The sequence below is a fragment of the Oryzias latipes genome, chromosome 3 (assembly GCF_053564925.1).
Source record: "Oryzias latipes strain Hd-rR chromosome 3, Olatipes_Hd-rR_3.1".
Lineage (NCBI taxonomy): Eukaryota > Metazoa > Chordata > Actinopteri > Beloniformes > Adrianichthyidae > Oryzias > Oryzias latipes.
The window spans coordinates 10222064-10294152 of NC_136239.1; the positions used below are offsets into that span (position 1 = coordinate 10222064).

General features: G+C 42.9%; 2 long non-coding RNA genes across 4 annotated transcripts; one reads left to right on the forward strand and one right to left on the reverse strand.

The window, feature by feature from the left end:
- Positions 1–32275: 32275 nt before the first annotated feature.
- LOC144991163 (uncharacterized) lies at positions 32276–35746 on the forward strand. 3 transcript variants are annotated; one of them, XR_013655101.1, is made up of 5 exons: positions 32276–32758; positions 33288–33322; positions 33817–33974; positions 34306–34401; positions 35266–35746. It is a non-coding gene; the product is annotated as an uncharacterized LOC144991163 (long non-coding RNA). The 3 variants fall into 3 exon arrangements; XR_013655102.1 differs by having other exon boundaries at positions 33885–33974; XR_013655100.1 differs by having other exon boundaries at positions 32276–33322; positions 33885–33974.
- Positions 35747–36761: 1015 nt separating this feature from the next.
- LOC144991164 (uncharacterized) lies at positions 36762–38673 on the reverse strand. The gene is made up of 2 exons (XR_013655103.1): positions 37733–38673; positions 36762–37686 (listed from the first exon to the last, which is right to left on the reverse strand). It is a non-coding gene; the product is annotated as an uncharacterized LOC144991164 (long non-coding RNA).
- Between the last annotated feature and the right edge of the window lie 33416 nt (positions 38674–72089).

The following is a 72089-nucleotide window of genomic DNA, read 5'->3' on the forward strand; positions in this document are numbered from 1 at the left end:
ACTAAAGGAGGCAGGATCATCACTTAACTATTATTACTATAATAATTAATATATGACTCTTTCTAAGGGGAGCTTTTTGAGCCTTCAGAATAATGTGACTATTGACTAATGTGACTATTGGGCATTCTCTCATGCATGACTGTCCTGTTGTCAAACTACAGCTTTTCATCGTGGAAAAGTCCAAAATTGACTGTCTCGTAAAAAACCTTCTATATTTTATTTTTTTCCAGCCCATGATTTACAAACTGAATTATTAAAAAGATATCTCAGTGTTTACAATTGAAGAGGATGAAAAATAATACTTTCAGATCACATGACCCAATATTTACACCAGAACGTAAAGCAGCACTAACACTGCAAATATCGCTACAAACACATAAATAATACACACTCTTTGACATACCATACCTAAATCTTGAGGGTTTATGCAATCATCATCAATCAGCTAATTCTGATGTGGAGAAGTGCACATTAGTTCAATGCTGCTTTTCTCCACTTAAGAACCCGTTGGAATAACGTGAACTGCTTCAACGGTCAAAGAGTAACAGTAGTCGAAAGAATGTAAACACTGGAGCTAAAGCTCTGGCGTTAAAGGGTTAAACTAAAATTTTATGCATCTATCCACTATATTAGAGTATTTCATATTTAACCTTACTATAGATGTCAAAGTAGTTTGGACAGCGGTAGCAAATGGAGAAAAATGCAGTCCTTTTTTTTAAAAGATAATTTGGGAAAACATTCAGAATAGAATAGAACTTACTTGATCCCACACGGGGGTAATAGCCTTGTTACCAAAGCTCTATCAACAACAGCAGAGAAATAAGAAATAACACTAAACATTCACTTCAGAATATAACTATTGTTGTTATTAAAAGTTTAGTGTCTATGAGGAGCTTATATGTGTAACATACTTAGACATGGATGTCTGAAAGAAATGAAGTCTCTAACGCAGAGATTCACAGACTCTCCAATCTGTAAAAGGATGCATACATAGGTTTTCTTATTCCTTTAAGAATGTTTCTCAATTTCAAACAGTAAAGACTTTACAAATCTTACCATCTACGGTGCATTACATCCCCAACAGATTTAATGATACTGGAGAAGTCTCTGTGTGTTGAGTACAAGACTTTATGAGATGCCTTTGTTCTTTTTGTCCCCTAAAAAAACAACATCTCATTTCGGTATGATGGTGTCAATGACCTTACCAAATGGACTGAGGAAGGCTTCCAGAAACCACCATTGATAAACACAATTGAATGTGGCATCTTTAGATGCCATTTAAAGTGCTTGTGACGTAAAAATAATCAGTGGTTCAAAAGCCTCAACATGTCCATGTCCAATACTATAAATGGGAAGTGTTCTGTGATGAAAGAGTGCACATTTGACAGTCTTGTATGTAATCAAGGACGCTGTGTCTTACAGAAGGAGACCTTCCAGCGTGTTATCAGTGTTCACTTTAAACCTCAGCAATTCTGAGGCTGCATCCAGTATGGGCGTCTTTCATCTTTTGGAAGAAGTATAATAAATAAAATCTCCAGGGGTCTCATAAAGGTTTTAAAACAGCATGTTCTCCTATCCAGATGAAGTTTGTTTTTGCAAAGGCCTTGTGCATTTCAGTAGTAAGATGCAAAATGTCATGCTACAGTGCCATAAAAGCAACATTTTGACCTATATTTACAAAACTGAATCTTTATTAGGACAGTATTTTTCAAACACAAAGGCAGTATAAAGTGTTTTGAGTGCGCGCTCCATGCTTGCAACCTCAGTGCTTGAAATGAGGAAATTAAGCAATCACCTGTACAGCATGAGTGCATTTAACCTACATCATCCTTACAAATATGTCACACTTTTTTCAAGCTTGACAATGGTATTTTCCCGTTTTCATGATGTCCTTTGAAGTGACCATACCAGCCACAAGACAAACCTGTGCTCCTTTTACGTGTCAACAACCCTCCACGGACTGGATAAACAAAAAATCCACAGCACCCTTGTGGGTTCATGTGATTAAGGCATTATTCTTAGGAATTTGTATTTGTTTCTTTTCTTTTTCCCACCCTAACTTGTCCTCTCTAACAGCTGTTAAAAGAAGGGAGAGTACCCAGTCATCCCCACAACAAGTCCACCCCCCACCCCAGATGAGCACCCCATCACCACCTAGGAGTTATGAGCATCCCCCAACCTCAACCCCAGGCACGAGCCAGCTCCCCCCAAGGGGGACCCGCCCCACGCTCCAGGCATTCACCCTCCCAGCCCACAGTTGGTTCAGGAGAGAGCCAGGCAGGGGCCAGCCGGCCAACCCCTGCCCAGGAGGGGGACGCCCAAGAGAAGTGGGGGTCCACAAGGGGTGTTGTAGACATGGCCCAACCGGTCTCACCCACAATTGGAATTTTGGAGAATGCGGCGCACAAGGGCAAAGACTCGAACCCACACCACAGGGACACCCCCAGGCTCAGATGTGATGTGATCTTTTAAGCTCTTGGTCTTGCCATAGAACTCAGGGATCCGTCTTCCTGCGTGGAGAGAGGGCCGCCAGGCCCAGGAAGCCAGCACGCAAAGGACACGGCTGCCGTTGTTCCCTAACCCCAGGTATGGGGTAGGGGACAGATGGTCCGGGGTGTAATGTATGTGTGTGCGTTTGTGAGCGTGTGTGCATGTATGTGTGTGAGTGCATATTTTTAAGGGGTAAAAGGTGTGTGTACTAAGGGGTGCAGTTAAAATTGGCGGGTGGGGCACTAAGAGGATTTTGCTTTCTATTAACATGCTGCTGAAAATTGATTGAAGATTTAATGCATGTACATTTATGAACAGCTCACTGTAGGTTAGTATTTATGAAGAAAAGAATGCACAAAAGAAGTGTCCCACATGGTAAATAAAACATTATAACTTCTCGCGTATTGATGTTGAGGCAAACGCCATGTTTGAGAGAGAAATATATACACATCCCTAGATATCTTTTCAGTTATGAAACTAATGGGTCTTTAGCTTAGGTTCTTTAGCAGCCTTGTCTTCTGTCTTGTGTTTATCAGGCATTGGCTGCTAATGATAGGATAGAAGAACTTACTTTAATTTAGCATCTACTTGAAAGAAAGTAGCAAAGGGATTTTTTTTCATAAATTTTGACTTTAGGGGTCAAACCCTTTAATGAAATCCACAAAACAGTTTGCAATATGATTTTTTTTAGAAATAGATCTGATTATTCATGATACATTGGGTGGTACGTTTTTGCTTACAACATTAGTTTAAGATGCTGACATGTGAGTTCAGTATAAAAGCAACTTAGTTACCCACTGTCTTTGATTCAATCCACATATTTTAACATGGTTAAACCATTTATAAAGAATTAATCAGCAAATTTAACATTTTCTTAATACAGCAAGTGAATGAATAACAATGGACGAGTCATTCTCCCTATTAAGTTTAGAAAATTAAAAAAAAATGTTCCTGCCAAAAGTGTTTAAGGAATGATACAAATGGTTTTATGGTGCTGAACTTGACAATTTTGTGAATAATGCATGATTATAATTGTTTGGTTTTCAAACTAAAATATCAGAGTAAGTTCTCTTCACATTTCCTGCTCCGTCCTTCAATTCCAGTAGTGTTGGCCCTGGCCTCTATATGCACTGTGGAATTATGATTACTGCAGCTGTTTGTACTTTCTGACAATTTAAAAACAAAATCCTCCCCCAAACATCCATACACACACAAATTTATACACACCTTCTCATGCCAATTGCTTTCATTATAAGCAGGTGTCATCCCACACAAAAGAGCCAGCTCTGCTTGAGCCTATAGGACACCTGAGTCTGAACCTGCCTCAGAGGGTATTTAGTAATACAACATGAATAGGCAGAAAGAAATAGTTTTTAAGACATCTTTTTTGGATGCAATATTTATTAAGCTAGTCTTTAAGGAGAATCATGGAGCATAAAAGGAAAAGAAGCATCATTGTTTCTTCAATCACTTTAAGGCTTAAAAACTGACATAAAAAGGAACTTTGATCTTGTTGACAGCTCTAATCTTTGACACAGCATTTAACTGCCAACACTGCCAACCTGCTGTATTGAAAGATGTGTTCTACCTTGTGCTTCTCTAAAGACACAATCAAAAGTGAGTTTCATAACTCCCATGTTGTTTATAGCTATATTGGGATGTAGGAAATACACTGGGCAGGCCACAAGCTCCCTGCTCTGAGCGCTCAACAAAGGGGGAGGTGAATAGGGGGGCCGGGTTGCTCCACACCAACAGTCCCACTCACACAAATTTCTAATAAATTACTGCCACTCTGAAGAAACTATATCCTAGAAAATTACTCAAGTGTTTAATTTTGCCTAAAAATAGCATAATCATATTAAAAGACCACTGGGAATGCTTTTAAAATATCTCAAAAGATGACTAAAGTTGGTCTTTAACATAATTCGGACACATACACACTACTTTTCTTTTGACGGAACTTTGATTGATCCCACAACGGGTGATTAGCTTTTTTAAGCAGCAAATATAAATAAGAGTTTACCCATTTTCCGAATTAGCACGCAACATGCAGTATAGTGAAGACCAGAACTTAATTTTATAAGTAAAAACTATGAAATTGTTTTGTTAACCCCTCTATGTCTTGTTGGAAACAATTTGAGTTTTTCACTAAGAGAATAACCTGATCAAAATGCAGAATTTACGAACAGGTTCCTGCTTTACCTTTTGTTTGTGAGGCCTCGAGGAAAGTAAAGCACGTGGGGGGGAGCGTCACCGACTTTTCGCCGAAAGTCTCAGAAATCTCATAATAAACCACTATCGGTCCTCTTATCCGCGTTGCGATTCCGCGTTCCTTCCATACCTTTCACGGTCAGGGTCACCAAAAATGTTGGAAAATAATCTGTCGCTTTTAGATTACTTTCCTTGTTGCATGTTCAAAAAAGTCGAGAAGGAGAAAACCACGGGATTCGACCGGATTATGTTTAACAAATTTATTTCCCTAACAATATTTCTAAAAACAGAGTAAAACAAAATAAAACAGATCATCTGGGTTCCCAAAGTTTCAGAGCTTACACAGCGCCAAATTACAAACGTCTTAACGTGTCAGCCTGTTGGGAACAGCGAAAGTTCCTCCGTCCAGCTGTTTTATCATGTCGGTTTCAGCCTCCTCCTTCGTAACAAAGCATGGCGTCCAGACTCCTCCTCTGGATGCTCGGATTGGCTGGCAGGGAGCCTGCCTACCTCCGTCAGTCCATATTTGGAATTACAGCATTTGGTCCTGGCTTCCTGCTTCAAACCTCCAGGGGGGTTATTTCACAGACGGACCTCTGTCCGACCACCAATTGTGTCCCCATGGGGGTCCAGCACAGTCACCCGGATCCTTCTCCACAGGCAGTCAGTCCCAACTGTTTGTCCTTCTCATGCGAGTTGGCACCTTCAATGTTTCCCATGATTAGAATTGAATCCTGGAGATAATTTAATTCTGGTCCATGTCAGATCTACAGTTAAGGCTTCCAGATGGTCTTAGAAGATCAATGACTGTTTTTTCCTGAAGGGGGTGAGGTTGGAGCTGCATTCCTGAAACCTCTCACATATGCAACTTAAGGAAGCTTCTTCAAGGTTCAAAGGATGTAAAAGCACACACTTCAGCAAATGACTTATCTTCAATGTAATAAAATTTAAGACTGAAAACCCTAACGAATTTACCAAAAAATATAAATTCCTTCAGTCTGAATTAATTTCCATTTATTTTAAAGGGGCTACAGTATATCAGGGGTGCCCACACTTTTCTTCGCATGTGAGCAACTTTTGTGACGACAATGCCTTATATATGCAGTACAGACCAAAGGTTTGGACACACCTTATTGTTCAAAGCGTTTTCTTTATTTTTATGACTATGAAAATTGTAGAGTCACACTGAAGGCATGACAACTGTGAATTAACACATGTTGAATTATATACAAAACAAAAACTGTGATACAACTGAAAATATGTCATATTGTAGGTTCTTCATAGTAGCCACCTTTTGATTTGATTACTGCTTTGCACACTCTTAGCATTCTCTTGATGAGCTTCAAGAGGTAGTCACCTGAAATGTTTTTCACTTCACAGGTGTGCCCTGTCAGGTTTAATAAGTGTGATTTCTTGTCTTATAAATGGGGTTGGGTGCATCATTTGTGTTGTGCAGAAGTCAGGTGGATGCACAGCTGATAGTCCTACTGAATAGACTGTTAGAATTTGCATTATGGCAAGAAAAAGTCGCTAAGTACAGGAAAACGAGTGGCCATCATTATTTTAAGAAATGAAGGTCAGTCAGTCCGAAAAATTGGGAAAACTTTGAATGTGTCCCCAAGTGCAGTCACAAAAACCATCAACCGCTACAAAGAAACTGGCTCACATGTGGACTGCCCCAAGAAAGGAAGACCTAGAGTCACCTCTGCTGCGGAGGATAAGTTCATCCGAATCACCGGCCTCAGAAATCGCAGGTTAACAGCAGCTCAGATTAGAGACCAGGGGGATCATTTATAAACATTGCGTAAAAGAAAGCGTACGCCACTCTCTACGCAATAATTGATATTGATAAAAAGCAAACTTGACGGGAAAATGTGCGGTCCTTCACGCAAGCTCTGACCCAGGCGTACGCACAAAAACGGGTGAAATGAGAAATGGCGACACCGTCGGTAGATGGAAGAAACACATGAAAGTGAAAATGACAATACTGCCTCTCATAAATAACATGAAGACTTCACAAAGCAAGTCTTACAATTAACAGCCTACACGAACACCCATTTGATCGATCAGCAGCGAAACAAACAAAAATGACAACAGAAATTCAAATGAACACATATTTGCAAAAAGAAAAGTGAAATATGTTCTGCAATATTGGCATGTTTTGCAATTCATCCTCATAAATAATATAGTTAACAGAACAAAATAATGTACAAAACTGATATTCTCGTCTATGTGTCCGTCTGGCGGAGCAGATATAGATAGATAGATAGATAGATAGATAGATAGATAGATAGATAGATAGATAGATAGATAGATAGATAGATAGATAGATAGATAGATAGATAGATAGATAGATAGATAGATAGATAGATAGATAGATAGATAGATAGATAGATAAATTGATTAATTGTCCACTGGGAAAAGTTGTTTTCATAGTGAAACATTTCTTCATAAGCTACGGAATTATGGTATTCATGCATATGCCTTTAGTTTGTTTTATTTTTGATAAAACAATGTATGGCGTATGTCTCAACCATTCAGAAAGCAACAAGAAATTACATTTGTGCTGAACAATTTCCCATTTCCACGTCGATTATTACCGACATCTGTAGCTTGTCAGATGCCATTAAATGGATGGAAATAAAATGCCCCATCACAATGCGTAGTGACGCACAATGGCTGATCTTGCGCTCTTAGAAGATGTGGCAAATGGAAAAATTCGGAGTGAATGCATCCTTAGACAGCAAGAAGATTTGCTGGCAAAGAGGACGAGTGGCTTATGAGCCGGTTCCGACTTGCTCGTGCCGTCCTGTTGGACCTCTGTGGGCTTTTGGGCCAGGTGTTACAGAGGAGCACTCGGAGGAACCATGCCGTGCCTGTGTCACCCGGTGCATCTGGCGCATCGGTGTCCCCCTCTACCTCAGTCACCACTCCACTTAAAAGGGATTCCCCAATAATTGCTGCCAGTCTCTCATCAAGAGGGGTCAGCTCCGGTGTCCCCTTTCCCCCACCCGTGGCAGACACACTCTGGTGATGGAGCGCTGGACGTTTTTTTGCCTCGACGTTGATGTCCGACCATTTCTTTTTTATTTCGGCCACGGTCCGAGGTTGTGAGGCTACCGCATTTACGGCGTCTGCCACCGTTTGCCACTCAAGTGCCTTTTTGGCATTAGTAATGGCCACACTATGTCCTCCAAACAACATTTTTCTCCTCTTTTCCACCTCGCCAACGATAACTTTTACTTCACATTGAGTGAAGATACGTTTTTTTAATTTCCTCTCTCTGCTTGCCATGATTTCGCAGTCAACGAATATCAACTTGTGGGCGTTTCACGGACTATTTATGGGCAACTATGGGCGTGTCATGAAGCAGCAAAAGCTGCGCTACATTTAGAATTGATTGTGATTTATTAAGGGAAAGATCTGTAGGATGTGCGTGCGCACGGTTTTATAAATCCGAATATTTATGTGCGTATGCACGTCCTATGTTTCATCCGTACGCCACTTCTGACGCAAATCCTACGCAAAGTTTTATAAATGAGGCAGCAGACACATCTCTACAACAACTGTTTAGAGGAGACTGTGTGAATCAGGCCTTCATGGTAGAATATCTGCTAGGAAACCACTGCTAAAGAAAGGCAACAAGCAGAAGAGACTTGTTTGGGCTAAAGAACACAAAGAATGGAACTTAGACCAGTGGAAAGTTGTTCTTTGGTCTGATGAGTCCAAATTGGAGATTTTTGGTTCCAACCACCGTGTCTTTGTGCCACGCAGAAAAGGTGAATGGATGGACTCTACATGCCTGGTTCCCACTGTGAAGCATAGAGGAGGAGGTGTGATGGTGTGGGGGTGTTTTGCTGGTGACACTGTTGGGGATTTATTCAAAATTGAAGACATACTGAACCAGCATGGCTACCACAGCATCTTGCAGCGGCATGCTATTCCATCCGGGTTGAGTTTAGTAATACCATTATTTATTTTTCAACAGGACAATGACCTCAAACACACCTCCAGCGGGTGTAAGGGCTATTTGACCAAGAAGGAGAGTGATGGGGGGCTGCGCCACATGACCTGGCCTCCAAAGGCTTAGAGACAGTGCAGTAGAGGAGGCTTATGAAAGGATGATGCTGAAGTACACTGAACTCGCAGCAGACGCCAAATCAAACAATCTCTCAAACTTTATTTAGCGCTTCTTATGCATTTGTGCAGCTCGAAACGCTTTAACATTAAAAACAAAAAGCACACAATATTACAGTAAAAACCCAACCCACCCTTCACCCTTCCCACTCCCCTCCGTTAAAACATATGACCCATGACCGCCACGTACAATGAATAATGACTATGTTACTGTAATAAATAAATAAATAAGTGAGTAAATAAATAAACAAACAAACAAGTAAGTTCTGACTCTGCTGTGAGGAAACAGTATAGGGGAATCTCTTCATACCAGGAGCCAGCCTGGCCATGGGAGCATCACCACAGTGCCCACCCAGACTGGGACAAACGGGGTCCACTTCACAGCCGTGAAGATGCAATTGTAGCAGGATGAGTTAATTGGGCTCCCTGGTGTAGGCACTCCAGTCCTGGTGCTGCTAATTAGTACCAGGCCACCCATATAGTGGGACTGAGCTGCTTTCTGCTCATTCCTGCCTGAGACTTCCTCCCTGGGTTCCTGCACCTGGAAGTGCAGTGCTGTGGATGTCACCACTCCAGGTCATACAGCCGGTGGGCGTGTGACTGGGGTGAAGTAGAAATGGGAACGGAGAGCATCGCTCTGGTTCCTTGTGATATCCCCCACTGACTGGTATGTGTATGTGATGTGTTTTCTGGTTTGCCTCCACAGGGCGTTTGGTGGAACCCGCTGCTGCCGCTGCTGCTGCCGCTGCTGCTGCCGCTGCTGTACAGAGTTTTGGTCCTTTTTGTGGAAGTGTCCGTAGGTGTTCCCCACATGCCCCCCCCCCCCCATCCGCTTTGGTGGTCCAACGAGGGAGTCGCTGACGGCGGCGTCTGCTCCCCCCTCCCACTTCGTCTACGGCCAACCACGTGACTGCGCAGGGGCTCCTGGGAGTTGGAGGCCGGTAGTGACGTGTGTACACCTGCCGCTTCCTGACCACCTTTAACAAATGGACTCGGGTACACAAACTCTGGGACTTCACTGGTTTGCTGTGTTTTGCTTGTTTGCACCTATACCCCTGCATGTTACGGGGTATTGTTTGTTCTGTTCCAGTGTTTTTGTGTGCCCGTGCTGTCAACAGGTGGGCTTGAGGCCCTTAATGTTATTTGTTTTACTCTGTTTTAATTATTTATATGAGGCTTTTACTCTTTTTATCTGGTTTTACCCTGTTTTTTAATTATTGATATTAAAACTATTTTTTAAGCCAGAACCACGTCTCCACTTGGTTGAGTCCTCAGTTTTGTTTGGTGTGCCTAACCGCTCGTGTTGCCACACAATGTTAAACTCCAGCTGCCCCGGCAAGGGCGACAACCGCGGCACCTCTACAGTCTCTGCGGCCCTGAGGCTCTCCGGCAGGCTGTTCCACAGGCGAGGACCGTAATGGGAGAAAGAAGCCTCACCGTGAGTTTTGGTTTTCACAACTAAAAGGCCAGCACCAGAGGCGCGGGGTGCGAGGGGCTCATATTTATTAAGGATATCATTTAAATAAGAAGGCCCAAGACTATTAAAACATTTATAAACCTGAACATTTGTAAAATCAATTCTGAAACGCATGGGGATCCAATGCAGTGATTTTAAAACAGCTGTAATGTGTTCCCACCCTATGGTTCTTGTCAGTACTCATGCCGCTGAGTTCTGCAATAGTTGTAGATTTGGAATAGACTTTTTTGTTAAACCAGAGAGCAGATCATTACAATAATCTAAAAGCATCCATCAGCACCTCTGTGCTGGCAAGAGCGAGGAACGGGCGGACTCTGGCAATGTTTTTGTGATGATAAAATCCTGTCTTATCGAGATTTTTAATGTGTGGGATAAAATTTACCTCAGAGTCAAAAAGTATGCCCAGGTTTCTAACACATTGAGAAAGTTTAAAACCCTCTTTCTCCTGTCTTCAGAACCGATGATTAAAACTTCAGTTTTGTCCTGGTTAAGCTGTAGGAAGTTTTCTGCCATCCGGTTTAAGGCAAGTTTAAAAGAGTTTTTATAGGTTCAAGGTCATCAGGAGACAAAGAGCAGGGCTGGAGTGTGAAGGTACGCCCAGTGGAAGAAGGCTGCAGGGTTTTGTGGCCACCTCAACACCCAGGCTAAGGGAGATGGGAGTGAGAGAGAAGGCTCAAAAGCAGGCAATTAATCTCTCCCAGGCAGCTGGGAAGGGGATTCAGTGGCTGTGGATCAAGAGGAAGGATCTGACCTGGGCCTCCAAATGTCTGGTGGCTGATGGGGGTGAACCTGGGACGCTGGGAGTGAATTTACTTTTCTATGCATCACTTAGCTATATATAGGTGATATAATCATGTTTGCAGAAGTTTCTATGTCCAACTCTGTTTCACAGGAAGGTGGAGGTGACACCCTTGGGAGAAAACGATTATCTTTGCGTCTTTCCTGCGAACTTGTGTGTTAGGGGTGTCTAGAGTGAATCGAAGGACGCTCTGTGTTACTTATCCGTAAGAAAAGGCTGTGAAAAGATTGACATGTTGTAATTAATTTCTAATCGTGCTGCAGCTGTGCTTACTTGTTTCCCCCCCCTTAGAGTACAGCTTATGTGTAACTTAGGGAAAACCCAAAACAACTTAATAAAAGGGGAAAGCAGCAGAATATGCACCAGAGTGGAGAGAAATTGTTTACTGGGTATAATCTCTGTTTGCTCTCTTCATAAAAGGTACCTTGGTTGGTTTGTCTTTCTTTCCTTTTTAAATTGTTCTGATGTTGCAGGTTGTTTTAACTCAACCTCGTGGGCCTATCAGCGAAACACTGAAGAAGGACGGCGCCCACTTGAAAACCCAAAAGCGTCACCATTCATCTGCTTGCTACAGAGTCTCATCGGTGCCTTAGTAATTTTTCAGGGTTAAAAACATCTAGTCCTGTAAAACAGACCTGTATACAAACACCCCTCTCACCCTCCGCGGGTGGTTTCTCACCCAATTCGGGTCCTCTACCAGAGGCCTGGGAGCTTGAGGGTCCTGCGCAGTACCTTAGCTGTTCCTAGCACTGTGCTTTTCTGAACTGAGAGGTCTGAGGTCTGTTGTAGCCACTCCTTCAGCTTGGAGGTTACTGCCCCGAGTGCTCCAATTACCACGGGCACCACTGTCACCTTCACTTTCCATGCTTTCTCCAGTTCTTCTCTGAGTCCCTGGTTTTCCTCCAGTTTCTCATGTTCCTTCTTGCTGATGTTCCCAACGCTTGACACTGCCACATCCACCGGCTTTCCTCTGATCTTTATCCACCACTACAATGTCTGGTTGATTTGCCATTACCATCCTATCAGTCTGGATCTGGAAGTCCCACAGGATCTTTGCCCTCTCATTCTCTAACACCTTCGGAGGTGTTTCCCATTTTGACCTTAGGGTTTCCAGTTCATATTCTGCACACATGTTCCTATATATTATTCCAGACACTTGATTGTGGCGCTCCATGTTTGCTTTCCCTGCCAGCATCTTACACCCTGCAGCTATTTGCTGGATTGTTTCAGGCGCCTCTGCACAGCCTACACCTTGGGTCTTGTCTGGTGTGTCAGATCTGAGCCTTTATGGCTCTGGTGCTCAGGGCTTGTTCCTGAGCTGCCAGGATGAGTGCTTCAGTGCTGTCCTGTAGGCCAGCCCTTTCTAGCCATTGGTAGGACTTCTTGGTATCAGCCACTTCAGTTATGGTCCGGTGGTACATCCCATGCAGGGGTTTGTCCTCCCGTGAGGATCTGTCCTCCAGCACTGCATCCTCTGCTGTCCACTGCCTGAGACATTCACTGAGCACACTGTCAGTTGGGGCCTTGAGCTTGATGTATTCGTGCAGCTTGGATGTTTCATCCTTGATAGTGGCTTCCACGCTCACCAGTCCTCGGCCTCCTTCCTTGCGGCTAGCATACAGTCTCAGGGTGCTGAATTTGGGATGGAATCCTCAATGCATGGTGAGGAGCTTTTGTGTCTTACATCCATGGTCTGTATCTCTTCCTTTGGTGATCTTATTATTTCTGCAGGGTATCTGATAACTGGCAGTGCGTAGCTGTTTTTTCTGGTCTATATAGTATTTTTAGATTTAGTATAACAAACTGTTAGTAAATAACATTGTTTATGCGCTGATAATTCAAAAACTACACAGCAGGAGTACACAAGAAACTCTAGTATTAACAGATGAGGCGTTTTATTACAAAAACAGAAAGCAGTGAAATGGTAAATGGTAAATGGCGTATACTTATATAGCGCCTTTCTTCCTACAAGGACAAAGCGCTTTACAGTCACGGACCCATTCACCCACTCACACACACATTCACACACTGGTGGCCGCTTCGCTGCCAAACACAGGCGCCCGCTTACCACCAGAGGCAAGGTGGGGTTCAGTGTCTTGCCCAAGGTCACTTCGACTCATGGGCATGCAAGGCGGGAATCGAACCTGCAATCTTGCGATCAAGGGTCGACCGCCGCACCATGGCTGCCCCCCCGATATATATCCCCCAGTGACTATCGTATTTCATGTTGTGCTGTAAACCGTGCAATGGGGGCAGCATGGCATTTCTAAAGCGCTCCGTGGGAAGCGTGTGCCACAGGAAAACACTGCTGCTTTAGTGAGCTTGGATCCATCAGGCTCTTCTGATGACAGATAGAATTTGCGCTCAGTGTATTTAAACAGGCATGTGCAGTGACGTATGTATTAGAGGATGTTCGATTGGCCGTTCTACATGTTAATCAAGTCGTACCTCTTGGTGTGGATTTTGATTCGCTGATGGATTTTTAGAAGTATATTTGACTTTTTTTGGTTATTTATCTTTGCTGGCCTGCGATCTACCCTCATGTCCTTGAAGATCGATTCGTCGATCGCGATCGACTTGATGAGCACCCCTGGTCTTTATCATGCTATTTTTAAGCCTTTCAGAATAAACTATATCCATATATGTGATAAAATATTACCTTTGGCACACTAAAGATCTTCCTTTCGTTCTGGAATACGACCTATTTCGTAGCTCATTTTCTTGGATGTGCATAGGGTGGGTATAAAAAGGAAAGGCAAAACATCCAAGTAAAAAGCCTTTATATTTTTCAGTGATTTTTTTCATTTACAGTCGTCAAACACAAGTTTAAAGTATATGAATAAGACTTACATTTTGTTTTGCAATTTGATCAAAAATAACATGTCTTTTAAAGATATTGAACATCATGTCCTTTTGGTATCACCAGCACATTGTAAGTGCATGTAACTTTCATTGTTCTTATTAAAATTTTACAATATAGATCCACGTCCATTTTTCATGATGTCCCTAAGGTGGCTGTACGAACCTCAAGCCGCAAAACACATCTCTGCTCCCCTTGAGAGGCAGCCACTCCTCTGTATGACCCTCCACTGACCCGGATAACCCCACAACCTGCAGCACACGTACAGGTCTATGTGGCTAAGGCTTTACTCTAAGCTCCAGCAAAAAATCCTTGAAATATTTGTATACACCCGGTTCATGTTTTTTCACCAAAAGGGTATTTGTACCATTTATTCAATTTTCATAATTTTAATAACACACAAAGAAAGATAAATAAAAGATTTCCATTGTACATGGGCCGTTCCTTTTCTAAGGAAATTGTCTGTGCAATTTTTGGGGTGATTTGTATAATCTGTATGGGAGGGAGCAAAAAAAAAAGAAAAATTAAAAGAATATTTTTAATGCTTTAAAAATTCAGTTTTATTTGTTCAATGTGAATGTAATATTTTGAAGACTTTTTGGGACATTTCGAAAAATGTCACTAAAAAAGCTGTAGCAAAATAAATGTATTGCTGCCTTCTGAAGAATTTGTAAAAGAAAAACAAAAAAAGGGAGAAAAAAAAGGACAATGTCTGGATTCTCTAAAATTATTATCACAGGCAAGGAGGTTGCCTGAAGCTGTGCCAAAGAAAATAACACCTCAAATGTAAACAACTTTTCTAAACCTACTGCTGGCTCCAGTGCGTCATTTCATAAATTCTGTACCTCAGTGATATTAATGGATGAAAAATTCTTACAACAGATTATAGAGGAAAACCAGTGACCTGCTTCCATGACTGAATCTGTGTTGGGGTAATACAGCATTAGTCAGAATCTCAATTATTCAGATCCTGTTTCTGGCCACCTAGAGATTATACACATTTAATTGATAAGTTACATTAGTAAGTAAAATTACAATAAGAAAACATTCTCAAATTAATTTTAAAAACCAGTGGTTTGTGAATACATAACTTCATACTTATTGGTATCTCTGAAAGAGCCAAGTAAACCTTGAAATTGCACACTTAAATCTTATCAATAGCAGTGATTGGCACTTCCTTGTCAAATTTTAAAATGGAACCATTTAGAAACAAGTACTTTCCCCCCTTTTGATACAGTATGATTCCAATGAAAAAGAGAGAAAATCAAGAATCTTTTCTTCTTCTTCTTTTTTTTTTTTTTTTTAACTTGTTCTGTCCAACAACTGAGCAAACAGATTAGAGCTGAAGGCTTTTTGTGTTGGACAGGTTTTACTATCACAAAAAGAGGTTATATAGCTTCGAGAAACTAGAGTGTAGATTTGTATAAACCCCTTTTTGTTGTATTATTTTTTATTTATTTGTTACATTTAGTGTGTGTGGGGAGGGAGAGGGGAAGAATGTGAGGGGAGGGTGGAAGAGAGTAAAAGGAAGAAAGGTGAAAAGGTGGGGGATACAAGCACTGATTTGAATAAGTTATTATTTTAAGCTGTAACAATTATACCAGATCTGCTGGAAAGACGAATGTTACATCAAAGGTGAAAATCTGACATTAAGATGAGCGAAAAAAAAAAATCTGTCCATCAATACACTGTGGGTAAGGAGGAGGGATGAAGCAGACAGGTAGCAGTGTGGCAGTGTGCACGTGCACGTGGGGGTGGAGATACATGCATGCTGCCGACGTGAACCGTGTGTTCATAAGGGGAACCAGATCCTACCCAGCCAGACCAGCCAGACCAGGAGAGGGGAGGAGAGCCCCCCAGGCCAGAAGCCCCCCCAGCACCCGGACCCAGGCAGCCCGGGAGGGGAGGAGGAGGGGACTACGGTGGCCCAGAAGGGTCACAACACAACACATTAACTTTACACACAACACATTAACTTTACACACAACACATTAACTTTACACACAACACATTAACTCACAACACAACACATTAACTCACAACAAAACACATTAACTCACAACACAACACAATAACTCACAACACAACACATTAACTCACAACACAACAACTCACAACACAACACATTAACTCACAACACAATAACTCACAACACAATAACTCACAACACATTAACTCACAACACAACACATTAACTCACAACGGAAGTAAAGCTGCAATGGAAGTGCTTTTATTCTGAAATTTCCACTGGGCTGAGTGGCTAACTGCCTAACAGAAAGTAACGTCACAGTGAGCTGTGGAGGGAGCATGATTTTCTACAAGAGAAGCTAGCAGCAGCGTTGCCAGATTGGGTGGTTTTGGGTGTAAATTTGCGGTCAAAAATGCATAATTTGTTCGGTTTTAAGGTCAGTTCAGCGGGTTTTTTCCCACTCATGAATATATAATAGCGGCCTACGCTAGGCCGTGTGGCTTTTGGAGTTCTACTGAAGCTCCGTGAACGGCAGAGCTTAATGGACCGGGCTCTGTCATCTAACCTGTTGTTGGGGTAGTGCAACGCCCCGCCTCTTAGAAATTGTGTTCATTAAAGCCTGACAGTGCGATCTCTCCACATTTGTCGTGTCAAGTTTTGGGGACCACATGCGTGTGTGAGAGGAAGAGGGAGCGGGAGGGGAAGAAAGGAGAGGAGCGCGTGCAGGGACTGGGAGGGTGTGTGTGTGGGTAGGGGGTGTTGGGGACCGAGTGAGTGTGAGAGGAGGGGGGTGAAGAACGGAGAGGAGCGGAGCACGTGCAGCGACAGAGAGGGGTGTGAGTGCAGCTCGGAGGAGTGTGCGTTAACATTGTGTAGCTTCTCTTGTAGAAGAAACATGCTCCCTCCACAGCTCACTGTGACGTTACTTTCTGTTAGGCAGTTAGCCACTCAGCCAAGTGGAAATTTCAGAATAAAAGCACTTCCATTGCAGCTTTACTTCCGTTGTGAGTTAATGTGTTGTTTTGTGAGTTTATGTGTTGTGAGTTAATGTGTTGTGTTGTGAGTTATTGGGTTGTGTTGTGAGTTAATGTGTTGTGTTGTGAGTTAATGTGTTGTGTTGTGAGTTAATGTGTTGTGAGTTATTGTGTTGTGTTGTGAGTTAATGTGTTGTGTGTAAAGTTAATGTGTTGTGTGTAAAGTTAATGTGTTGTGCGTAAAGTTAATGTGCTGTGTGTTAAGTTAATGTGTTGTGTGTATAGTTAATGTGTTTTGCGTAAAGTTAATGTGTTGTGTTGTGACCCTTCTGGGCCACCGTAGGGACCCGCCCACCCCACCAGCCAGGCACAGAGAGGGCCCCCCTACAGGGTCCCCCCCAATGCCCAGAGGCACAAGCGAACCCAGTGTCCGGCCCCCAGGCCATGAGACAGGAGCGCTTAGCCGTACCAGGCGGCAGCCATGGGGGCCACCGGGCGCCGGACACCGAGACAAAGGCCAGGGACGAAACCAGGGCCCCCGGGACCCATGAGTCGGCCACCCCCCGACCGGCGCCCCGTCTCCGCAAGCCAGCCCAGGCACGCGACCTAAGCAACCCAGAGATCGCCACGCACCCACAGCCACCCCCCATAACCCTACAACCCTACACACTACAACCCCCCCCCCCGCCATAATATCTGAGCCCCCCTCCCCAACCTTCTCAGTGCCCTCCCCTCTCTGTGATGGGGAGGGAAAGCCCCAGAATGTCCCAGCGAGCCAGGCCCCAGGTCCGTCCTACCCATGCACTCACGCACACATACTCACAATCATCTGGTTACCCTCCCTCCCCCCGCCGCCACGCAGTAACCCCCCCCCAGCCGGCCGACCCCCAGCGCCGTATGCCCGACCATTCCCGCAGCTGACAGGATACCCATAATCCCGGCCGCCCTGAGAGGACTAGGCGGGTGAAGACCGGCCCCCCCCCCCCCCCCCCCCCCCCGACCCCACCCATGTATGGAGGTGTGGGAGTGCTGTGTGTGTGCTGCAGGTAAAATAGGAGGTCCCCAGTGAGGGGGGCTCCACCGCTGCCAAGCCGCAAAGCCCCCCACTCCGGGGTCCCTCTGTGAGTGGTGTGTATTTGCTGCGTGTGTGCTGCTAGCATGCAGTGTGTGTGTCTACAGAGGAAGTTAAAATTGTGGGGGGGGCCAGCGAAAGGTGAGCACGGATGTTTCACCGTGCCCCCCTCCACCAGACCCTCTCCACAAGGCCCTAGATGAATCAGAGTGTCTAATATGCAAGTAAAAAGCGGGGAGGAGGGCGGGTGCCAACGAGAACCCAGAGAGGGGCATCCCCAGTGAGCCCCGCCAGCATACCCCTCCCATCCAGATCCCGGAGCCCTATGTGCCTGTGTGCAATATTTGTTTGGGTGAGAGCGGGGAGGAGCAGGCGGATGGGCACAACCGGGGGAGAAGGCTCCCCCAGCCGGCCGCGGTAGGCGCCCCCCCTCCCAGAGCGGCCAGACAGCCAGAAACGGCAAGCCAGCCGCAGTTGGAGGCCAGAACCTCGTAGCACCGAGAGACAGCCAGCAAGGAAGGGTCCCGGTGCCAGAACGGAGGGGCAGGGGGTCCAGCCCCACCATTCATACCCTGGCCTCCCTAAGGACTAGCACACCGCCCCCCCCAGCCCCCCCCCCAAAAAAATAAATAAAAAAATAAATAAGAGTCCATCCTCTAGAGTCCGTGAAAAAATCAAAATGTCATCAAGATAAACAAACACAAATCTATTCAACATGTCACGCAATACATCATTGATGAGACATTGGAAAACAGCTGGAGCATTAGTCAGTCCAAAAGGCATCACCAAATACTCAAAATGTCCCAGAGGAGTGTTGAAAGCCGTCTTCCACTCGTCACCCTCCTTGATTCTCACTAAATGATAAGCGGGGTCGAGTTTGGTGAAGACAGTTGCAGTCTGGAGGGAGCTGAAAGCAGAGTCCATGAGTGGTAGAGGATACTTGTCTTTTACTGTTATGTTATTCAGACCTGTGTAGTCAATGCATTTATGATTGATCAATGATTTATCAGAGGAATAAGTGAGAGGCTGCTGATCGAACATGACTCTACAGTGATGAATAAACGACTTGCATAGCCCTATTTCTCCGGAGTACCTGCTGGGAGTAGGGATGAAGGGCTCAAGGGGGGAGATGATGCAGGAACGTGAGGAGCAGGTGCTGGAACTGGATCCAGTCCTGCGGCTTGAACTGGATCTGGCAATCTTCTTGAGGTGAGTTGAAACGAGACCTCCTCCAGGCGACCGCCGAGACGATTAACTCCGGTGGAAAAGTGTTGGAGGGTGTTCATAATCTTCTGGAGTACTTGGTCATGCCGTCCAACCAGAGCCCCTTGGGTAGAGAGGGCATGTTTAACCTCTTCAAGCCATGCAGGATCCATGTAGGCCAGATGATTCTGTTAGGTTGAGTGGAAGGATCCCAAAGCAGAGACTGAAGCCGAGGGCAGGTTAGTGGGGCAGACAAGTGAAACAATCGTTCATTTGATGATACAAGCATGAAATTTGGCATGATTATTTATTTTGCATTAGATTTTGAAAAGAAAGTGCTAGTCACTTGAAATTCCAATATGGCAGCCATTTTCCACGATGGCCGCCATATGGTCCTTTTTAAGGCAGAATATTGCAGTACTACGTGCCATTAAAGTTCTTACTCAGATACTTGATGAGTTCTCTTTGTCTGGGTTTGATGTGGGAACAACACTAATCATTCTGAGGGTCCAATATGGCAGCCATTTTACAAAATGACGTCATTTGCTACATATTCCAATGTCTAAGAGTCCATATTTCAAACAATACTCAACCTACTCTGGCCAAAAGTCCATTCATTGTTCATCAGTTTTTTTCCCTAGGAATTCTGGCAAGGGCAACTACAGAGTAGAGGACAGAATAGTCCATTCTTTACACACTTGCACCTTCCACCACACTCTGTCTTGCAACCACACTTTGTCAGTTCACGGCAGCTCTTGGAAATGGGTTCCAGTATTGTCCATACAACTTCCCAGTCATCACCGTTTTTTGACCATCCCCACTTGGAAGGACACTGAGGTTCTGGCTTACGATTAACACACTGCCTCCAAATATGACCTGCTTGGTAGGCTGCTCGTTTGGTATGTTCCTTCAGTACACGTTTTGTTGGTGAAATCCTGTCATATGACCTCTGCTTTCGCGCAAAGAGATCAAGCCTTGCCTTGTCTACAGAAGATGTTGTACTCGACCGGTCTTACATAAGAACCAGATATTTTTCCAGAACATGTAGATCAGACTCCTCAATCTCAGATAGCCTGCGGCTACGTTTTGCAAAGGTGGCAGAGGCATCATTGAAGACATCCCATGTCTGCCATGCTGTCTTTTTCCCTTTGCCATTGATACCTGACACAACATCACACCCAGTAAAGGCATGGAAGAATAGCATCCCGTTGGTCTTCTCTGATCCTAAGATGGACACCAGGTCATAAATAGGAATCCATCTAGTGTGCTCACCTTTTCCAAATCTAATCCACATTTGCTCCAGGCCAATTGCTTTGAGAGAAGGCATCTGTGATATGGCAATCACAACGACGTCTGTGTAATTTGCGTCGATCATAACAGATTTGTAGCCTTCAGTAGCTGCATGCCAGGCATGTAAGAATATACGTGTGTCAGCCTCCTCATGTGTAGAGGGAGCCAATTCCTCTAGGCTCATGTTGGTGTAACTGGCACTCGTAAGGGCATCTTCTTCCTTCGTCACAATGAGTACATTTTCCGTAGTCATTTTAGCTACTGCATCAGCAAGAAAGTGGAAGAGCTCTGTCTTGTTAGCACTATTGCGGAGGAAACTCTTCCAGTTTGTAGGCGTTTTACTCTTTTCAGTAACTCTCCTCCTGATAGCTTTTCCTCTTTTTGATCTAGCGTCTGACTTCAGACTTTACTTATGACATACATCAAAGATGATGTCTGTTCTCTTGTGTTTTCTACTGTACATTTCTATTTTGGGGAGGATGTCCTTCGTGGCATATTATTCAAACGTCTTTGATGTATTTGTTACAACTGCATTTACCAGTGATGAACCATCCACAATGAGGACATCCGAGTCTGGCTTTGACTCAGGTAGTCTCACTTTCACCTGGAGAACATCCACCAAATCAGCCCTAGTACATGCGCGTATCTTGCCTTTCTTGCTAAGTGAAGGATGGTAAGGCTGGTTCTCATGTCTGAAAAATTCTTGTAGGTCACATCCTCTTGTTTGACAGGAGATAAACAGGCGAGAAAACAGTTGACAGTCTTCCTTAAGTACTTTAGTCTCAGTTCGCAAGCCGTTGGGGGTATTTTTTAGATACGGCTGACAGTAACAAAGCTGTTCTGAGTAGCCCTTGTGCTATCCTAGGCACCTTAAAATTGGGAGCTGGGTCATCTAGACCCCACAAGACAGGGTGCTGAACCTTTTTCTTCAAGGTTTTGTGATCTTCACTGGTGTCCATGGATTGCATGAAATCCTCTTCACCTTTATCCATATCCCTACCTTTGTCATGGTAGGGATAACACGTCAATGTAAGGGTGGGGTCATCTAAAAAATCGCAAGGATTAAATCGGGAGTTTATGGTGAAACCAGCTCTCTGCATTTTTTGAAACGCCACAATACTATTATACAAACTGATAAGACAGGGTCATGATGTAAAACCAGAAGTCAAGCTTTTGATGTAAATCCATTGCATACAAAATATAGTCCTTAAAACATTTGTCTTAGCATGCTTTCTAAAACAATTTTACAGGTCCAGAATGTTCACAAGTCAAAATTTTAAAAAACAAATTGTTAAAAATCATCACTGTCAAACATAAAATACTATTATTTTTAGACTACAGAAGTTATGCCCTGGATATCTTTTTAGAACTCAAGTGCTGAAGCTTTATTGACATGTTGGTATGCCAAGAACAGGAGTTCCTATGGAAGGAGCCCATAAAGTCACCTAATGATGTTGACAGTGGAAAACTTAAGAATCCCTTCGTTCCAGAAAATCTTTCACTGCTGTTGGTGCTGTTATGTTCAATCTGGGCATGCTGCAATGTTCTCATCACATTGCTCAACTAAAAATGTTGCGTAGGTTACAGTATTTACAGCACGTAAAATCATAAATATGTACTGTGCGTGTGAGTGATTATAATTGCGGGGCGCACACATCAGAAGCTTTTCAATCTGCACTTCATTATTGTTACACTTAAATAGATCTTGAAATCAGTGTGAAATATGTGTCTCTTATGTGCTGTGAGCACTTTCCCTGTCCTAACGACTATGACTACACTAAATCATCAGGAAATCTCCCACATGCTCTGCTCATTTGTGGTACTTAATACAAATTATCTTACACTTTTACACACATGCACAAATTATACTGGTCATAACAGACTTTCTTTTACACAGAAGGATATCATGGTTTTACATTCATAATGGCTAAAAATGATACACAGATATTTGTAGAAAGGATTTCAATTTTGGTTTTGTCATGTGTCACACATTTCTATGAAAAAAGGGAGACATAAAGAATAATTTTATTAGTTTCATTTCTTTCGTGGACACACTTTGGCAAGTTCCATGGCCTCTACACACTTTGCAACAATCAGCAAAAATCTCTTTATTTCTTTTAGAATTAGTTTGTTGACACAGCCAAACATTAACGAGTTTGGGCTTGGGAGTCTTATTCTATGTTAACACCAAACAGGATTCATGGATCAAATTTGCCCTCTCTGTTTTGACGTGGACAGAATTTGCTCCTATACGCATGTCAAAGGTTTGTTGATAAACTACATGCGTCAGGCAAATTCACATGTTGTAGGAGCTTCTGCTAAACTTTATTTTGTGAGTTTATTGCAACATTATGGAAAGGCAAGGACAGACGGGTGTACAGCAAACAGATTGGCACAAAATAAAAATATTGAAATGAAATAAAATTGAAAAATTGATTAAAGAACTAATTATTATTTAAAAATAGAAGAAAATTTTTTAAAAGTCACTTAAATATATATCAGTATGTAAATACATACATATAACTGCATTGATATGCCACTCCAGTTTTCTTTCACCATATTGTCCCAAGGGTGGAATTATGGAATCAGATGGATCTCAGCACACAGGAGGATCTCCGTCTCCCTGGGAAACATTTTACAAAGAGCAGCCTGTCACTGAAGGAGCTCTTTTGTTTGACGAAGGCAAAGTTCAGAGGGTGGTTCCTGTTGCTCATCACTGCTTTGCATTTAGTCTTTGTCCTTTCATCCACCATTGTCTCCACAGAGTCCATACTTGCATTGACAGTGACATCATTGACTGATGACATGAATGATGTCGAGAAACGAGTGTGAGTTTGTTTGTTTTGAGCTCTACATAGGCGCTGGCCCAGTGCAGTGTCTGGGTTCACCAGATCATTCTTCAGGATTAATTTCAAAGTTCTTTTATTGGTTTATAAATATTTTTATGTTCTTGGGCCTTCATATTTATCTGATATGATTTTAAAGTGTGAGCCTTCGCTGACCCTGAGGTCCTCTGATACAGGGCTGCAGAGACTGTTCATGCTTTTAAAGGAAGGCTTAAGACCTACCTTTTTTAATCTTTTAAGCTTTTAGTTGAAATTTAGGAACTTATTTGATATTTCAATTATTTATGTTGTCTTTTTACCAGTTTGATAAATGTGTATATATACATTCATTTATTTTTTAATTATTTATTTATTTTAATTTTGTATTCACACTTACCATTTTATATGTCTATTAAGGTTTATTTATGTACGTATTTGTTTTCGTTTTGTTTTAAATATATTTTATTTTAGTCCTTTTTACATTTTATTTGTAACTCCAGTGTTTTCCTCAGTGAGATCCTCCACATCAGTGACTCAGGACTATATAAATAAAGCTTGATTTGATTTAATTCTTAGTACTGCAGGTTTTACTATCTTCTGCAGAAACTGCACCTTCGTGACGGCCACTTTCAGCAACAATTCTGTCTTTGTGTATCACAGTTTGACCATTTACCATTGTGTGTCGCAGAAGTTGATAAAAATAATAGAAATAAAAAAAGGGTTAGGGTAACTAAAAACAAAAATAGGAAAGGAATACAAATATGAAAAAAAAACATCATGAAGCTGGAGATGAGCACAAACTGCAGCAATGCAGCATGTTGTGTCACATTGGTCCTGGTCTCCACCACAAGTTACATTATCCACAAGACACCACCAAAGTCCACCTCCTGCATGGTTGGCAGACAAAAATATTCACATGACAGGGCAGCCGTGGTGCAGAGGTAGAGACAAAGTGTCCTTGGGTAAGACACTAAACCCTACATTGCTCCTGGTGAGGGATGTTGGCACCAGTGTTCTGCAGTGGAGCCACAATCAGTGTGTGAATGTGTGTGTGTTTGGGTGAAACAGACTGTGACTGTAAAGCACTTTGGGCCTTTAAGTAAGGTAGTAAAGTGCTATGTAGGTGTACAAAGTTTACTAAGTTCAGAGTTTTGAGCTTTTGAAAATTTGCATTCGCCAAACTTTAAAAAAAATGTTGCCACTCGCAAATTATGGCGTGCAGGACGCTCGAATCACGCTGTGGGACCTCTGACCACATCTTTACACTTACTTTTTTTTTTTTTTTAACTTGTCCTGTCCAACAGCTGGGCAGACAGATGAGAGCTGAGGGCCTCTTGTGTTGGACATATTTTACTTTAACAAGAGGGGTTATTAATCTTCAGACAAACCAAAGGCATGACTGAATAAATCCCTTTTGTAATTGAGGCCAAACTTTATTAATTTCAATCATGTTTGAGAATCTTTGGCGTTCGACCGGACAGAAAAGGAAAGGAGGGAAGAAGAGAGAGGGATGCTAGAGAGGGGGGGGGTGATAGTGGGAGGGGGGGGGGATAAGACCATGAATCAGCATAGAGCAGACAAGTTTACTGGTTGTTTATCATTATAATAAGGTTTAAATGTAGTACAAAAAGGACAGGGCCTGTCCACACACACACACTGAAATGTTATCAACACACCTGCTAGCTGTAAAAATGTCCACATGTCAACATGTACACAAAACAGATAGTGTTCACACACGCATACTTATGCCTTCAAACCAACTAGTGTGAGATCTTTCATTCATTCAATCATGCAAACTATTAGTGCAAAGGTGAGCTAACACCTGTGCTCAGGTGAGTGTTTATGTTCTTCTAAAATGGATGGTGGAATGTGAAAAGAAGGAGGAGGAGCGCCCAGCCACCCCCACACCCAGACCCCCGCCGCAGCAGCAGCGGCAGCCGGAACCCCCCAACGCCACACGGCAGCAGGCAGGGGACAACCGCCCCCCGGGTGACCAAATCCGCCACCCAGGCCAGGACTAGCAGGACCGCCGCAAGGCCCCCAGAGTCAGAGAGCAGGGAAGCACGGGGGAAAGAGAGCGGCGCCCCAGCCCAACCAGGAGACCATCCTTGTAACAATAAACCTTTTCTCGTCAAAACACTCAGCTGTCTTCCTTCCCGGTTTCAGCATCTGGGTCCTCACGCCTTGAGCGTCATGACACCAGCAGCTCAGCTAACAGAAAAGTCTCTAATCCTTGGAGCTGAACTCAATTTTATTTATTGTTGCTGTTTTTTTCTATTCTTGGCTAAACTGACCCGCCAGCTAGAAGTGATACGACATGGAGAGGAATGTGTGACGCTGAATACGCGCAGAGGCTGAGGGGCTTTTAATAGTTTTTGACTGAATCTCAGTGGCCAAATTTTATTGTTTCTAATAAATGTGTGTGCTCTCACCCAGATCATCTCTCTAGCCCTTTAATATCCCTAAATTCATTTCATTTTTCTCATCCCATCTTCCGAACTCCTCAAAACCTTACACACCTTTTCACACGGACAATGCTGCAATGAGCATCTTGGCTGCTTGTAAATATGTGGGAATAACATCAACCTTTTTTTTGTCTGGACACGATTGGATACTCAAATTCTTGTAATTGTTCACATGGTTACTCAGGACTGTGCAGATTGACAATTCCACATTCAATAGCTGGCTCAGCCAGCTTCCAAAGCCGCTCCTCTGCTCGGAGACACAGTTCTCCTGGGAGACACGGTTCTCCTGGGAGTCACGGTTCTCCTGGGAGACACGGTTCTCCTGAGTCCGCTCATTCAACGCAGAGCAGCCGGACAGAGTGCATTCCAAAGCCTCCACGGTGTAACAAAGCACCATCCCCCTGCCCGCAAACACGGAGCTACGAGTCCGGCTGCTATGAACAGAGATGTGGTTAACTTGTGCGGAGCAGCCGGCCCATCCTGTTTGCACCCCAAAGCCTCCACTGGAGAGCTAGATACACTGTCTATGCATGACGTAAAAGCCAGTGCAGTAGTGACTCACAAATAGAATAAATTGTTTACATGCACCACGATCAGATCAACAATCGGCATAACGCACCTATCTTGATCTAAAGTTAATTTAGATCTATAGAAATGTATGTTTTTATATCTTATTCTTTATTGGGTTGCAGCTTAATCTTTAGTGTGAAGTGAACTCATTTTGAACTCTCAAGACTTAAACTCCTGTGACATTCCTTTTTGCTTTATGGCTCCAGCGACAAACCTTCCCTTGCAAACCCCTGTGAAAGAAATAGGATGTTCTTTGTGCAGATATGGGAGTTTTGGCAGAGAAACAATAAATATGCCATGGACTACATTTCTACCATCTGGGTTGAAGATCTTATTCCTGGGAAACGGTCTAGATTCATGTTCTCATGTGGAGGTTGGAGCTGACTTAAGGCCCGTACACACCGGGACGAATTTCGTGTGCGATATTCGCCGACGTTTAAAGCCTTGTGACTAAACAAAGGGCACCAATGTGAGTGTGCATACCGACGCGAAAAACGCCACGCGTAAAAGCGTCATTTTTTAAAAAACGCCTCGGGTTCGTTTTTTTGGTTTGATGCGCCGCGTCAAAAACCATACGACCAATGAAAATGGCGCTTTTGCACACGTGTCTGGAGCTTCTGAAGTTACAGTAAAACACAACTTGGGGGCGCTCAAACACAAAACTGCCTTTCTGAGCACACATACCAGTGAAGAAGATAGACGCCAAGTAGCATCTACACTGCTGCGAAGAAAAAAAGACGGACATTCTAAAATATCCCCAAAAACGCTCATGATACATTTTCAACTTTTGTACCAGTCGATAAAACTCCCCATGTTCTTCTCTTCTCGTAACTATGGGATGAACCCAAAATCAGCGCCTTTTCCGGCGTCTTTCATCATTCAACAGAACAATAATTTCTTCATCGCTGGAACTGGAGCTTGAGCTACTGGTGCTTGAAATATTCATGTTTTCTTTGTATGATTCTGCCAAGCGCGTAAATACTTGCTCTCTTCTTCTGAGTGAAAAGCGAGTTTAAGAAGCGTAAAGTTGTGCAGCGCCACCTTGTGTACAGGAGTATTTCTGTTTTACATTAAGAAAAATCGCCTGGGTGTGAACACAAAAACGTGTTGAAAAACGCTGGCGAGTAACGTGCGCCGATTTTTGTCCCTGTGTGTACGGCCCTTAATGCCGGTAATAGGAGCTTTTTGGCCGAGAGAGCCATAATGTAATAAATGTAATTTCGAAAGAGTCATACAATAATGTAGTGTCCCTTTCCCACACTGAGGCACGGAGACTTAACCTCTTTTAAGGTTCTTCATTCTGGTTACTGTAGACCGCAACCCACGCCGTACAATTAATTCCACAACTCCTGAATCTCCCGCCGAGACGAGAGCGCTTCTCCCAACTTTATATTCTCTCACTGCCGCATAAGCTCTCCCATTTCCCTTATTTGGCCCATAGCTGAAGCCCATTGGTCCAAACTCCCCAACGACAGGGTGAGCGACAGAACTGAGGGCCAATCAGAGGGCCAATCAGAGGGCCAATCAGCGTTCAATGAACTCCGGAACATATAACGCGACCCAACAGCCACCCAGTTAAACTCAGTCCGCTACAATATGTTTAAAACTAAATATACAAGTGAATGTGTGCATTTGATGTAATTTCAACACTTTTAAAGTACAATAAATATGTGGATTCTTTTTAATAACAATGTTATGCTGTTGCTAATAAATGATGAGTATTTCTTAGTATTTCTGAGTATTTTCAGAGGAGCGACACCCTCTCCAACCTGAGCCTCAGACTGGAGAGGGTGCCGCTCCTCTGGAAGACCTCCTGCCTGGTCCCTGTACCCAAGAATACCTCTCCATCTCACCCCAGGGATTTCCATCCAGTTGCCCTCACTTCTCATGTGATGAAGGTGCTGGAGAGGCTGGTGTTGGCTCAAGTGAGACCGTTGGTGAGCTCTTCTCAGGACCCACTGCAGTTTGCCTACTGGCCACGTCTGGGGGTGGATGATGCTGTCATCCATCTGCTGCAGCGAGCTCACTCACACCTGGATGGTGGTGGAGGTATGGTGAGTATCACCTTCTTTGACTTCTCCAGTGCCTTTAACACCATTCAGCCTTCTTTACTGGGTGATAAGCTGCGGCTGATGGATGCTGGTGCGTTCACCGTATCCTGGATCGCTGATTACCTAACAGACAGGCCACAGTTTGTCCAACTGGGCAGTGTCCTGTCTGACGTGGTGCTGAGTGGTGTGGGAGCCCCACAGGGCACTGTGCTCTCTCCCTTCTTGTTCACCTTGTACACATCAGATTTTCAGCACAACTCAGAGTCATGTCACCTACAGAAATTCTCTGATGACTCTGTGGTTGTGGGGTGTATAAGCGGTGGCCGGGAGGAGGAGTACAGGAGGCTGGTGGACGGATTTGTGGAGTGGGCTGGAGAGAATCACCTGCTGCAACTCCCTGCTCAAGACCAGGGAGATGGTGATTGACTTTCATAGGAAAGGGACGGTCTTACAGCCTCTCTGCATCCTGGGCAGGGATGTTGAAGTGGTGGAGGAGTACAAATACCTGGGTGTGACGATCAACAGCAGACTGAGCTGGAGGAGCCACAGTACTGCTGTGTACAAGAAGGCCTGCAGCAGACTCTACTTCCTAAGGAAGCTGAGGTCCTTCAATGTGTGCAGCAAGATGCTGGGGATCTTCTACCAGTCTGTGGTAGCCAGCACCTTGTTCTCCTCTGTGGTCTGCTGGGGAAGCAGCATTGCAGTCAGTGACACCAACAGACTGAACAAGCTCATCAGGAAGGCGGGTTCAATCATTGGCTGCAAACAAGACACATTTGAAACAGTGTGCGTTTGCACATTTTTTTTTTCTCTTCTTCTCTCTTTTGCACATATCTTCACCTGCACTGTTTTGTAAATAGCTTTTTAAATTATACCACATTTTCCTTGTTCTTGTTTTTTATTTTTATTTAATATTATTCTTAGTCTTTTTTTTTCCTGTCAGTTGTTATGGTAACGAACAAATTTCCCACGTGTGGGATCAATAAAGTACTTCTGAGTCTGATTAATGTGACTTTCTGGTGCTGCATGGTGGTTTTGCTGATGGTCTAGTCTGGTTGATACGTGGTGAGTTTAAGCTTCATGCAGGCGTTGAGACTTCCATCCTTTAAGCGTGATCATAGGTTGGTCTGAATGTTCTTTAGATGTGAGAAAGATTGCTCACATGCATACGTGGAGCCAAACACACACTCACGCTGCAGTAAGTGACGGGTTGTGTGTTCTAAGTTATGACAATGTGCCCCCCCCCACCTTTCTTCCTCACACATCCCGTCCCCTCAACTGCGCGCTCTTTCTCAGAGACGGGAGCGCGGAGTTGCAGGTACGGCAATTCACTGGTTTCCGGCTGGTACAAACTCTGTGAAATAATATATAATAGTAAACTGATAGTGCTGGCGCAGATTCTTTCTCTCCAAGCACCGAATTTATCATTCAAGGCTCACTAGTTTCAGACGTTCCCAGTTGATTCTAGAATTAGGTTCAAAATTCTCCTGCTTACCTACGTATATGGCCTTACATGGTAGAGCCTTTAGCCACCAAGCCCCAGTCTTATTGAATAAGCTCCCAGCTCATGTAATCAGAGAATTTAACTTACTGTTAATGTGTTTATATTAAACTTAACAAAAACAATAAAGTTGATAGTAGGCTGCTAGAAGTTTAAAGCTGGAGAAACTATGGTGCCCTGGGGTTCTGTCCTCTATTCTCATCTACTTCTACTCTCCTTCTCTTCTCTATTCTAGATCATTATTTATCATTTAGTTCTCCATGCCTCTGTTTGGTGCAGCGCGATTCATTTACTGTCCCTCTTTCTGCTTCCAGTTTCCAGTTGGCTCGACAGTGCACTTGCACTTGGCTGTGGTCCTCATCTCTGGCACGTCTGTGCTCCTGTACCTGACCATGTACCTCATCTCTGGCTTGCCTCCACTACTGCTCCCCAACTTCATCTGGATGAAGCTCATCTGCTGGACTTTAAATATGTCGTTTTAGAGTTGGATAAGTTATTTCTTCTCTATGAGTTCTGGTACATCGCCTTTCCATCCTGGGGAGGATCCCTCCTTCATGTGGGCACCCATCAGGTTTCTTTGTTTTTTCCAGATTCCGTTTTTTAAGGAGATTTTCCTTCCCGCGAAGGAGGGTCTAAGGGCAGGGATGCCCAGTTTAGTTTAGTCTGTTTAGTTAAAGTTTAGTAATATCCTATCGAATTCTATTCATTTATAATCCTTTTGATTGTATGTTCACTTTACAATTACTGGTACGAAGCCCATTGAGACGACTGTTGTTTTGAAATTTGGGCTATTCAAATAAAATTGAATTGAATGGAATTGACAGTTACAATAAAGTCTATTCTAATGCGAAATTAGAAACCATTCAACCCCCCTAAATAGATATGACAAAGGTGGATAAAGGTGAAGAGGATTTCATGTAATCCATGGAAACCAGTGAAGATCACAAATCATTGGGGTCTAGATAACCTCACTCCCAATGTCAAAGTGCGTAGGATAGCACAAAGGTTAAAACAAAAAAATGTATGTATTACAAAGTGTAAAATAATTACACTTTTATTTGAGTGCTGCAATTAAAATGCTTTGTAAACATACAATTATTCAAATAGAAAATTTATATTCTATTTTAAATCTGAAGCTGTTGTAAATAAAAAAAATCTTGCTGCTTTTTTGAACTCAATATTACTGGATACTTATCATAAAAAAATAGAAACTGGCCAAAATAAAACATTCAGAGATGACTTTTACACAGACAAACTGGAGGGCTTTACCTTTAAGTGGTAGATAAAAAGGATAGATTAAACAAAATAATTCCTAATTGCAATATGTTTTAAAAGACTTTCGGATCTCTTTCCACACATTTCAGCAGACCTTCCCACAGGTTGATATCCTCCATAGGCAAATAATAATCCATATTCATCACTGCTTTGATGTGTACACCCTTAAATTATTTTTTGTCATTTTCACACAGGTAGGCTGTCACAGCTCAGTGCTCCGTGACCCTAGTTGATACTATGATGCCATGCATGAATCAGCTTTGACTCAGGGACAATGACTGGGAAACCATAAAAGAGAGCAAGGACGATTCAGGGGCAAAGGGGATCCATTTGTGTATTACCAACTATTTGATGCTTTAGGGGTCAGCATTTTTACATTTAGTAAATGGAAACCTAACAATAAATCAAAAACAGTGGCATCAAAAAAAAAATAATGCATTTAAATAACATCACAACTGAGAGGACTATGCAAAGTGTTTGAGCAGCAGTGATACTGAAAAATCTTTTCTCTCCAGGAAACTCTTGGGCCCAATGTAACAATGGTAAAGAATCTGCATGTTCAAGAGGGTTCTCGCAGGTAAAGATAATTTTCTGTATGAAAATGTGAAGAGCTTTTTATAAAGTGTGGTGGAGGAGGATTCCCGGCTCATTGCAGGATTAAAAAAAAGTAAAATACACATAACATGTTTAACTCAAACATGACAAAACTTTGAAACGAGGTAAGACATTAAGGTAACTTGACCAATATTAGCTAAAAAAAAAAATCCTCTCTCTCTCTCTCTCTCTCTCTCTCTCTCTCTCTCTCATCAATTGTATCAATACAATACCAATATGTATATATAAATTGGTATTGTATCAATACAATACCAAGGGAGAGCCAGAACTGCAGGTCAGAGAGGACGCTATACCACACTCCCACTTTGAGCTTGGGTACACAGACCCAACAACTACAGATATGCTGAGCGAGGCAGCAACTGACCTGAAAGACAAGATCATGTCTAGAATGACCACTAGGCAACCCCGACACCAGCTACAACGGTTAGGTGATGTACCGCCTGAAAGTCTTCTGGAAAATGTGAATGAAGCATTGAGGGGCAATTCCTACCACAAGAATCACAGAAACCAAAGAACTGGTTTACACTTCAGCAGCAGTTATCCTTGAAATGCTTCTTCATTAGAGCAACCATGGAAGAAAACAATACCCACCATGGAGGCAACGGTTAGAGGCCAAAATCGAGGCAACTTGGAAGGATGAGAGTAAGCTGACAGAGGCTCAAAGAGGTACAACACTGTAAACCCGAATAGTCCAATGAGCTCAAAAGTTTTATAATCACTGAACTCAAAAGTAACAAACAAGTTGAGTCAGCTTAAAACCTATAAGCCGATTCAACTTTTGCCACAGTTATATGTTTATTGGACTAAAACATTTTGAGTAAATGAAACCTTGGAGTCAAAACTTATGAGTAATGAGACGTGATGACGTCGTAACGTACGCCCATGAACGTGAACTCAGCCACAGAAGTCTTCAAGATGGCGGAGGTCTGATGCGAGTGTTAGCTGGCCCAAGTTGATAACGCACATACGTCTAGGTAAGTCGTATTATTTTATTTTTTATTATATTTTATGACTTTCGCCTCTGTATTATATATTTGTTGCTTCTTTTGATGTTCCTTCTAGTATATCCCTTTGTATTCATGACGTGCTCCATGAGTTTGTATGTATCTTCGAATATTTGTTCTGAATTAAACAATTATGTATGTTTTGCAGTATCATGTCATCATAGAATTATTGCTTGTGGTTAAAAGAAGTTGTTGGGGCAAAGTTTCAAGTTTTACTTTTACCGAGTTGATTGGCGCACATTTTAAATTATCTAACCGTTACTACTAGCTAACCGTTACTACTAGCTAACCGCTAGCTAGCCCTGGCAGAGCGGCTGCCACAGCCACATATACGACTCGGTGGGAATTGCCTTTTTTTTCTACTACTTTTTACCATAGGCTCTGTGATTTGGTAATCGTTATTTTTTTGTGTAACTTGTATTTCACGTAGTAACCTAATAAATGCAAATGTGGGCTAAGCTAGCTGCCTTACGCTAACATGTTCTCGTATCTTCTTTAGTGAACCGGCGGTGCGTTTGAAAAATAAGAGCGGAGGTAAGTTTTGATTGTAAATAACATGGCTGCAATATTTAAGACACGAGCAGCTCTCAGTCCAATGAATCCTCCTGGAGAACATTTGACCTTATTGACAAATTAAATTAATTATGAATAAGTAAAAATGTCCAACCTACCTTAAGTTAATGTTATGTAGCAGTTATAACTTTGTCCTGAATTGGGCTCGAGTTAAAATACTAAATGTATCATAAAGTTTGCTTAAGACTCAAAAACTGTATTTTGGCCACTGGTTTGGTTGTGATTTGTGTTTCACAATGTCAAATATTTTAAAATAACTTTTTTGTCTCTTCCTAAAACATCCTCTATGTCATTCTAGCTAATGCACAAGTATTTAAAAAATATTAATATAAATCATAGATTACATATTGTGGACAGAGTATTGAGGCTATTGTGAAATGCAGCGGTTTTTCCAAGCTACCAGTAGCTTGAAAAAGCTTTAAAATGTGTTTAACATTTAAAAAAAATTTTTGTAGATGTGAGCTGAGTTTCATCGCATCACAAATGTCAAACTGTTAAAACAGTTTTATTTTGACCTGGACAGACAGACACAGAGGATGCTGATCTTTTTGAGACAGAAGGCAGCACGAACCGGAAGGCTCTATGCGACTTTCTGCACCTCTATGATAAACAGGTGAGGTGTAACTGCATGGCATGATCAACATTATGCATTAGTATAGCTAAAAGAAGGGGCTGACTTGGATTGATTCATATTAATTACTGAGCGTTTCTAATTCAGTGAATGACTGTAAATGTTTGCTTCACTGGAGAAAAAAACATTAACGTTGATCCCAATGCATTTGTAAATATGAATTTAATGTCATCTTATGTTTGGTGTAGTTTTTGAAATAACTGTACAATTTTAAGATAATTAAAAAGACTAAATGAACTGATCTGAGCCAGACCAAAGGGTGCAGTCATTTGAAATATGTTTGCCATATTAATTTGTCTTTGTCTCTGTGCAGCAAGAGCAGACTGCTGATGTCAAAGGTACTCCTGTCCTGTACTGGCTTCCCATATACAAACGTGAGGAGGACCCACAGTTCTTCAAAGTTTGGAATGTAAGTACTTTATGATGGATATGCTGGTTAATACTCCAGCTGTGTGGGTAATACAACTTAACCAGAAAGTCATGCCAAAGCAATATTGTGTGGCAAAGCACATGGTCTCCTAAAATATTGCACTCCAGCTCATCTGTGCTCCTGTACCTGACCGTGGACCTCGCCTCTGGCTCATCTCGGGCCCACAGCCGTCCCCTATTTCATCTGGATGACGCCAATCTGCTGGACTTAAAAAATGCAGTTGTTGAGCTAGAAAATGTAATTCTTCTCAAAGAGTTCTGGTACATCGCCTGTCTGTCCTGGGGGAGGAGTTTTTTTTTATTTTATTTTTATAAAGGAGTTTTTACTAACTGTGTAAAAGGGTCTAATGGCAGGGATGTGATGTGTGTAAATGTGATCCTGTTTTCAGATGTCATATTTTTTTGTGTACAGTGCCTTATGGAATCATGAGGACTCTTACAAATAGTCTTATTTTGATTCCATTTGATTTTGTATTATATAAGCTCTGTTCTTCCAGATCCTTTTCAAGCAATAAATCAAGCTCTACATGACTTTAGTTAAAGATCACTGTATTGAATTAAGCAAATGTGATTTAATTGACGTTTTGTTTTATTTTCTGTCTTTTTAATCTATGCATTTCATCATTTCTGTAATGAGTTTGATAAATATGTGTAAATTTTTTATTGCTTTGACTACAATCCTTGAAATCATTAATTTAAATCAATTTTAATAATTTTCCTGATGTGTAATTTCTGACCTTCTCTTAAAATGTCAATTTCAGGTTGTAGTTTTTGCATAAAGTTTTCTTCCCTCAAGCGATCAATTCTCTCTCTTTAATACTACACTGTATTTTTTCCTTTGCAGATTAAAGAGTCACCAGAGCCAGACATCAGCAGCACCTTTGTTGGCATTCTGACCGTCAGCAACAACAATACAAGTTCAGTGCATTTCTGTCCGCTCAGTACAGCAGTTGTGGTGGAAGATGAGCTTGTGGTAGGCAAATTTCCTAAATGGGTATTTTTTTGAGCGCTAATGTTTATAGGGAAATGGCAGCCTAAGAAAATACTGTTTTATGTGGGAAAAGTATATAAAAAAAAGGCTGATAAACAATTTTTGCTTTTCTTGAAATGTAAGAATGCTCTTTTTTTATGAAGTTGTATAAGGAAATGGTGTAAAAAAGATTAGTGCTCATTTTTTGCTTTTCTTGAAGACTGATTTATTTATTTTTTATGGCTTGTGCACTTTTTCTTAACACAAATTGTGCAGTGTTTTACCTTTTTGTAGTACCACAAGTTGTTCAAATGTACTTGTGTAAGGTGGTTTAAAAATAAACTTGCAATTACAATTCTGCCTCAGTTTTTCTTTTGTAAAAATGGCCGTGACTAAGAAGGACAAATAAGACTAGTTTAGACTTCAAATGATTAATTTTGAGTTGAGATATATTAAAGTTCTTTAGTTAATTAACTAATGTATTAAGGTTCAATAAAAACAAAATATTCTAGTTCAGTAAAGTAAGAATCTTTAAGTTAGTTAAATAAAAAGTTATAGTTTAACTTTAGTTAAATTGTTTTATTTTATTCAACTCAAAGATTTTAAGTTCAAATAACTTATACTTTTTAAGTAAGTCAACTTAAAAATTATTATGTAATCTGTTTCCTCAAAAATTTTGAGTTCACTGAACTTATTCGGGTTTACAGTGAAGGAGAAAGCAAGTACCCAAGAGATACAGCCAGATGCCCATACCTAAAGCAGTGGAAACTGCCAAACAAAGGCTCTTATCTTTGAGCAGCTGCCTAAAGAGGTACACAAGAGACAATGAAGCCAGACGGATAAACAGGCTGTTCGCAACTCAACCTATGAAAGTGTACGCTCAGTGGCAGGGTCAAAACAGTCGAGCAGACCCACCAAGGCTGGAAACTGAACAGTACTGGAAAAACATATGGGAGAAAGAGGCAGCACATAACAGCAATGCCCAGTGGCTGGTCTCTCTGAGAAAAGAACATACACTGTAAACCCGAATAAGTTCAGTGAACTCAAAATTTTTAAGGAAACCGATTACATAATAATTTTTAAGTTAACTTACTTAAAAAGTATAAGTTAATTTGAACTTAAAATGTTTGAGTTGAACAAAATAAAACAATTTAATTAATTGTAAACTGTAACATTTTATTTAATTCACTTAAAGATTCTTACATTACTGAACTAGCATATTTTGATTGTATTGAACCTTAATACATTAGTTAATTAACTAAGAAACTTTAATATATCTCAACTCAAAATTAATCTTTTGAAGTCTAAATTAAGTCTTATTTATAATTCTTAGTCAGGGCCATTCTTACAAAAGAAAAACTGAGGCAGAATTGCAATTGCAAGTTTATTTTTAAACCACCTTGCACAAGTGCATTTGAACAACTTGTTGTACTAGAAAATGTATAACACTGCACAATTTGTGTAAAAAAAAAAGCATCAGCCATTAAAAAATACATCAGTCTTTAAAACAAACAAATATGCACCAATCTTTTTTACACCATTTCCTTATCTAACTTTATTTAAAAAAAAGCATTTTGCATTTCAAGAAAAGCAAAAATTGAGTATCAGCCTTTTTTTTTTACTCTTTTCCCACAAAACTTTTTCTTTGGCTGCCCTTTCCCACAAACATTGGCGCTCAAAAAAATACCCATTTGGGAATGTCGCCTACCACAAGTAAATCTTCCACCACAACTGCTGTACTGAGCGGACAGAAATGCACTGAACTTGTACTGTTGTTGTTGACGGTCAGAATGCCAACAGAGGTGCTGCTGATGTCTGGCTCTGGTGACTTTAATCTGCAAAGGAAAAAAACAGTGTAGTATGAAAGAGAGTGAATTGATCGTTTGAAGGGAAGAAAACTTTATGCAATAACGACAAACTGAAATTGAATGACATTTTAAGACAAAGAGATTTTAAGAGTCCACATGAAGGAGGGATCCTCCCCCAGGACGGAGAGGCGATGTACCAGAACTCATAGAGAAGAATTAAATGTTCTATCTTAACAACTACATATTTAAAGTCCAGCAGATTGGCTTCATCCAGATGAAATAGGGGACGGCTGGGGGCGTGAGACGAGCCAGAGGCAGAATCCACAGCCAGGTGTAGCACAGATGAGCTGGAGTGCAACATTTTTGGAGACTATGTGCTCTGCCTCACAACATTGCTTTAGCATGATTTTCTGGTTAAGTTATATTGCCTACACAGCTGGAGTATTAACCAGCACTGTCACGGTGCCTCTGTCAGCTCACCTCCCACCTCACAGCTCCTGCTCTGCTGATTGGAACCAGCTGCCCTTCATCACCTCATCATCCTGCCAGACCTGCTTAAGGGAGCTCCACAGCAGTATCCATCGCCAGTTCGTTAAACTCACTCCGGTGCTTAAGTCTGGCCTTTTTAGTCAAAGCTTATGATTCCTGTCAGCCTCCTACTTACCACGCCTTGTACTTACCCTCAGGTTCTTTTCCACAGGTCTCGCTGGTTCATCCTCATCCAGAGCTCACTCCAAGCTGGTTCTGCCGTCCTTGGCGCCCACGCCTCTCCTCAAGTTGGTCCCGCTGTCCTCAGCGCCCACGCCTCATCCCTCTGGCTCCATGCCCAAATGCGTCCATGCGTCTCTCCTCTCAAGCTCCGCTGTCCTCAGCGCGCCACGCAGAACTTTCTCCACCTTCAACCTCCAAAATGCTAAGTGACTTTCTACATAAGATCAACTTCCAAGCTCTTCACATTACTTTGTACCTTCCTGGGTAATGATAAATCATTTCCAAGAATTCAGCTTCTCAAACCTTTTCCAAGGTTTCAGCTTCTGGGTCTGCCACGTCCTTGACGTCATGACAAGCACACTGTCACTGGTACTATTTAGTGAATAAACCATTATCCATCATAAAGTACTTACATTCCAAACTTTGAGGAATTGTGAGTCCTCCTCACGTTTGTATTTTGGAAGCCAGTGCAGGACAGGAGTACGTTTGACATCAGCAGTCTGCTCTTGCTGCACAGAGACATATACAAATTAATATGGCAAACATATTTCATTTTTTTTTTTTTTTTACTTGTCCTGTCCAACAGCTAGGCAGGCAGATGAGAGCTGAGGGCCTCTTGTGTTGGACATATTTTACTTTAACAAGAGGGGTTATTAATCTTCAGACAAACCAAAGGTATGAATGAACAAACCCCTTTTGTAATTGAGGCCAAACTTTTATTCATTTCAACCATGATTGAAAATCTTTGGTGTTGGACCGGACGGAGAAGGGAAGAAGAGGGAGGGATGTCAGAGGGGGGGGGGGGGGGGGGGGGTGATAGTGAGAGGGGGGGTAAGACTATGAAGCAGCATAAAGCAGACAGGTTTACTGTTTTTTTTTATCATTACGGTACAGTTCAAATGTAGTACAAAAAGGGCGGGGCCTGTTCACACACACTCAAATACTATCAACACACCTGCTAGCTGCAAAATTATGTTCACATGTCAACATGTACACAAAACAGATAGTGTTCACGAACGCATACCTATGCCTTTAAACCAACTGGTGTGAAATCTTTCATTCATTCAATCATGCAAAGTGAGCTAACACCTGTGCTCAGGTGAGTGTTTATGTTCTTCTAAAATGGATGGTGGAATGTGAAAAGAAGGAGGAGGAGCGCCCAGCCACCCCCACACCCAGACCCAAACATATTTCAAATGAATTCACCCTTGTCTTGCTCAGTTCAGTTCATCTAGTCTTTTAAATTATCTTTAAATTGTATTGTTATTTAAAAAAACTACACTAAACATAAGATGACATTACATTTGTATCTACAAATCCATTGGGATCAACGTTATTTTTTTCTCTAGTGATGGAAACATTTTCAGACATTCACTGAATTAGAAACGCTCACTGATTAATATGAACCGACCCAAGTCAGTCCCTTATTAGCTATACTAATGCATAATGTTGATTATGCCATGCAGTTACACCTCACCTGTTTATCATAAAGCTGGAGAAATTTGCATAGAAACCTGCCGGTTCGTGCTGCCTTATGTCTCAACAAGATCAGCATCCGTGGCGTCTGTCTATCCAGGTCAGAATAAAACTGTTTTTGCAGGTTGACATTTGTGATGCGATGAAACTCAGCTTACATCTACAAAAAAATAAAAAATAAATGTTAAACACATTTTTAAGCTTTTTCAAGCTCCTGGTGGCTTGGAAAAACCACTGCATTTTACAATGGCCTTAATACTCAGTCCACAATATGTAATCTATATTAATATTTTTTTAATACGTGTGCATTAGCTAGAATTACATATTTCTGAACATATGTTTTCATAAGAACAAACCGGTACAAAAAGTTATTTTAAACTATTTGACATTGTGAAACACAAATCATGTTTTTGAGTATTAAGCAAACTATATGATCCATTTTTTTTTCTTAACCTGAGCCCAATTCAGGACGAGGTTATAACTGCTACATAACTTATAACTAAGATAGCTTGAACATTTTTTATTTATTTATAATTTATAATATTTATAATAATTTGTCAATAAGGTCAAGTGTTCTCCTTAGCCGAACAATTCATGCAATTCGTGCCCCCCCCCCCAACACTTGTTGGGGGGGGGGGGGCACAGTCAGGGGTGAACATTTAGAAGAGGCTGAGGACAGAGTGCTGTGGTTTAGTTGATGGGTAGATAATGGGATGTGTCTCAATGTGGCCATCTGGGGTCTCAGATAATCCTGGACCCAACAGCATAGTTTCTTTTTTGAAATAATTTTTTCAGTACGTCTGTATTAGAAGCGGAGTTAAAAATCCATCTTGACACAGTTGTTGTTATTTTTGTTTGAGAGAAAACTGCTTAGGGAATTGTGATTACTTGGACTACTCCACTGACTAGTTTTCCTGAGTGCATCTAGTGTGTTTTTGGTTCAGCAGGGATTGCAATTTGAATTTTGGAGAAAACATGTCTTTCAAAACATTTGGTAACAACGGTATTAATTGCAAATTTGGTGATAGTCCTTTAACACTGGAGATGTTGCTGGTGACACCTAAATAACACACGCTCTTTGACCTACTGTAACTCTTTGTGTTATGGTACCTGTCAGTCTCCTCCCCCTCCCCTCCTGCTCTGCTCCTGACTCAACCAGCTGTGACCAATCCACCTCATTACCTGCTGCAGCTCAAAATGATACCCAGCCCCAGTATTCAATGCCAGTTCGTTGCCCCTTATGGTGACTAAACCTGGTCTCAGTCTTGCTCACGTTTGGTAAACCAAGTCTTGTCTCGACTTTAATATATTTCTCCCTGCCTCAGGGTTCCAGCCTCCAAATGTCACCTGTGTGGAAGTCAGATCGAGTCCTCCTGCATTCCTGTGGAAACAACATGCTCTGCGCTACTACCTCCAGCCACGCCTCAAGCCGCAGTACTCATCAAGCTTCATACCAAGCCACTGCCATCTCTCCTGGAAGGAAAATAAAACTCTTACTTACCTTTCACCTACCTGTCTCTTCATTCTGGGTTTCAGCATCTGGGTCTGTCCATCCTATAAGTCATGCCACTTTGACTGTTTATGAAAGGATCCCAAGTCTGGTCTGTGTTCACAATGGCTCCTGCGATACAATCAGTAATATGGAGCCCCTCGATTGTGATTCACCAAACCAGGTTACAAGTCATTTGAAACCTTTGTCAACACTGTAGTGCCACCTTTTTGTAAAATTTTCCAGCCCATTTCTTAAATGTTGAATTTAAAGTAGAACAAATCAAAGTTGAAAGCTTTCAAGAGTAGTGGAAATTGGAGCATTTTTTGAGTGAAACAAAACATCTGTGTCTGCCTAATATTCCAAGAGACTGGCTTTTTTTAAATCAATATTAAGATGCACGACAAGACAAGACAGGCCAACTCAAAGAATTGTGCATGGTCTTTAAATAAGAAGGTTACTGTTGCTTTGGTAAAAATGTATGTAGCTGGTTGTAGCATTGCAATTGCAATGACATTTTCATTGAATAGTTCATTTGCATTTAATTTAAGAATTCAATGAATGCAAGCCAAATGTTTGGCCCTCACAAATATCTGTGCAAAAGTTTGGACACCCATGAAGAAAAGCGACTTTTCACATCAGCTTTGCATCCATACGCAGAGCTTAAGTTAATTGCATCAATAGTTAAAGAGTTGCAGGAGTTGAAAGAATGTAAACACTGCAGTGGTGATTTGCTTGCTGGTTACAACATGGCTTGAGGAGCCTTCCTGTGGCACAGGTTGCATTCCTGTCTTCACTCCTCCCTCTGCTGTGCTGCTAAGGTCAGCCCTTTGCAGAAGAGGCTGTCAGGCAAGCTCAGGTGACTAACCATGGTAAATCCAGAAGTGGTAGTGATATACATAGTACAGATTCCTTCTAGTTCTTGATGTCATAGTAACTTTGGCATGATGGTTTAAAGCACCATGAGGAGAGAGACAAAAAAAATGTTTTCTACAGATTGCATCAAGTTTTACTGCAGAGGAAGTTTAGCTGTATATATCAAAAACAGTTGTCTTGCTTTAAAACTTTGAGTTCTGCCTTAAATTATAGTCTAACTCATTCATCATGCTGTGCATCTGGGCCCAATTTCTCTGCTGGTGTCCTCTCTTTGCTGATGCTCAGTTTTCCTGAAGGTGAAATCTGTTCTAGTTGCAGTGTTTTCCACATACATTAAGTCTGGGAAGTATCATCTTGAATCTGTGTACCCTGCTTGTCTAATGACATGTTCTATGAAACAGAATTAGAGTGTACAAAGAGGAGCCTGAAGGCCAAAGCCAGAATGATATCAGAGACAATGAAATCGGCACAAATCAACTGCCTTTGAGGAATGAAGATGAGTATCTCCCTGTCAACTGCAGTTTTACCATTTTGTTTCCGAGTCACAATGACTCAAAGTCAAAGTACATCACATGCCTTAATCAAATATTTTAAGATTGCAGACCACTCAGTGAGCACTTAGACCAAAACTGTTGATGTACAGTTTCTACTATGCGAATGCTGTGGGCAAAAAGGTCCTGGCAAACACTTAAGAGGTAAGGGGCCATTATGAGCACCTCACTAATGGATAGATGGCATCGTCCAACAGCACCACCCATACGTTATAACTTCCATTACTCTTACAAATACTTCACTATACACCTAACAGATACACAAGAAGCATATGTTTCATTTTTCTGATGTCCATTGAGGTGGCTGCACAAGCCACAGTTGAACTGCAAGACATACCTATGCTCCTTTTAAGATGCAGCCGCACCTGTCCACGACCCTTCACGGCCCACACAACCCAAAAACCTGCAGCATGGTGCATGTGACTTAGGCATAAAGCGGAAACAGCCAAGATCGCAGTGATGCCTTAGAGCACACCCATGCAGGAAATTATCCCACACAGGAGTTTGCAGTAGTCTAAGCAGCCAGTTGTGCTGATATTTTTCATTTATACAATGGCATCATTAGTTAAATCTTTGTTTTTGCTTTGCACTACAGCCTGGATGATCCCATTTATCTTTGAAAGATCCAAAGCAGATAACTTTTCCAAAAGAGCCAGTGTAACAAAGGTAATCTTTGTGTGCATGTGTGTGTTATTGGAAGAATTAATGACTTGGTTTGAGACCAGATTTTTGCACATGTATGTACACTAAATTATTTCATTTGCGTAAAGTTTGGTTTGTGTAAAGTAAAGTAAATTAATATGCATAATTATATGCATTAATATACATTATGTATGTAGACAAATGTGAAGAGTGTTGAAAGAAACTGCATGGTCCTAGTAGGGCCAGCTAAGAAAGGAAGGGGCAGAAACAAGAGGCTTTGCTACAGGCAGATTTTTAGAACCTGGAACATAGACAGAATGTTTACAAAATACAAAAAAAGAAATAACATTAGGACTTGGGTGCAGACACCAACAGGCAGAACCTGAACCCCCATATTGCTTGGAAAAAACTTTATTTTAACTGGTGACCATAGGAGTTTTTTCCTTCCCATTTTAATATTTAATACACATTTTTTTTGTTTGGGGGGGTAAGAGTTGTATTCATTTCAATGATGTCTGGTGGCATCTTGTCTGCAGGCAGGTCCCTCTCAGAAATTGACAATAATGGATCACAGACATGAAAGTTATATGTAGTTAAAGATAAAGTCTCATTAGTTGTCACGCCCCCAGGTGTGTAAACATTTTTCTCTGCATTTGACCCATCCCCTATACGAGTAGTGGGCTGCAGACAAAACAGCACTTAGGAACCTTTTGGTGTATTAACCTCCATCCAACCCCTTAATGCTGAGTGTCAAGCAGGGAGGCATTGGATCCCATTTTAAGAGTCTGTGGTATGTCTCTGCCATGCATTTGAACGTACGACCTTCCAGTCTCATGTGAAAGAGAGGAGTGATGAGAAAGACAAGAACTGGGACCAGCCATCACTTACAGACATCCTTTTCTGAAGGTGAAAATTGAAAATTATCCCGCATGGCCACGCCCCTTTTGTAAGAAGCCTGTCCTTGGAACAGTGCAGCATCCCAGCCTGCCTCAACCTCCACCATAATTCCGGTTCCCAAAAAGCCAGTTGCAGACAGCCTCATCGACTACAGGCCAGTTGACCTCACACCTGTAGTCATGAAGTGTTTTGAAAGGCTAGTATTTAAACACATCAAAGCTAGTCCCACCCTAGACCTTCTCCAGTTTGCATTTAAACCTAACCGCTCTACAGATGAGGCCATATCCACCACACTACACTGTGCCCTGAGCCACCTGGACCACCCAGGGAACTACGTCAGGCTGCTCTTTTTAGATTTCAGCTCTGCCTTCAACAACATCAGAGATACTACTGCATTTGGGCCATCTGCACATGGATTAAAGACTTTCTGTCAGAACGCCTACAGTCTGTCAGACTCGGACCCCACCTCTCCTAACTTTCAGCACCGGACCACCACAAGGATGTGCACTGACCCCACTCCTCTTCAAGCTCTACACATCTGACTGCACCTTGACCTACCAAAGCAACTCCATCATCAAATTTGCTCATGACACCATCTCAGGGGAAGATGAGTCTCACTACAGGGATGAGGCCAGCAGACTGGGAAAGTGGTGTTCAGGAAACAACCTCCATCTGAACACCACAAAGACAAAAGAAATCATCCTGGACTTCACAAAGGGCAGAGTGGACCCACCCCCACTGTTCATAAATGGGGTCAGCGTGGACAGGACCCGCTCCATCCGCTACCTGGGTGTGCTGATCACAGAGGACCTCTCCTGGACTGTAAACACCACAGCGGCAGTAGGGAAGGCCTGGTGACCTTCTACAGAGCCACAATAGAGAGTGTCCTGATGTACTGCATCATAGCCTGGTACGCAGGATGCTCGGCCGCAGAAAGCGTTGCAGAGGGTGATCAACTCAGCCCAGAAAATCACCAGCTCTCCCCTGCCCAGCCTAGAAGACACTGCTAGCTTTCGCTGCACGAGCAGAGCCAAAAAAATTATCAAGGACTCCCACTATCCCAACCACCACCTGTTCCAACTGCTACCGTCAGGCCGGCAGTACAGATCACACAAGGCTCGCACAAACAGACTAAAGAACAGTTTTTTTCCCAGAGCAGTCAACATCCTAAACAAAATGTGAACCATTAAAAACAAAAATAAACACTGTACACCGATAACAACCGTATAATGATCATGTGCAATATGTAACAGTCTGGAAGTGCAATATCAGTTATGTGCAATACATGTATGTGAGTTGTAAAAATGTAAATATCCATAGTTCCACATATTTTTTATTGTCTATTTTATTCTTATATGCCCAGTACAGAACAAACGTTTGGACACACCTTCTCATTCAAAGAGTTTTCTTTATTTTCATGACTATAAAAAATTGTAAAGTCACACTGAAGGCATCAAAACTATGGAAGCGATTCTGTAGCATTAATAAAAAGCAAAGTCAAAACCAGAAATGCTTTTTCATTTTCAAAATGAAGCTGATTTTTTTGACTCAAAAATAAAATGAAAAAGCAATCCACCAAAATGCTTTTTCATTTCCTTCCTCAACACAGCTTATTCTGTCACTTAATTAAAATTAAAATGAAAATGGTATTTGACATTTCATTTTCAAGACGTTCTCTGGTAAATGTGTAGCATATTTCATTAAGAAATGTCTAATTTGACATTTAAAATGGATTAATAGAAATGCTTTTTCACTTTCAAAATGAAGCTGCATTTTTTGACTCAAAATTAAAAAGAAAAAACTATACTTCAAAATGCTTTTTCATTTCCTTCCTCAACCCAGCTTTTTCTGTCACTTAATTAAAATGATAAAGAAAATGGTATTTGACATTTCATTTTCAAAAAGGTCCCTGGTAAATGTGTAGCAGAATTCATTTAGAAATGTCTAATTTGACAATTAAAATGGATTAACAGAAATGCTTTTTAATTTTCAAAATGTAACTGCATCAAATGCCTCAAAATTAAAATGAAAAAGCAATACTTCAAAATGCTTTTTCATTTTATACTTAAAACCGCTTATTCTGTGTCATAATTAAAACGAAAATGCAAAGAGGGGATTGCATTTGCATTTTAACATCCACCCTGTGCACCTTGTCGCAATATTCATTTAGGAAAAGCATTAGCAGAGGGGAGGCGGGGCGATGACGTCACTGCTTTCTCCGTGTGTCCGGCCGCTGACAGACACACAAACACACCAGGAGCAGACTGTGTTAGCGGCAGAGAAAACGGCTTTGAGTTGGTTGTGAACTTCTGATGAGTTTCCACAGCTTCTCAGGACTACATAGCAGCATGTCCGCCTTCTGCGGTCCTCCTGACGCACCGCGGACAAGCTTTTGTTCTTCGGACCGCCAGCTGCCTTCGCATAGCGGAGCGCGAAGCTCCCGATGATCGCCGAAGGCGGAAATGCTGCTGCGATCTGAGAAACCATCATATGAATTTGTGTTTCCAGTGGTGTCCAGAACAAAATAAAGACTGATGTAATTCTCACATATTTACACATCATAGTAGCCACCTTTTGCTTGGATTACTGCTTTGCACATTCTTGGCATTCTCTTGATGAGCTTCATGGGGTACTCACCTGGGATGGTCTTCCAACAGTCTTGAAGGAGTTCCCAGAGATGCTTAGCACTTGTTGGCCCTTTTGCCTTCACTCTGCCGTCCTGCTCACCCCAAACCATCTGACTGTGGAAGCTAGGTCATCTGGCGCAGCATCCCATCACACTCCTTCTTGGTCAAATAGCCCTTACACAGCCTGGAGGTGTGTTTGGGATCATTGTTCTATTGAAAAATAAATTATGGTCCAACTAAATGAAAATCGGATGGAATAGCATACCGCTGCAAGATGCTCTGGTAGCCATGCTGGTTCAGTATGCCTTCAATTTTGAATAAATCCCCAACTGTGTCACCAGCAAAGAACCTCCACCCCATATGTTCACCATACTGGTCCCCGTTTTCTCCACAGTGCGGTTCGCAGGAATATGATGTGCTCTGGCCGGATCTTCTCTTCCTTGATCTTGTTTTAGCAGTATGCGCGGAAAGAGGTCAGCTTTTCTTGGTAATCTTTTGGCAGTTGCTGCGAGACAGTAGTTTGTGTGCTGATGGAGAGATTACGTCTTTTCATAAAATGAAAGCAGCAAAAAGGGACTGCCTCCAAATTCACTGATGTTCATGTCGCAAGCTAGTGCTGTTGCCTTCATTCGAATAGTGACTGTAGAGACGCTTCTACTTGCTGCTCTCTATTCCACAACCCACCGTTCGAGTTTGTCCTCCAACTGTGGCCATTTGCACCCTCGGAAACTCTGTTTAGTCTTCTTTACTTGGCGCAGGTCATTTTGTTGCTTCCTCCACTTCTGTACCATTGATTCATTAATTTTGAATTATCTCGCTGCTGCTCTACTCCTATGTTCTACTGCGTGTCTGATAGCCTTGAGTTACAATTCTGCGTCGTAAGCATATCTCTTGAAAGGTGACATTTTGGGGTCTTTATACACACACACAAGTGGTGTGGGACTGGAATTCCCCTTTTCCGTTTTTAACCGCTGTTACTTCGGCGACGCCCACTAACTACAGTTGCCATAATTAACCAATGCTGATCCATATTTAAGGTGCATCGTATTATTAGGCACACTGTCAGTGTTTTTTGAAAAAAATTAAAGGCTTTTAGGTGCGCCTTATGGTGCAGAAAATACAGTGAAACACTTTTTCTTTTTACATTGATTGGAAATTTTAGTTCTAAGACACTTCCCCTCCCACAAAACAGAACAAAGCAAAGAAATGTTAGCTTTGATAGGTTAGGGTGGACCCCGAAATGCAATGACTCAGGAAGGAGAGATTAAAGCGGTTTCTTTGGCAGTCTCAAAAGTCCTCCAAACAGTAGGGGGCATCCAAGAGTGTTCTGAAAAGAGTCACATTCAATGGCCCAATACAAAGTAGCGTAGGGAAACTCAACGCTGATCCAGTAATACACAAAAAGTTCAGAATTCAAATGGCAGAACAGAAACAGTCACACCACAAAGGAAATCTAGAAGGGGCAGGTAGAGATCAGAAACCGAGGATAAAGGCGTGGGTCAGACACACGGAGGGCAGACAGATCTGAGGCAGAGGTAGGCTACTGGAGGAAAGAAACAGGCAAACAGGTACACTGGATGGCAAGAGAAAATTGACCACTATCTGGTACTGAGAGGGGTGGGGCAGTGTCGTAACTCTTGTGCTTTCCTAGGCACTTTAACATTGGGAGTTGGGTCATATAGACCCACTAGACAGTGCGCTGAACCTTTTTTCTTCAATGATATGTGATCTTCCCTGGTGTTCATGGATTACATGAAATCTTTCCACTTTTATCCACCTTTGTTGTGGTAGGGAGAACACATTAATGTAAGGATGGGGTCATCTAAGATAGCACAAGGGTTAAATAGGACAGTACACAGGTTATCTGCATCTGCTTATAGCTGCAGGATGATGCAGGACTGCAAACGGAGAATCAGTGGGTGGTAGGACAAAGGAAGCATTGGTCAGAGTGAAAAACAGGTCCTCAATTAAACAATTTTAGGCTAAAGAGAAAAACAGCACGAATCAAAGAGCTGTGCCTGTGTTCCTTTTATAGAGGTTATAAAGTGACTTTATAGGTAATATAAGCAGAGCTGAACTAAAAAGCTGTAAACACTGAAGCCATGACTCAACAACAATCCTTTCTTCTGTGTGCAGTCTTTTCAGCTGAACTACAAGACCCAGAACAACAACAGCAGAAACAACTTTATTTATTTACTTACTTACTTATTTATTTTTTTTAACTTGTCCTGTCTAACAGCTGGGCAGGCAGATGAGGACTGAGGGCCTCTTGTGTTGGACATATTTTACTTTAACAAGAGGGGTTATTAATCTTCAGACAAACCAAAGGTATGTCTGAATAAACCCCTTTTGTAATTGAGGCCAAACTTTATTCATTTCAATCATGTTTGAGAATCTTTGGCGTTCGACCGGACAGAAAAGGAAAGGAGGGAAGAAGAGAGAGGGATGCTAGAGGGGGGGGGGGGGTGATAGTGGGAGGGGGGGGGGTAAGACCATGAAGCAGCATAGAGCAGACAAGTTTACTGGTTGTTTATCATTACAGTAAGGTTCAAATGTAGTACAAAAAGGACAGGGCCTGTCCACACACACTCAAATGTTATCAACACGCCTGCTAGCTGCAAAAATGTCCACATGTCAACATGTACACAAAACAGATAGTGTTCTCACACGCATACTTATGCCTTCAAACCAACTTGTGTGAAATATTTAATTCATTCAATCATGCAAACTATTAGTGCAAAGGTGAGCTAACACCAATGCTCAGGTGAGTGTTAAGTTCTTCTAAAATGGATGGTCGAATGTGAAAAGAAGGAAGGAGAGTGCCCCGTCATCCCCACACCAAGACCCCTACCGCAGCAGCTGCCAGAACCCCCCAACACCACACGGCAGCAGGCAGAGAACAACCGCTCCCCGGGCGACCACATCCACCACCCAGGCCAGGGTCAGCAGGACCGCCGCGAGGCCCCCAGAGCCAGAGGGCAGGGAGGCATGGGGGGAAAGAGAGCGCCGCCCCAGCCCAACCAGGAGAGCAGCCCCCTGCCACCCCGGGAGGGCCCAACGCAGGGCCCCACCCGAGAAGAGCACCCCATCACCACCCAGGAGTTCTGGGCATCCCCCTGCCCCAACCCCAGGTACGAGCCAGGACCCCCCCAAGGGAGACCCGCTCCTCACTCCAGGCAGCCACCCACCCGGCCCACGGTTGGTCCAGGAAGGAGCAAGGCAGGGGCCAGCCGCCCCCGCCCAGGAGGGGAGCACCCCGGGGAAAAGGGGGGCCCACGAGGGGTGTTGTAAACATGGCCCGACCAGGCTCGGCCACAGTCGGAAATTTGGCGGGGCCCAGCGCTCAGGGGCAAGGACCAGAACCCACCCAACAGGGATACGGACACCCCCGGCTCAGGTGTAATGTGAACCCTCTCCCTGCGCGGAGAGGGGACCGCCGGGCCCAGGAAGCCGGCACCCAGGGGACACGGCCACCGTTGCCAAGGGCCCAGTACCCCCCACCAGGGATGGGGTAGGGGACAGATGGTCCTAGATCCCACCTTCCTTGCAAAATGTGTGTGCGTGTGTTTGTGAGGGTGTGTGCATGTGTGTGTGTTTATGTTTGAATACATATTTTGAGGAGTAAAGGGTGTGTGTATTAAGGGGGTGCAGTTAAAATTGGCGGGTAGCGCATTGAGGGGACATCTCCTGATTACTCACAGTGATGTCCCCTCACCCTCCCCACCAAGGGGCCCTAAATGTCTAAGGTGCGGTTAAAATTGGCGGGTAGGGTGCTAAGAGGACATCTGCTGCTTACTGGCAGTAATGTCCAAGCACCCCCCCTACCAAGGGCCCCTACATGTCTGAGGTGCAAATAAAACCGAGAGGGGGGGGGGGGGGGGCACTCCATACGGCAACCATGGGAAACAACTTAATGTAAACTTCACTGTTGTTTTCTCAATAGTCATGCAACACATGATCAGAAACTGTTATTGTCCTCTTGGCTGCAAACAGACTGCAGCTGCTCCTCCAATGAAAACTTTAAAGCATTTCTTGTAATGTTTTTTCTGTTTATAACCTATATACGGTTTTGAAATTAGCCGACCATTAGTTAAGACTGCTGTTGATGAGATTTTCCATTTTTAATGGTTATTGATATTTAGGTTAAAACAACCAGCAACAGTCATAATACACCAGTTGTTATGTGATATTTTATTTCATCTTTTCCGATATTTAAATCAATTTGTAAATTGATATGGTTAGATTTTTTCATATATTAGAAGGAACATGTTTTATAAACATTTGAACTTGCAGTGAACATTTAGCTTAGAATATTCCCTCCTGCCTCGTGTGTGAAAAATACTGTAATGTAGAACACAACTACACTGTATAAAGCTATCTCTACAGTAATAAATGAAGAGGAACACAGCATTTAAAACTTCACTTTTGACCCATTGACACTGGAGATTAAACTGGCAACACCTAAATTACACTTAGTCTTTGACATACCATCAATCTTTGATCTACGTGATGCTAATTCTGACGTGGAGAAAAGCAGCTTTTCAAATCGGCTTTCCACCAATACGCAACACTTTATGCCAATATGAGAAGCTGTTTTTCTGTCACAGAATCAGCTGATTTACATTAATTGCATAAGCACTTCACTACTGTTAAAAGACAAAGCTCTGGTTTTAAAGGTTGAACTTGATTCATTATTGTAAATGCACATACTAACAGTATAATCTTTCATGAAATTGCAGTTGAAGTTTTATTTCAGATGGACTTTTAAATCTCTGGAAACAAAAGCAGACCAAAGAAGTGCTGGTAGTCTGGTGGAGACTTAGCCATTGTTCAGGCAAGTCACTGATCAACATTTTTTTAGTAATTCTATCAGTTCTTAATACTGATTCAATTATGTGGGTGAAGGGCCTGCAGAGAGTTTTTGCAGATCAGGAACCATGGCGAATTTCATTAAATTCCACTAATTTTGTAACACGGCACATGACATGGACTAAAAGTTTGTTTTACAGATTTCTACTCAATGTTTTTTCTTTTTTTTATGTCAATAGTAATGCTAAAAATCACAATAAAACAATTCCCACCAGGAAGTAAAAGCCATAACAAATATTTAAAGTGACATTGTCTGACTTTTAAATTGAATGCTTACAGTTATGCTTGGGTATGTGTATGTGTGGAGGGGGGGGTCAAGCAATCTTCCAACTTATGATAGGCCTTTCTACCATGGAGAGGAATTTTCAATGACGCTGTTTCTGCTGTTAAGTTTAATGCATTTCAAATAGACATAAATGTTACCTCTGCCAGCTTTGGCCCACAGTGGTGCCTGCTGTTTCAGACCGCGCAGCCTAAAATAAATAAAAGGGAACGAGAAAGCCTGTAAATGCAGTTACAGCTTTTAATGATCAAAACAAGCAGTATGTCTACTGAATGTTACGTGTAAAACTTACTACAGAAACAACTTTTCACCTAAAGTAGTCATATTTCTTTGAATATCATGATAAAATGCTGTACTCCACCAATTTACAGTATTATCTGAAAAATTATGATATCATATTATGAAATATATGAAAAGTTTTTATTGTTTTAGTCATTGTTAATTTAATGACAAAGAGCAAACAAGTTACTGCTTAAACATCTGCTTTGATAATAATTGTGTTTCTAACATGTTCTTTTGGCATTTTTTCTGATGATGGACATAAATAATAAAAATCATGCTCAAACTTGCTTTTCTGAGTATTTTTCTTTATTCAATAAGGAGCAGATGAAAACATGCCATTTGAAAAAAAAAGAAAGAAAAAGAAAAAGATCGTATTTTTGTCCTTCCTCTGGGGAGGGCAATGAGTGGGTGGGGTTGCTTCGCAGTCCTGCACACAACTGAGTGAGTTTATATGAACTACTACCCCTCTGCTAAAACTATGTCCTAGAAAACAAAATAGGTTTTTTTGGTTGGCTAAAAACTGCATAATCATACTTAAAAGACAACTGTGAATGTACTTAAAAGAATTCAAAAGATAATTGGAGTGGTACTTTTCTGACGTGAATTACTAAGGCTACGTTCACACTGCAGGCTGTAACGACCCAATTCCGAATTTTTTGCCCCTAAGCGGCCCAATTCCGATCTTTTCATGACAGTCTGAATGACACAGATCCGATCTTTTCAATTGCGACCCAGGCCCCGTGTGTTTGCCGTCCTGATTCCGAATTGTAGCCGTTCTTTTCAATTGCGACCGCCGTCTGACCGGCCAGGCGACTTGATTCCGAACCGTACGTCATTGACACGCAACAAACGTCATCATTTTGCGTTGAAGTAGGCGGGAACGAGAACGTAAACATCAACCATGGTGGACGATGCTGCTGAGACCAGTCAGTGGAAGGGAAGGGAGGTCACTGATTGGATTAATATTTGGGGTGATCGCTCTTTTCAGGCCAAACTCCAGGGCTCTTATCGCAACTGGGCGGTTTTTGAAAAAATTTCCAGATAAATGGCAGAGCGTGGTGTTGAACCTTTCCCGCGATAACTTTTTTTCTTTCTCCCCTTTCAGACCGTGTTCAAGCGCGGGGGACCCGAGGCGATCATCCTCCTCCTCCCTGTTCTGATCCTTAGATTCTCCAGAACGGGTTAATAAAGAGTCCATAGCATTTAATCTGGGGGAAACCTTCTTTTATTACCGTACTCCTTTCTCCGTAACACACAACATGAATGCGCGCCCACACTGCCCCCCCCCCCCCCTATTCTCTATCGCGGCACGCGCTTGCACACACACACGCGGGGGCGCGGCCCCAACACATACACATTCCTATTCCACTACAGTGGGTACAGACGATCCCGACTCCAATGCCTTCTTAAAACGAGTAGATTGTAATTGTGCTGCTCCTTCGTGAAAATAAATTTAATATTACAAAAAGAGCTCCGCTTTTGACAACACTGTTGTTGACATCCATTGTCAACGTTGGCTCCGCAAACAACAAGTGACGTCGTTCACCGTTGAGTATTCTTCTGGCTTCTGCGCATGCGGGTCTCGTTTGGGTCGTGTCACGGTCACACTGGAGATCACAAAAGTTCGGATTTACTTGGAAATGTGAACGGTCTAGCAAGCATTAAGCCCTGCAGTGTGAACGTAGCCTTAGAAACACTTGAGTGCATTATTTTACTTGCAAAAATTATCACTCCATTTTAAAAAGACTAACTGCTGAGAGAAACCTCATTCAGGAGACCTTATCTATTTTGTACTAACAGTGGCACAGTGTGGCAATGACTCTGTTCTATTAAATAAAATGATAGCCACGTCAGGGGGGCTGGATAGCTTAGTTGGCTGGATGTAGGACTTTCCTGAAACTTAGGTTTCCCTCCAAGGGCAATGAGTCATAAATTAGCCAAAAACCCTTTGTGCTGCTGTTGCCTATCTAAGTCTCTCTGTGCCTTGAAAATACAGGGGTGTGTCAGGAGGGGCACCGGCGTTAAAACTATCTGTGCTAAAGCTAACTGGATAAGTAAGAAGGTGAACAGCAACAGCCAGAATTTTAATGTAATAATATAATACAAGCTCTCTGGTTGACTGCATAGAGGCAACATAAACAATTATGATTGGATCTGTGCAAATGGACAGTTTCAAGGTTCAAGCTGTTCCAGACTAGCTTGTTCTCACTGGACGTTAACAACTCTAGCGTTTTTCTTGGGTTTGCCAATTTTTTTAGCTGCACCTCTTCACAAGTTAATCTCAGCTAAAATGCGCTTTGTCTTGGATGAGGGGGCCATTAAAGCAATTTCTGAACTTTAAAGACGTTTGTCTTGCACTCCTGATGTGGTCCAAACAATTCATTGTGGAGGTGGATGTGTCTGACACTGGGGGTTGTGCTGTCATAGAGCCTCTTATAACAAAATCCCTCCCTGCGTGTATTTCTCCCACAGGCTCATTCCTGTGGAAAGAAAATATGACACACCGACCAGAGAGCTCTTACCTATCAAATCTTGAGGAATGGCGGTATTGTTTGAAATGTACTGGGCAACCGTTCCTGGGGAGGACAGACCATAAAAATTTGGATTGCATCCGTTCTGCCAAGAGATTAAATTCCCGTCAGGCACGTTGGGCTATGTTTTTACACAGGTTCCGTTTCACACTTTCCTACTGACCTGGCAACAAGAATGTTAAACCTGATGCCCTATTTCGTCAGCACCAGAGAGAGGAGGAGATGTCAGAGAGGAGACCACCATCATGTCTCACAATATGGTGCTTGGGACTACTGTTTGGCTTTGAAATGCAAGGTCAAAGCTTCTGTACCCAATGTCTCTACTATTCCTGCTGGTTGTCCTCCTAGCCATTTCAAGTCTCCGTACCTACGTCTTGAAGTGGGCACACTTCTCTCGACTGACATACCATCCTGGAATGACTCGGACTGCATTCCTAACCCTTGTGCTATCCTAGGCACTTTAACATTGGGAGTTGGGTCATTTAGACCCACTAGACAGTGCGCTGAACCTTTTTTCTTCAATGATTTGTGAACCGCACTGGTGTCCATGGATTACATGAAATCTTTCCACCTTTATCCACCTTTTTCATGGTAGGGAGATTACGTCAATAAAAGGGTGGGATCATCTCAGATAACACAAGGGCTGGCTCAGCCTTTTTGGTGGCTCACTATGTCTTATGATGTGAGGGCTTTTGAAATTTCCTTTCCATCTTTGTGCTAGCGTTAAGGTTCTCAGAACCCCTCCAGCCAAACTCCTACAGCCTCAACCTGTGCCTTTCATTTTTTTTTTTTTTTTTTTTTTAACTTGTCCTGTCCAACAGCTGGGCAGACAGATGAGAGCTGAGGGCCTCTTGTGTTGGACATATTTTACTTTAACAAGAGGGGTTATTAATCTTCAGACAAACCAAAGGTATGTCTGAATAAACCCCTTTTGTAATTGAGGCCAAACTTTATTAATTTCAATCATGTCTGAAAATCTTTGGTGTTGGACCGGATGGAAAAAGAAAGAGGGGAAGAAGAGAGAGGGACGTTAGAGAGAGGGGGGGTAGGGGGTGATAATAGGAGGGGAAGGGGGATAAGACCATGAAGCAGCATAAAGCAACAAGTTTACTGGTTGTTAATCATTATGGTAAGGTTCAAATGTAGAAAAAAAAAAAAAAAAAAAAAAAAGGGGGCGGAGCCTGTCCACACACACACTCAAATGTTATAAACACACCTGCTAGCTGCAAAAATGTCCACCTGTCGACATGTACACAAAACAGATAGTGTTCACACGCATACTTATGCCTTAAAACCAACTAGTGTGAAATATTACAGTCATTCAGTCATGCAAACTGTTAGTGCAAAGGTGAGCTAACACCAGTGCTCAGGTGAGTGTTTATGTTCTTCTAAAATGGATGGTGGAACGTGAAAAGAAGGAGGGAGAGTGCCCAGCCATCCCCACCCCGAGACCCCCACCGCAGCAGCAGCGGCAGCCGGAATCCCCCCAACGCCACACGGGAACCGGCAGGGTACAACCGCCGCCCGGGCGACCAAGCCCGCCACCCAGGCCAGGGCCAGCAGGGCCGCCGCAAGGCCCCCAGAGCCAGAGGCCAGGGACGCACGGAGGGAAAGAGAGCGCCGCCCCAGCCCAACCAGGAGAGCAGCCCCCCCGCCGCACCGGGAGAACCCAACGCAGGGCCCCACCGGAAAAGGACGCCCACAGCCCCAAACGAGCACCCCACCACCACCCAGGAGTTCCGGGCATCCCCCCGCCCCAACCCGAGGTACGAGCCAGGACCCCCCAAGGGAGACCCGCTCCGCACTCCAGGCAGCCACCCGCCCGGCCCACGGTTGGTCCAGGGAGGAGCGAGGCAGGGGCCCGCCGCCCCCGCCCAGGAGGGGGGAACCCCGGGGAAAAAAGAGGGCCCACAAGGGGTGTTGTAAATATGGCCCGACCAGGCTCGGCCACAGTCGGAAATTTGGCGGGGCCCAGCACTCAGGAGCAAGGACCAGAACCCACCCCCCAGGGACCAGACACCCCCGGCTCAGATGTAATGTGAACCGCCCCACCGCGCGGAGAGAGCACCGCCGGGCCCAGGAAGCCGGCACCCCGGGGACACGGCCGCCGCTGCAAAGGGGCCCGTACCCCCCACCAGGGAAGAGGCAGGGGACAGACGGACCCAGGTCCCACCTTCCTTGCAAAATGTGTGTGCGTGTATGTGTGTTTGAAAGGGTGTGTGTGTGCATGTGTGTGTGTTTATGTTGGGATGTATATATTGAGGGGGGAGGGGTGTGTGTACTAAGGGGGGTGCGGTTAAAATTGGCAGGTAGGGCACTAAGGGGACATCTCCTGATTACTCACAGTGATGTCCCCTCACCCTCCCCACCAAGGGGCCCTAAATGTCTAAGGTGCGGTTAAAATTGGCGGGTAGGGTGCTAGGAGGACATCCGCTGCTTGCTGGCAGTGATGTCCAAGCACCCCCCCCTACCAAGGGCCCTACATGTCTAAGGTGCAAATAAAACCGAAAGAGGGGGGGCCCACTCCATACGGAAACCACAGGAGGGGGGCCACTGCCTAGTAAACCCCCCCCCCCCCCCCCCCCAAGGCTCATCGCAGGCTAAGCCCCCCACCCCCTCACCCTATTATGAGGTTATATGAGGAAGGGGGTAAGTTGGGGACAGATGATAGACTGTCCCCCGGTGGTCAAACAGCTGTCCCCCGCCCCCCCCCCCCCCCCCAGCAAGGGGGCCAGGCCCACCCAGCCCCGGGGCCCCACCCCCGGAGGCGCAGACACCCCAGGCCCAGCACCACCACCCCCACACAGAGAGAGAGGAGCCAGAAAGCGCCGGCCCCCCCCGGAGCAAGCCCAGGCCCCCACCCCCAAACGCCGGCCCTAGAAGAGCTCTGGTCAGGCCTCAACGGGACCGAGGCAGCCAACCGGCCGGGGAAACCGCCGATGGCCTCAGCGGAGACCCCGACCCGTCAACCCCCCCTGCCCCGTACCAATAGTGCCCCCCCCCCTCCCCCAGAATGCCCCCCCACAGGACAGGGCCGACAAGACCCCCACCCCACCCCACCCCCAGACCCCGCAGCCGAAGCGGATGACACCCAGAGCGACCGGGGGCCCCAAGAGGGTTGCCCCGTCCCGCCCCAGAGCCAGGGAAGGGCCGATCCCAGCCCCAGGTGTAGATGGGAAGCCCACCCAGCGCCGCTGGGCCCCCCCTGAACATCCTCTGTCCAGTGTAGTAAATTCTGTGAAGAGTTTTGAAATGGATTAGCTGCAGATTTGGACTTTTTGTCATTTTAAAGGTGTTTAGACAAAGTTCTGACCAAAAACCTTCATCTGTGCTGATGCTCAAATCCGCATCCCATTTTGTTGTCGGAAGTGAAATATTGTTATCTAAATTACATAAAAGTTTGTATATTTTGGAGAGAGTTTTATTCATTGAGAAATTGATCAGAGTGGTAACTACATCTGGTAGCTTTAAATCGTTGTCTCTGTATTTAAACTTTTTAATAATAATTGATTTAAGTTGCTGATATTCCAAGAAGTTATATATTCCATGTTTGTCTTGAAGTTCCTGGGGAGTTATGAATCTTCTATCAATAATTATGTGCTCTAGTTGTTTTATGCCCCCTGCTTGCCAAGCTGGGAAGTGGATAATTTTTTTGTTTATGAGGATGTCTGGGTTGTTCCAGATGGGTGTCATTTTGCACGGTTGAATTGATGACTTTGATATTTTGAGAAATTCCCACCAGGCTGTTAAAGTGGCATTTATATTAATACTTTTGAAACAATCCTGTTTTTTAACTATTTGACTAATAAATGGAAGATCTGACAGGGTAATCTTTCCACATAACGCCTGTTCCAAGTTGAGTTGGTTTCTGGATTATTTTTTAACCATTTTAAGATGTATTGTAATCTATTTGCAAGAAAGTAATTGTGGAAGTTAGGTAATTCTAATCCTCCACAGCTTTTTGCAGATTTTAAAGTTTTTAGACTAATTCTTGCAGGTTTATTGTTCCATAGAAAGCTTGATATGGATGAGTCTAATGTTTTGAACCATTTTAATGGCGGTTGTGTGGGAATCATTGAGAAGAGATAATTAACTTTGGGTAAGATTTTCATTGTAACCGTGGCTACCTTGCCCATAAGGGACAAAGGCAGGTTGGTCCAGCGTGTTAGATCGTCCTGTATGTTTTTCAGTAATGGGGTGTAGTTTAGCTGCACCAGTTCTGATATTTTGGGGGAAAAATAAATACCTAGATATTTTATATTGCCTGATTTAACTGGTATTGTGAGTCCTTGCTCCGCATTACTGTTCAGTGGTAATAAAACAGATTTATTCCAATTAATGGAATAGTCTGATATAGAAGAGAATTCATTAATGATTGTTGCCGTTTCATTTACAGAATGTATATTACTTAAAAACAGTAATATGTCATCTGCATAGAGACTAATTTTATGATGGCTGTGTTTGGTTTTAATTCCTTTAATACTCTCATTCTGTCTTATTGCTGCAGCTAGAGGCTCGATAGATATTGCAAAAAGAGAGGGGGAGAGTGGGCAACCCTGTCTAGTTCCTCTTCCAAGAAAAAACCTGTTGGAAGTCTGTTTATTAGTTCTAACTGATGCATTGGGGTTGTGATATAATATTTTGATCCAATTGATGAATGATTCTCCAAACCCAAACTTATGGAGGGCAGCAATGAGGAACTTCCAATTTACTCTATCAAAGGCTTTTTCAGCATCCAGTGATAGTATAGTCATTTCCTGGTTTTTGATGGTGGCAAAGTCTATTATGTTAACGAGTCTGCGGACATTGTCATCCGAGTGTCTGCCTTTGATGAATCCAGTTTGATCAAAGTCAATTATGTGAGGAGTGACTTTTTCTATTCTCTGTGCTTTGCAGATAATTTTAACATCTGCATTAATTAAAGAAATGGGGCGATAGCTTGAAGGACTCGTGGGGTCTTTGTCTGGTTTTAGAAGGATAATGTTGGCAGAGTTCATGTTAGGTGGTAGAGATTGGCTTTCATTGATAAATTTTACCGTTTTATAAAACGTTGGTGCCAGTTGTTCCCAGAATTCCTTATAAAACTCTGCAGGAAAGCCGTCAGGCCCTGGTGCTTTACCATTAGGCATAAGTAACAGAGCTTCATGAAGCTCAGACAACGAGAGCGGAGAGTCTAAATTTGTGATTTGATCTTCGTTTAACTTGGGCAGGTTTATATTGTTGAGAAATGAGTTGATGCTTTGTTCTGATGGATTGATCTGTGGAGTGTATAAGTTTTGATAAAAGTCTTTAAACGCATTAATTTTTACCGGGTCATGGGTGACATTCCCTGTTTGGTCCATAATCGAAGTGATTGTTGATTTTTCTTTATTAATTTTAAGCTGATTAGCTAGAAATTTGCCAGATTTATTTGAGTTTTCATATCTTTCCAGTCGAAGCCTTTGTATCTGGAATTGTGTTTGTTTATTGATGATGTCATTTAACTGCAGCTTTAAATTTTTCAGGTCCCCCAGTATGTGTTCCTGTGCAGAAGCATTATAAGCAGTCTCCAGAGTTTTTATTTTATTTCCTAATTCTAATAAATCTGCTTTCTCCTTGCGTTTTTTATGCGTTGAATAAGAGATGATTTTCCCTCTCATGACTGCTTTTGCTGCTTCCCATAGAATACTTGGTGATATTTCAGAAGTATCGTTGAATTCTAAGAAGGTTGCCCACTCTTTTTTAAAGAATTCAATAAATTCCTGGTCTTTTAACAGAGATGTATTAAACCTCCAGGTTGAACCCGAGGGTCTGGGTACTTCCCTTGAAATAGTAACAGAAACTGGTGCATGGTCACTGATAATAATTGGATGAATGTTGGAACTTTTAATTTCTTTCAAAAGGGAGTTACTGACTAATAAATAATCTAAACGAGATTGTGAATGGTGAACTGGAGAAAAAAAGGTGAACCCCTTAGTGCTTGGATGACATGAGCGCCAAGCGTCGCAGAGACCCAGATCATTCATGTACTGCTTTAGAATACTTGCAGACTGCCATGTACACTGGTTTGCTGCTGTGCTGAGTCTGTCAAGTTCAGGGTCCAAAACAAGGTTAACGTCTCCTCCTATAATGATTGTGGAGTCAGAGTGAGCTGAGAGTGAGGTGAAGAATCTGTGAAAGAAGGAAGAGTCGTCAACATTAGGACCGTATATACTCGCTATACAAAAGTCCTTATTCTGAATGGATATATTAATGATTACAAATCTGCCTTCTGGGTCAGTAACTGTATCCTTATGAGTAAATGTAACATTTTTATTAATCAAAACTGCAACCCCTCTTTGTTTGGAGTTGAAACTGGCAGAATACATAGCTGGATACTGGGAACAGCACAGGAGATGACCAGCTGATAAAGATAAATGGGTCTCCTGCAGCAGAGCTATATCTGCTTTAAGATCATTCAGGTGATTTAACACTTTCAATCTCTTTGGCCCAGAACCAAGTCCACGCACATTCCAGCTAACAATGTTAAGACTGTTCATAGCTGTTCTAACCGGGAGAGTGCAAGGCTAAATAGTGCGTGTGCCCGTCCGTGTGCGCGTGCCCGCTGTGCGTACCTGCTACACTGACAAGCGCTGTGCGTTGTGGGTGAACGTGTCTTAGCTGTGAGCTGCATGTTGCGTGCGTCCTGTGTGAGCCTAAGTGAGGTTTTTGCAGTTTATCAACGTATGTGTGCGGGATCGCGTGTGCATGCTCTTATGCGTGCTAGTATGCGCGCGCGCCCGTTCCGTGCATAAATAAATACTCACCGTGGTTGCGTTGACTTTACCTGATTCACATATGAGGACATGGGAAGGGGGGGGGGGGGGACAAGAGAAAAGAGAGAGGGAAAGAGAAAGAACAAAAAACAAAAACAACGAAACAACAACAGAAACATGAATATGAGAGAAAGAAAAAACACTTTTCCTGAGAGGTGTGGATTATTGATGATCCGATTATTTCCTATTCAATTATATAAGTTTGCGGGTTTCTTCTGGGCAGCGCAGATGTCAGTGCGCCTCTGAAAGCCTTCAGCACAGCCAGGGTGTTACCTCTGGGTCCCGGAACAGCTTGCCGTTCACAAAAAGTTTATCAACGGCAACCACCGCGCGGGCTCCAGCAGACAGGTGCTTCCTCCTCAGCGGGAAGAAGATTTTCCGCCGGCGGAGGATCTCGCCTGGAAACTGATCATTCACGCTATAATGTGTGTCTTTCAGCTCTCGCCCTCTGCTTTTTACCTGCATCTTTTGTTTATAATGTTCAAATTTAGCAACAATAGGACGGGGACGCTGATTGTCCGGCCTTTTTCCTCCGAGCCGGTGAACCCTGTGAAAGGAGATCTTCTGGACCTCTTCCTTGGGGAGCTTCAGGTGGACCTCTATGAAGGACTTAACAATGTTCTCCGGGACTTCTCCTGCCTCTTCTGGAATCCCTGCGAACACTAGATTGTCCCTCATGCTCCTCGCCTGAAGATCCAGGAGGGTTTCTTTGATGGATCGGTTTTCCTCAGAGAGACGAGCGGTGTCGTGGCCCAAGGTCTTCACGGTCTCTCTGAGGGCCTGGTTCTCCGCTGCGAGCTCCTGCACCTGCTGTTGGCTGAACTCCAGAGACTCTCGCAGACCTTGGAATTCCTTATGGAGGATCTCCAGCAGATTTAAACGGCAATCAAGGCTGGAGAGCCTTTTATCAATTGAATCCAGGATATCACTCATGTTGCTGCCTGGGGAGGAGGCAGCCCCCGGGGAGTCTTCGGGACGGTTGCGTTTGGTGGACGGAGTGGCGGTGTTGGATTTCTTCATGAGGCAGGTATTGAAACACTCGTCGATGTAATTCTCCAGATCCTCCAGGTCCTCCAGGTCTTCCAGGCTGGCAAATGCTTGACAAACTTTTTCAGATTTTTTAACTTTCTGGATTATCTAAATATGGCGGTGTAATTAAATAAATCAAAAATGTTTGTTCACAACTTACGCGCCAAGTAAACTCACCACACTCCTCTCGTCGGCTCTCGCGATACTACAGCATCACGTGCTCCTCTCCTCACTCCTCAATCCCTCACTCCTCCTGTGCCTTTCAGACCTTGGTCCTATTATGATATATCACTGGACTTCCCTGATCCAGATGTATAACTTTTATTTTGACAATTGTGGACAGATTTTCAAAGATGGTTCATGCTATATCCCTGCCGAAGCTTCTATCTGCAAAAGAACTAGCTATAGTTTTCTCTCAGCATTTGTTCCACCTCCAAATGACCAAGTAGAGCGCTTCAACCAAGACTTGAATACAACTCTTCGAACCATGTGCTCCAAGAACCCCAACACACAGTTTTTGCAACTCTCATGGGCTGAGTACTCCCATAACTCACTGGGCAACTCTACAGATTATTCTCCTTTCCAAGCAGTGTATGGATACCAACCACCACTCTTCCTGCACCAAGAGCAGTTGGCCTCCACATCTGGTCCAGCAGATTTTTAAGGCGCTGCCAGAGAACCTGGAGAGCTTTTCGAGAACACATGAGGAACCAAGGAAGGCTGACCACTGGGGAAAACAGCTGAGAAGTTGCTGCTCTAGAGTAAATTGAGGAAGACCAATGTTCCTCTGAAAGAGGGGTCTAAAAAGCTGCAACCCTGTTATATCAGCCCCTTTCCTATCACAAAAATCATCAACCCTAATGTAGTTAAGATAGATATTTCTTCTACTCTGAAAATACATTCAGTCTTCCATGTCAGAAAGCTGAAACAAGCAAGGTTCTTTGACCTTCAGCCTGGGTCTGGGGACCCACCAGCTCCACATCTTGTGTATGGAGGTCCAGTCTACAAAGTCCGTCAACTCCTTGCCTCCCAGAGAAGAGGATGTGGACTCGAATTTTAACAAACGGCTGGATCCAAATGTAACAGGTGTATTGACCAGAAGGTTTGATACTAAAATTTAGTTGATGGGGATGGTCATGTCCCAGCTGATTGCCATTGCGGGCCTGAATGCCACATATTGGACAAAGACTTGATTATTAAGTTTCACCATGATCATCCTGACCAGCCTCATCATTCGTCGGGTAGCCCGACTTAGGAGGGGGAGGTTATGTCATGTGATTCTTGTTTGAAAAGTTTTTCTTTGTTCTTATTTTATCTTTTATTTCTATAAAAGGCTGGCTATGACTCCACCCATTTACCTGTGCTCCAGTGGAGCAGTCACAGCTGCCTGCTGTTTGCTAGTCAGCCACACAAGATTTAAGGAACTCTCGATCAGTCTTCAGTGTCGGCTCATTCTGTGTTACAGCTGTGCTCTCCTTGGCTTTATGCTATTCAATTCAATTCAATTTTATTTGTATAGCCCAAAATCACAACAACAGTCGTCTCGATGGGCTTCGAAGTAAAACATGATATCAAAAGAATCACGAATACAAAGAGTTCAATAGAAAAATACTAAAATGAACTAACAAACTGACTAAGCTATACTGGCATCCCTGCCCTTAGACCCCCCTTCGCGGTAAGGAAAAACTCCCAAAAGAAACGGATTCCGGAAAAAACGAAGAAACCTCAGGGGTGCCCACATGAAGGAGGGATCCTCCCCCAGGACGGACAGGCAATTTACCAGAAATCTTAGAGAAGAATTAACTTATCTAAATCTACAACTACATATATAAAAGTCCAGCAGACGAGCTTCATCCAGCCGTGGTTGTGGGGACAGTCAAAGGCGCGAGTCGAGCCGGAGACAGGAACCACAGCCAGGTGTAGGAGCAGGAGCAATGAAACCGTTTGAACTTGTGGTTTCTGTTTCTTTCCTGCATCTGGGTTTCCTTCTGCTTGCCAAACCGTAACATCAAAACCTCAACCTTTTCTATTTGGTTAACAGTAGTTTTGCAGATGTATTTTTTTATATACCGTATACAGTACATACCACCATGTTTTTTTAAATTGACAGTTTTTAAGGCGAAGGTAACAATGGCTGTCAAGCCTGGTATTTGAACCCCTATTCAACAGACTTGCCAAAGACACATAAATTAAAAGTTGTCTGTTCTATTTTTTCCCCCTTCTTTTAAATCAATCAGGAAAGTGGAAATTTGTTTGTTTGTCCTTTATCAGCAAAAATAAACTAGTTTTCTTGTCTCTCTGGCAAACACAGGTCATGCAGCAGATTCTGTGACTGTTCATTATGGTAAACATTTAATAAACTTGTCTCAGTGAACTAAAAACAGAAGTCAAAGAAAGTTATAGAGACCAAAATTCCACCAATCTCATTTTGATTAAAAATGATAATAATAATAATAATGAGAAAAAGGATCATGAAAGCAGTACTCATCTCTAATGAATAGTTTTAAATTTGGACATTTATATAAAAAAATACTTAAAAATACTTGAAATTTAGTAGGGCAAATCTAAGTTCAAGAGATGACAAAATTAACTATTTGAAAATACTATTCCTTAAGTAACCTACTGTTTGCTATTATTTTGTTTTTCTCTTTCTTGTTCAGAAAAAAATAATTTAAGACCAAAGGCTTTTTGGCAACAACTTCCTGAGTGGTCAGTTCATTTGTAAACAGATGGAAACACTTTATAGCAGGGGTGGTGAAGAAGTTTGACACCAAGAGCCGAATTTTTGCACTGTGAGAGTCAAAGAGCCACACCACACACTGACCTGCCAAGACGTACACACACAAACACGCAATTAAAGCTGCATTATTTTCCATAAAATGCTCCTCTCCCTACAATACAACAGCAAGTATTGTACTTGTGTTTATTTCAAGGAAAGTAGCCGCGGTTACATGGGCAAAATATCTTGATAGGATCAATGGCCGGATTAAAATCCAACCGTGCACATGGGCACAGAAAACCTTTTTCGGATTAGAACAAACGTTCACATGGTCACACTTTCAGTCGGAATAAATCATTTGGGCATGCGCAGTAGTGTTGAAAATACTGGAAAAGGAAATTAGTCCCACAGTAAACAAACCTTGCTGTATACATTTATGCAGCAGCTCGGTAATATACCAGACGATCTTCCAAACGTGCTTTTATTAATGTTATGAATATTATGAAGCGCCTGTTCGCTCATCATTTTATTTTTAATCCGTGTGAGGCTAACAAGGCAAGGCAAGGCAAGTTTATTTGTATAGCACAATTCGTACACAAAGTAATTCAAGGTGCTTCACAAAACAGAAAAATGCATTAAAATCACAATACATCATAGAAATAATCAACGTAAAATTTACTTTAAAAGAAATGAAAAAAATTGAAAATTGATTTAAAAATAAAGGAAGGAAAGGAAAGAAAAGTGCAGGTAGGACCTTTCAGTCATATACACGGCTAAACAGAAATGTTTTAAGTCTAGATTTGAACATGAACACAGAAGAGGCCTGTCTTACGACTTCAGGGAGGCTGTTCCAGATTTTAGCTGCAGAATATTGAAACGCTGATTCCCCTTGTTTAGTTCTGACTCTGGGCATCAACAGGAGGCCGGCCCCTGAGGTCCTCAGAGTACGAGATGGTTCATATGGCACTAACATGTCAGAGATGTACTTTGGTGCTCGGCCATGGAGAGACTTGTACACAAGCAGAGCTGCTTTGAAGTCTATTCTTTGAGGTACAGGGAGCCAGTGCAGAGACCTGAGCACAGGACTAATGTGATCATACTTCCTGGTTCTGGTCAGGACTCGAGCAGCAGCATTCTGGATGTACTGAAACTGTTTTACAGCTCGTTTGGAGAGGCCGGTGAGCAGGCCGTTACAGTAGTCTAACCTACTGGAGACAAATGCATGAATAAGTGTCTCCAGGTCTGGCTTTGACACTATGTTTTTGATTTTGGCAATGTTTTTCAGATGATAAAATGCCGCTGATGTTACTGACTTGATATGGCTGTTAAAGTTCAGGTCAGAGTCCATGATTACCACTAGATTTCTGACTTGATTTGAGGGTTTAAGAGACAGAGAATGAAGGTAGCTGCTGACACTTTCTCTTTGTTTCTGTGGGCCAAAAATAATAACTTCGGTCTTGTTTGAGTTTAGCTGGAGAAAGTTGTTCTGCATCCACGCACTGATCTGTTGGAGGTAGTGGCTGAGTGAATCCACCGGCCCATATTCACCTGTTGTCAGTGACACATAGATCTGAGTATCATCTGCATAGTTGTGAAAAGATATGTTATTGCTGCGTATTAACTGCCCTAGTGGCAGCATGTAAAGGTTGAACAGAAGGGGTCCCAGGATCGATCCCTGGGGCACACCACAAGTCAAGGCCATGTAGTCTGAGACACAACTCCCAATTTCAACAAAGTATTTCCTGTCTTCCAGATAAGACTTGAGCCAACTTAGGGCAGATCCAGAGATGCCAACCCAGTCTTGGAGTCTGTGCAAAAGGATCCCATGATCAACAGTATCAAAGGCAGCGCTCAGGTCTAGCAGGATTAAGACAGTGACTTTGCCATCATCAGTGTTCAGGCGGATGTCGTTGGTTACCTTGATAAGAGCAGTTTCTGTGCTATGATGGGGTCTAAAACCTGACTGGAAAACATCAAATGAATTGTTTAATAAGAGAAAATCAGTGAGCTGTTGGTAGACAACTTTTTCAAGGACTTTTCCTAAAAATGGCAGATTAGAGATAGGTCTGTAATTATTCAGTACAGTGGGATCAAGACCGCTTTTCTTCAGGAGAGGTTTAATGACTGCAGTTTTTAAGGCCTCTGGAAATATTCCAGATTGAAGAGACATGTTAACTATTTGAGTAATTGATGGCAACACACTGTTCAGGACAGACTTTAGAAATCTAGTGGGTAACACATCAAGGCAGCATGTAGACGAGCTCAGACGGGTGATGGTCTCTTGGACAGTTTGGTCAGTGACAGGTACAAAGTGAGTCAGCTTAGAGTGAGTAGGTGGCCGTTCGATAGTTATATGTGTTGTGGAGTTGATGGCTTTTTTAATGCCCTGAACCTTGTCATTAAAAAATACAGCAAACTCATTACATTTGGGTGTGCAAACCAGTTCTATTGGTAGCTGGGTTGGAGGGTTAGTTAAACTGTTTACTGTTGTGAAGAGGACACGAGAGTTGCTGCTGCAACTTCCAATGATTTCAGAGAAGTACCTTTCCCTTGTTCTGCATAAGATCTGGTTGTAAGCGTACAACTCCCCCTTATACATTTCATAATGAACCTGGAGTTTTGACTTGCGCCACTTTCGCTCAGCTCTGCGGCACTGTTGTTTCTGTGCCCTGACTAGATCATCGTTCATCCAGGGAGCTTTCTGTCTATGTTTTCACAATTTAACCTTCATAGGGGCAATGGCATCCAGAACATTCAAGATGCTAGAAGTAACAGAATTCAGCATTTCATCAACATTGGCACCAGAGGCGTTTTCAGGGTTTATCATTTCTACAAACTGTGCCCTAGTGCTCTCATTTATTTGTCTCCTTTGGACAACTGCAGGGCCAGGCGGTGGTTTGGGAGCAACAGACAGGTAAAAGAATACACAGAAATGATCAGAGAGGGCGACATCAACCACACTGACATTGTAAATATTAACCCCCTTTGTGATGAGCAGGTCCAGAGTGTGGCCTCTGCTGTGGGTGGGGCAACTTACATGCTGAATTAGATCAAAGGTTTCAAAGACAGCATTGAGCTCTTTTGCATTTCTGTCATTGACATTATCAACATGAACATTAAAATCACCTGTAATGACTAGACCATCAAAGTCTGTGCACACAACTGAGAGCATTTCAGTGAAATCATCAATGAAACTTTGGCTGTGCTGAGGAGGTTTGTACATGACTATGCAGAGTAAGGGAGGAGTTTGTTTTAACTTAATCTTAAAGGACACATAATCAAATGATGAAAACACACCAAATGATAGTCTGCGGGTTGCAATTTTATCTCTAAACAGTGCAGAAACGCCTCCACCCTTTTTATTTTCTCGTATTTCCGATACATGTTTGTAGTTGGGGGGAGTTGATTCGACTAGAACTATGTTTCCTGTGTTTTTGTCAAGCCATGTTTCAGTTAAAAACATAAAATCAAGATTAAAAGAAGAGATAAGATTATTGATTAAAAATGATTTGTTGCATAAAGATCTGACATTGAGTGCAGCAAGCTTGAGATTAGTTTCCTTGGGACTGGTGAAAACCTTCTTGCAAGGGATATCAACTAGATTTCTTTGATTGGACAGTCTAACTGCCCTTTTTTGCATTCTACGTGGTGCAACTACAGGTATAGCACCAGAAGGAAGCTGTTCATCACAGGGCCCCAGTTTGACATAACCTTTCCTAGGACACTGGGGGCCCGTTTCATCCTAGCTCTGGGGGATAGCACGTCTAGAGGCGCGCAGGGGAGGTCGAGTTGAGGGTAGTTTGGGTGATGGACCAGGAGGAGTGGGAGCTGGACGGGATTTGGGTGAACGAAGGAGGGGGCGTGTTGGAGGGGCTTTGGATGAAGGACGTGTTGGAGGGACTTTGGGTGAAGGAAAAGGAGGGGGCGCTGGAGGGGTAGGAGAGCTCCTGTGTGGTGTGAGGCTCACAGGTGTTAGGGGAGCCATCTTAATTCCTGACTTAATGAGGCTATCAAAATGGCTAGGTAGGGCCATGGGTGAAAGTGGGGGGGACGAAAAGGAAAGTGAGTCTTCACTGGAAGTAGATGTAGCAGGGGGCGCCCAGAGCTGGTCAGATGGTGGTATTTCTGGGGCCAAATCTGGTGGTTGTTGTTGTGGTTCTGCGGTTGGGTCCTTAGCTGGCGGTGGTTGTTGTGATGCTGGTGCAGCTGAGTCCTTAGATGGAGGTGGTTGTGGTGCTGGTGCTGCCGGATCCAAGTCTTTGACCGGTGGTGGTGGTGGAGGTAGTTGTTGTTGCCGTTGTGCTGTGGTTCCTGGGACACTGGCTCGGTCCTTCCTTGCTGCCTTTTCAGGGCCTTGGCTTCTTTGCCCCAGAGCGTGGAGGAGGTTCTTCACTAACTCTCTTGCTCCACCTCTGTTCAGGTGTGGGCCTCTTCCCATGAATAGGTCCTTTCGTTTCCAGAATGTATTGAAGTTCTCAATGTAATGGAATCCTCTGGAAGCACACTCTCTGGAGAGCCAATTGTTCAGCTGAAACAGACGGCTGAACTTGAGTGACACCCCATCGATGTTAGGAAGAGGTCCACTGATGAATGCTTCAACCTCTACTTTGTCAATCTCTTCAAATAACTTGATAAGGTTTTTTTTCAAACGTTCAGATTGTTCTTTTTTGATATCGACAGCACCTACATGGATGATTATTCGTTTGACTCCTTGGTACAAGACTTTAGATAAGAGTCCTGTAATCACTGGAACAGTAGAACTTGGGCAACATAAAGTTTGCATTCTTCTGTGGCTGACTCCACTGATAGCGCCATCTCCAAGCAGCAGCGTATCTCTGACCTTGACGTTTGGCACAGATTTTCTTTCTGCCTGTGCTTTGTTGCCAACATTATGACTCCTATTCTGTGGTCCAATTTCACTTTGTTCTTTAACATCACATTGTGTTAGGGGTAAAAATCTGATGGTGAGCTTTATTTCGGATGTTCTGTCATCTTTACGCTTTGGCTTGACACAGAGTTCCTCCGCACAAAGTTTCGGAAAGGACACAACATCACTCAGGTCTATGTCACTGTTATTCTTCTCATTTGTAGTAAGAGCAGGCTTCTTACCACCCGGGCTTCTTACCACCCGATGTTACTGGAAGGGTCTTGTGAAGTCCATTTTCAGTTTCCAAAGTAAATATCCGTGTTTGTAGCTCTTTTATTTCTTGTTGGTAGATCCGACAGCATTCACAGTGGGAGTTTGTTTTTCTTCCTCTTCCGGACATGTCGCTGGCTTGTCAGACGTAAAAATATTGATTTGTATAGGTGGAAGTCACAAAAAAGGATGACTAGTCTGATATTCCAGGAGTTGTGGATGAGGTAAAATAATTAAAAATGATTAATTAAATGATTAAAAAGGAAATAAAGCAGGAAGCGGCAGGAGCAGGGGAAAAAGCGTCTGCACTCTTTTGCAGGGGGAGGAGCACACGCGCTAACAACATTAGCCTTGTTTGATGAACAAAAAATCTATGCTGCAATCTACATCTTGGCTGCACGTAAATATGTGGGAATAACATTTTGTCGGGACATGACTGGAGTTCATAGACAGCATGGACGTCACTTCTGCTCTTTGCCCCCTGACTCATGGTTTTACACCCAAGATTCCCCACTTCCCCTGAGTCTTAGGGGCTGAAAGCGGGGCTAACCCCCAGGCAAGTTGTAGCCCCTCTGAGCAGTTCCTTTACGTGAGTGTCAGTCAGAACGGACCGATGCCTTGATTTCATGTGTTTCAAGGTAATAAACAGGGACTGGCAGACATATATTGAGGAGAACATTGACTGCAGCTTGAGAGCAGCTCTTTTACACATGGGTATTTTTCCGTTCTCCAAAACAGGGCCTTCTTTCAAAGAGATTTCAGCTTAGTCATCTCCGATTCGCTCGCTGCCTCATCAGTGACAAGCGGGGATCTCAGTCAGTCAATCTCTGCATTAAAGGATTGATGAGAAAAGTGATCTGTGGTCGTTTCTGCTGCAGGTCCTCAACCAGCAATGTAAAGTTTCCGTCCAGCAAGCCGTTTCACGTTCTGCGCTTTGTTCATTTTGATTGCAGCCTTCTGTTGTGAGCTCCGCAAAGAAGGAAAGTGGGACAGATTGCCGTTTTGATGTGCACTTTGAAAAGCTTCAACTTGTTAATAAAGGAGACAAATTGTGTCAGATCAGGAAGAGTTTTTAAGTTTCTCCGGGATATGTTTTGTTCTTTTCTGCCATGAACAATTTTACTGCTTCCAAAAGCTCATAACAAGAAACATAGTGTCTTGCCATTCCATTCAGTAAAAAAGTAAGAATCTTCCCATTCTTCCAGAAACATCCTGTGTTTATCTTTATACTCTGAAGTAAGCCATTTTGACCATGAGGGTAACAGTCTGCACGCACATCAAATGTTTACGTATGCTTTCTGGCATTGGGGGTGACCCACGCAAATGATTGGCAGTCACTTATGTGTCGGGAGCAGCATCAAAACACACAGACTGCCAAATGACTTTCATTATTTATTTTTTAATACCCTCTGATGGATTTGAGTGTGGTTAAAGAGGGAAAAAACTAGAACCGCGTGTTCGCAACCTCTGCTTTATATTGTCAATATCTCTTTCTGTTGATAGCTCTTACTGGCAAAACTGTCAATTTTATTCAAGCTGGATCACAAGTGCCACTGCACACATTTACTGTATCTGCAAAGCAGGGGAGTGATGCTACAAACCCCAAACAAAACTGAGGATTGTATTACTAAATGAGATTTTTCTAAAGACCCGTACACTCCAATGAAAATGGACTTTACTGTTTTAACATTTTCTTGTGGCATTTTTCTGAAAATGGTCATGCTATATATTAAGAAAATTAAGCTTAAATTTGCATTTCTGAGTATTTTTTCATTCAAATCATAGCTGTCAAAAAATGCCATTTGAAAAAGGATCATATTTGTGAGGCAGAAAATACAATGGGTGGTCCACAAACTCCCGGCTCTGCTCTTTTCTGATGCATCCACGAATTAATGACTAAATCCAGTGACGTGTGGTGAGGTTCACGGCTGGTGAGGCACTGATGTCATCAGTCAGATTTGCAAACATAGGAGCCCT